This window comes from Schistocerca gregaria, unplaced genomic scaffold, assembly GCF_023897955.1.
Source record: "Schistocerca gregaria isolate iqSchGreg1 unplaced genomic scaffold, iqSchGreg1.2 ptg000247l, whole genome shotgun sequence".
Lineage (NCBI taxonomy): Eukaryota > Metazoa > Arthropoda > Insecta > Orthoptera > Acrididae > Schistocerca > Schistocerca gregaria.
In genome coordinates, this window is record NW_026061756.1 from 1,836,468 (window position 1) to 1,908,556 (window position 72,089).

The window sequence follows — 72,089 nt, forward strand, 5'->3', positions numbered from 1 at the left end:
TACTATGGTGCTATGGTGCTTTTAATGTCTCCGCATACCGCAGCACGCGACATAGCTTTGCAGCCGATAAATGTAACCGTCTCAGAGAGAAAAGCGGCCAATGTGACGATCTGGCTTACAAATGATTAGATAACAAATGACGAAAACGGACGGATTTCTCAGCTTTTTACTACATATGAACACTCTTCACATTCTCCCGTGCAACGCTGCAGCTAATCTTCCTTTCATGCAAATTCTTAAGGTTCCACCTCATGTCCAAGCCACGAAAGCCGGCTAAAAGTGAATAATCGACAACTAAAACTTGAATTGTACTACTTCTTACTGGCTATTACTTCAACTTAGAAGCTTCTTCTGTGTTCTACTGTGGTGCTTTTAGTGTTTCGGCATACCGCAGCACGCGACATAGCTTTGCAGACGATAAATGTAACCGTCTCAGAGAGAAAAGCGGCCAATTTGACGATCTATCTTTAAGTCGATTCGATAACAAATGACGAAAACGGACGGATATCTCAGGTTTTTACTAAATATGATCACTTTTCACATTATCCCGTGCAACGCGGCTGCTAGGCCCCCTTTTATGCAAAATCTTAAGGTCCTAGGTCATGTCCAAGCCACCAAAGCCGGCTAAAAAGTGAATAATCGAGAACTAAAACGTCAATTGTACTACTTCTTACTGGCTATTACTTCAACATAGAAGCTTCTTCTGTGTTCTACTATGGTGCTTTTAGTGTTTCCGCATACCGCAGCACGCGACATAGCTTTGTAGACGTTAAATGTAACCGTTTCAGAGAGAAGAGCGGCCAATGTGACGATCTGGCTTTAAATCGATTCGATAACAAACTACGAAAACGGACGGATTTCGCAGGTTTTTACTACATATGAACACTTTTCACATTCTCCCGTGCAACGCGGCTGCCAGTCCTCCCTTCATGCAAAATCTTAGGGTCCTAGGTGATGTCCAAGCCACCAAAGCCGGCTAAAAAGTGAATAATCGACAATAAAACTTGAATTGTACTACTTCTTACTGGCTATTGCTTCAACTTAGAAGCTTCTTCTGTGTTCTACTATGGTGCTTTTAGTGTTTCTGCATACCGCAGCACGCGACATAGCTTTGCAGACGATAAATGTAACCGTCTCAGAGAGAAAAGCGGCCAATGTGACGATATGGCTTTAAGTCGATTCGATAAAAAATGACGAAAACGGACGGATTTCTCAGGTTTTACTACATATGAACACTTTTCACATTCTCCCGTGCAACGCGGCTGCTAGTCCTCCTTTCATACAAAATCTTAAGGTGCGGGGTCATGTCCAAGCCACCAAATCCGGCTAAAAAGTGAATAATCGACAACTAAAACTTGAATTGTACTACTTCTTACTTGCTATTACTTCAACTTAGAAGCTTCTTCTGTGTTCTACTATGGTGCTTTTAGTGTCTCCGCATACCGCAACACGCGACATAGCTTTGCAGACGATAAATGTAACCGTCTCAGAGAGAAAAGCGGCCAATTTGACGATCTGGCTTTAAGTCGATTCGATAACAAATGACCAAAACGGACGGATTTCTCAGGTTTCTACTACATATGAACACTTTTCACATTCTCCCGTGCAACGCGGCTGCCAGTCCTCCTTTCATGCAAAATCTTAAGGTGCTAGGTGATGTCCAAGCCACCAAAGCCGGCTAAAAAGTGAATAATCGACAACTAAAACTTGAATTGTACTCCTTCTTACTGGCTATTGCTTCAACTTAGAAGCTTCTTCTGTGTTCTACTATGGTGCTTTTAGGGTCTCTGCATACCGCAGCACGCGACATAGCTTTGCAGACGATAAATGTAACTGTCTCAGAGAGAAAAGCGGCCAATGTGACGATATGGCTTTAAGTCGATTAGATATCAAATGACGAAAATGTACGGATTTCTCAGGTTTTTACTACATATGAACACTTTTCACATTCTCCCGTGCAACGCGGCTGCTAGTCCTCCTTTCATGCAAAATCTTAAGGTGCTAGGTCACGTCCAAGCCACCAAATCCGGCTAAAAAGTGAATAATCGACAACTAAAACTTGAATTGTACTACTTCTTACTTGCTATTACTTCAACTTAGAAGCTTCTTCTGTGTTCTACTATGGTGCTTTTAGTGTTTCCGCATACCGCTGCACGCGACATAGCTTTGCAGACGATAAGTGTAACCGTTTCAGAGAGAAGAGCGGCCAATGTGACGATCTGGCTTTAAGTCGATTCGATAACAAATGACGAAAACGGACGGATTTCTCAGCTTTTTACTACATATGAACACTCTTCACATTCTCCCGTGCAACGCTGCTGCTAATCTTCCTCTCATGCAAAATCTTAAGGTTCCACCTCATGTCCAAGCCACGAAAGCCAGCTAAAAGTGAATAATCGATAAGTAATACTTGAATTGTACTACTTCTTACTGGCTATTACTTCAACTTAGAAGCTTCTTCTGTGTTCTACTATGGTGCTTTTAGTGTTTCGGCATACCGCAGCACGTGACACAGCTTTGCAGGCGATAAATGTAACCGTCTCAGAGAGAAAAGCGGCCAATTTGACGATCTATCTTTAAGTCGATTCGATAACAAATGACGAAAACGGACGGATATCTCAGGTTTTTACTAAATATGATCACTTTTCACATTCTCCCGTGCAACGCGGCTGCTAGTCCTCCTTTCATGCAAAATCGTAATTTCCTAGGTCATGTCCAAGCCACCAAAGCCGGCTAAAAAGTGAATAATCGATAACTAAAACTTGAATTGTACTACTTCTTACTGGCTATTACTTCAACTTAGAAGCTTCTTCTGTGTTCTACTATGGTGCATTTAGTGTCTCCGCACACCGCAGCACGCGACATAGCTTTGCAGACGATAAATGTAACCGTCTCAGAGAGAAAAGCGGCCAATGTGACGATCTGGCTTTAAGTCGATTCGATAACAAATGACGAAAACGGACGAACTTCTCAGGTTTTTACTACATATGAACACTTTTCACATTCTCCCATGCAACGCGGCTGCTAGGCCCCCTTTCATGCAAAATCTTAAGGTCCTAGGTCATGTCCAATCCACCAAAGCCGGCTAAAAAGTGAATAATCGATAACTAAAACTTGAATTGTACTACTTCTTACTGGCTATTACTTCAACTTGGAAGCTTCTTCTGTGTTCTACTATGGTGCTTTTAGTGTCTCCGCATACCGCAGCACGCGACATAGCTTTGCAGACGATAAATGTAACCGTCTCAGAGAGAAAACCGGCCAATTTGACGATCGGGCTTTAAGTCGATTCGATAACAAATGACGAAAACGAATGGATTTCTTAGGTTTTTACTACATATGAACACTTTTGACATTCTCCCGTGCAACGCGGCTGCTAGTCCTAGTTTCATGCAAAATCTTAAGGTCCTAGGTCATGTCCAAGCCACCAAAGCCGGCTAAAAAGTGAATAATCGACAACTAAAACTTCAATTGTACTACTTCTTACTGGCTATTGCTTCAACTTAGAAGCTTCTTCTGTGTTCTACTATGGTGCTTTTAGTGTTTCTGCATACGGCAGCACGCGACATAGCTTTGCAGACGATAAACGTAACCGTCTCAGAGAGAAAAGCGGCCAATGTAACGATATGGCTTTAAGTCGATTCGATAAAAAATGACGAAAACGGACGGATTTCTCAGGTTTTTACTACATATGAACACTTTTCACATTCTCCCGTGCAACGCGGCTGCTAGTCCTCCTTTCATACAAAATCTTAAGGTGCGGGGTCATGTCCAAGCCACCAAATCCGGCTAAAAAGTGAATAATCGACAACTAAAACTTGAATTGTACTACTTCTTACTTGCTATTACTTCAACTTAGAAGCTTCTTCTGTGTTCTACTATGGTGCTTTTAGTGTCTCCGCATACCGCAACACGCGACATAGCTTTGCAGACGATAAATGTAACCGTCTCAGAGAGAAAAGCGGCCAATTTGACGATCTGGCTTTAAGTCGATTCGATAACAAATGACCAAAACGGACGGATTTCTCAGGTTTCTACTACATATGAACACTTTTCACATTCTCCCGTGCAACGCGGCTGCCAGTCCTCCTTTCATGCAAAATCTTAAGGTGCTAGGTGATGTCCAAGCCACCAAAGCCGGCTAAAAAGTGAATAATCGACAACTAAAACTTGAATTGTACTCCTTCTTACTGGCTATTGCTTCAACTTAGAAGCTTCTTCTGTGTTCTACTATGGTGCTTTTAGGGTCTCTGCATACCGCAGCACGCGACATAGCTTTGCAGACGATAAATGTAACTGTCTCAGAGAGAAAAGCGGCCAATGTGACGATATGGCTTTAAGTCGATTCGATATCAAATGACGAAAATGTACGGATTTCTCAGGTTTTTACTACATATGAACACTTTTCACATTCTCCCGTGCAACGCGGCTGCTAGTCCTCCTTTCATGCAAAATCTTAAGGTGCTAGGTCACGTCCAAGCCACCAAATCCGGCTAAAAAGTGAATAATCGACAACTAAAACTTGAATTGTACTACTTCTTACTTGCTATTACTTCAACTTAGAAGCTTCTTCTATGTTCTACTATGGTGCTTTTAGTGTTTCCGCATACCGCTGCACGCGACATAGCTTTGCAGACGATAAGTGTAACCGTTTCAGAGAGAAGAGCGGCCAATGTGACGATCTGGCTTTAAGTCGATTCGATAACAAATGACGAAAACGGACGGATTTCTCAGCTTTTTACTACATATGAACACTCTTCACATTCTCCCGTGCAACGCGGCTGCTAATCTTCCTCTCATGCAAAATCTTAAGGTTCCACCTCATGTCCAAGCCACGAAAGCCGGCTAAAAGTGAATAATCGATAAGTAATACTTGAATTGTACTACTTCTTACTGGCTATTACTTCAACTTAGAAGCTTCTTCTGTGTTCTACTATGGTGCTTTTAGTGTTTCGGCATACCACAGCACGTGACACAGCTTTGCAGGCGATAAATGTAACCGTCCCAGAGAGAAAAGCGGCCAATTTGACGATCTATCTTTAAGTCGATTCGATAACAAATGACGAAAACGGACGGATATCTCAGGTTTTTACTAAATATGATCACTTTTCACATTCTCCCGTGCAACGCGGCTGCTAGTCCTCCTTTCATGCAAAATCGTAATTTCCTAGGTCATGTCCAAGCCACCAAAGCCGGCTAAAAAGTGAATAATCGATAACTAAAACTTGAATTGTACTACTTCTTACTGGCTATTACTTCAACTTAGAAGCTTCTTCTGTGTTCTACTATGGTGCATTTAGTGTCTCCGCGCACCGCAGCACGCGACATAGCTTTGCAGACGATAAATGTAACCGTCTCAGAGAGAAAAGCGGCCAATGTGACGATCTGGCTTTAAGTCGATTCGATAACAAATGACGAAAACGGACGAACTTCTCAGGTTTTTACTACATATGAACACTTTTCACATTCTCCCATGCAACGCGGCTGCTAGGCCCCCTTTCATGCAAAATCTTAAGGTCCTTGGTCATGTCCAATCCAACAAAGCCGGCTAAAAAGTGAATAATCGATAACTAAAACTTGAATTGTACTACTTCTTACTGGCTATTACTTCAACTTGGAAGCTTCTTCTGTGTTCTACTATGGTGCTTTTAGTGTCTCCGCATACCGCAGCACGCGACATAGCTTTTCAGACGATAAATGTAACCGTCTCAGAGAGAAAACCGGCCAATTTGACGATCGGGCTTTAAGTCGATTCGATAACAAATGACGAAAACGGATGGATTTCTTAGGTTTTTACTACATATGAACACTTTTGACATTCTCCCATGCAACGCGGCTGCTAGTCCTAGTTTCATGCAAAATCTTAAGGTCCTAGGTCATGTCCAAGCCACCAAAGCCGGCTAAAAAGTGAATAATCGACAACTAAAACTTCAATTGTACTACTTCTTACTGGCTATTACTTCAACATAGAAGCTTCTTCTGTGTTCTACTATGGTGCTTTTAGTGTTTCCGCATACCGCAGCACGCGACATAGCTTTGTAGACGTTAAATGTAACCGTTTCAGAGAGAAGAACGGCCAATGTGACGATCTGGCTTTAAGTCGATTCGATAACAAATGACGAAAACGGACGGATTTCTCAGGTTTTTACTACATATGAACACTTTTCACATTCTCCCGTGCAACGCAGCTGCCAGTCCTCCTATCATGCAAAATCTTAGGGTGTTAGGTGATGTCCAAGCCACCAAAGCCGGCTAAAAAGTGAATAATCGACAATAAAACTTGAATTGTACTACTTCTTACTGGCTATTGCTTCAACTTAGAAGCTTCTTCTGTGTTCTACTATGGTGCTTTTAGGGTCTCTGCATACCGCAGCACGCGACATAGCTTTGCAGACGATAAATGTAACCGTTTCAGAAAGAAGAACCGCGAATGTGACGATCTGGCTTTAAGTCGATTCGATAACAAAAGACGAAAACGGATGGATTTCTCAGGTTTTTACTACATATGAACACTTTTCACATTCTCCCGTGCAACGCGGCTGCCAGTCCTCCTTTCATCCAAAATCTTAAGGTCCTAGTTCATGTCCAAGCCACCAAAGCCGGCAAAGAAGTGAATAATCGACAACTAAAACTTGAATTGTACTACTTCTTACTGGCTATTACTTCAACTTAGAATCTTCTTCTGTGTTCTACTATGGTGCTTTTAGTGTCTCCGCATACCGGAGCACGCGACATAGCTTTGCAGACGATAAGTGTAACCGTTTCAGAGAGAAGAGCGGCCAATGTGACGATCTGGCTTCAAGTCGATTCGATAACAAATGACGAAAACGGACGGATTTCTCAGGTTTCTACTACATATGAACACTTTTCACATTCTCCCATGCAACGCGGCTGCCAGTCCTCCTTTCATGCAAAATCTTAAGGTCCTAGGTGATGTCCAAGCCACCAAAGCCGGCTAAAAAGTGAATAATCGACAACTAAAACTTGAAATGTACTACTTCTTACTGGCTATTGCTTCAACTTAGAAGCTTCTTCTGTGTTCTACTATGGTGCTTTTAGTGTTTCTGCATACCGCAGCACGCGACATAGCTTTGCAGACGATAAATGTAACCGGCTCAGAGAGAAAAGCGGCCAATGTGACGATATGGCTTTAAGTCGATTCGATAACAAATGACGAAAACGGACGGAATTCTCAGGTTTTTACTACTTATGAACACTTTTCACATTCTCCCGTGCAACGCGGCTGCTAGTCCTCCTTTCATACAAAATCTTAAGGTGCGGGGTCATGTCCAAGCCACCAAATCCGGCTAAAAAGTGAATAATCGACAATAAAACTTGAATTGTACTACTTCTTACTTGCTATTACTTCAACTTAGAAGCTTCTTCTGTGTTCTACTATGGTGCTTTTAGTGTTTCCGCATACCGCTGCACGCGACATAGCTTTGCAGACGATAAGTGTAACCGTTTCAGAGAGAAGAGCGGCCAATGTGACGATCTGGCTTTAAGTCGATTCGATAACAAATGACGAAAACGGACGGATTTCTCAGCTTTTTACTACATATGAACACTTTTCACATTCTCCCGTGCAACGCGGCTGCTAGTCCTCCTTTCATGCAAAATCTTAAGGTCCTAGGTCATGTCCAAGCCACCAAAGCCGGCTAAAAAGTGAATAATCGACAACTACAACTTGAATTGTACTACTTCTTACTGGCTATTACTTCAACTTAGAAGCTTCTTCTGTTTCTACTATGGTGCTTTTAGTGTCTCCGCATACCGCAGCACGCGACATAGCTTTGCAGACGATAAATGTAACCGTCTCAGAGAGAAAAGCGGCCAATGTGACGATATGGCTTTAAGTCTATTCGATATCAAAATGACGAAGACGGACGGATTTCTCAGGTTTTTACTACGTATTAGCACTTTTCACATTCTCCTGTGCAAAGCGGCTGTAAGTCCTCCTTTCATGCAAAATCTTATGGTCCTAGGTCATGTCCAAGCCACCAAAGACGGCTAAAAAGTGAATAATCGACAACTAAAACTTGAATTATACTACTTCTTACTGGCTATTACTTCAACTTAGAAGCTTCTTCTGTGTTCTACTATGGTGCTTTTAGTGTCTCCGCATACCGCAGCACGCGACATAGCTTTGCAGACGATAAATGTAACCGTCTCAGAGAGAAAAGCGGCCAATTTGACGATCTGTCTTTAAGTCGATTCGATAACAAATGACCAAAACGGACGTATTTCTCTGGTTTTTACTAAATATGAACACTTTTGACATTCTCCCGTGCAACGCGGGTGCTAGTCCTAGTTTCATGCAAAATCTTAAGGTCCTAGGTCATGTCCAAGCCACCAAAGCCGGCTAAAAGGTGAATAATCGAGAACTAAAACTTCAATTGTACTACTTCTTACTGGCTATTACTTCAACATAGAAGCTTCTTCTGTGTTCTACTCTGGTGCTTTTAGTGTTTCCGCATACCGCAGCACGCGACATAGCTTTGCAGACGTTAAATGTAACCGTTTCAGAGAGAAGAACGGCCAATGTGACGATCTGGCTTTAAGTCGATTCGATAACAAATGACGAAAACGGACGGATTTCTCAGGTTTTTACTACATATGAACACTTTTCACATTCTCCCGTGCAACGCGGCTGCTAGTCCTCCTTTCATACAAAACCTTAAGGTGCGGGGTCATGTCCAAGCCACCAAATCCAACTAAAAAGTGAATAATCGACAACTAAAACTTGAATTGTACTACTTCTTACTTGCTATTACTTCAACTTAGAAGCTTCTTCTGTGTTCTACTATGGTGCTTTTAGTGTCTCCGCATACCGCAACACGCGACATAGCTTTGCAGACGATAAATGTAACCGTCTCAGAGAGAAAAGCGGCCAATTTGACGATCTGGCTTTAAGTCGATTCGATAACAAATGACCAAAACGGACGGATTTCTCTGGTTTTTACTAAATATGAACACTTTTCACATTCTCCCGTGCAACGCGGCTGCTAGTCCTCCTTTCATGAAAAATCTTAAGGTCCTAGGTCATGTCCAAGCCACCAAAGCCGGGTAAAAAGTGAATAATCGATAACTAAAACTTCAATTGTACTACTTGTTACTGGATATTACTTCAACATAGAAGCTTCTTCTGTGTTCTACTATGGTGCTTTTAGTGTCTCCGCATACCGCAGCACGCGACATAGCTTTGCAGACGATAAATGTAACCGTTTCAGAAAGAAGAACCGCGAATGTGACGATCTGGCTTTAAGTCGATTCGATAACAAAAGACGAAAACGGATGGATTTCTCAGGTTTTTACTACATATGAACACTTTTCACATTCTCCCGTGCAACGCGGCTGCCAGTCCTCCTTTCATCCAAAATCTTAAGGTCCTAGTTCATGTCCAAGCCACCAAAGCCGGCAAAGAAGTGAATAATCGACAACTAAAACTTGAATTGTACTACTTCTTACTGGCTATTACTTCAACTTAGAATCTTCTTCTGTGTTCTACTATGGTGCTTTTAGTGTCTCCGCATACCGGAGCACGCGACATAGCTTTGCAGACGATAAGTGTAACCGTTTCAGAGAGAAGAGCGGCCAATGTGACGATCTGGCTTTAAGTCGATTCGATAACAAATGACGAAAACGGACGGATTTCTCAGGTTTCTACTACATATGAACACTTTTCACATTCTCCCATGCAACGCGGCTGCCAGTCCTCCTTTCATGCAAAATCTTAAGGTCCTAGGTGATGTCCAAGCCACCAAAGCCGGCTAAAAAGTGAATAATCGACAACTAAAACTTGAATTGTACTCCTTCTTACTGGCTATTGCTTCAACTTAGAAGCTTCTTCTGTGTTCTACTATGGTGCTTTTAGGGTCTCTGCATACCGCAGCACGCGACATAGCTTTGCAGACGATAAATGTAACCGTCTCAGAGGGAAAAGCGGCGAATGTGACGATATGGCTTTAAGTCGATTCGATAAAAAATGACGAAAACGGACGGATTCCTCAGGTTTTTACTACATATGAACACTTTTCACATTCTCCCGTGCAACGCGGCTGCTAGTCCTCCTTTCATACAAAATCTTAAGGTGCGCGGTCATGTCCAAGCCACCAAATCCGGCTAAAAAGTGAATAATCGACAACTAAAACTTGAATTGTACTACTTCTTACTGGCTATTGCTTCAACTTAGAAGCTTCTTCTGTGTTCTACTATGGTGCTTTTAGTGTTTCCACATAGCGCAGCACGCGACATAGCTTTGCAGACGATAAATGTAACCGTCTCAGAGAGAAAAGCGGCCAATGTGACGATATGGCTTTAAGTCGATTCGATAACAAATGACGAAAACGGACGGAATTCTCAGGTTTTTACTACATATGAACACTTTTCACATTCTCCCGTGCAACGCGGCTGCTAGTCCTCCTTTCATACAAAATCTTAAGGTGCGGGGTCATGTCCAAGCCACCAAATCCGGCTAAAAAGTGAATAATCGACAACTAAAACTTAAATTGTACTACTTCTTACTTGCTATTACTTCAACTTAGAAGCTTCTTCTGTGTTCTACTATGGTGCTTTTAGTGTTTCCGCATACCGCTGCAAGCGACATAGCTTTGCAGACGATAAGTGTAACCGTTTCAGAGAGAAGAGCGGCCAATGTGACGATCTGGCTTTATGTCTATTCGATATCAAAATGACGAAGACGGACGGATTTCTCAGGTTTTTACTACATATGAACACTTTTCACATTCTCCCGTGCAACGCGGCTGCTAGCCCTCCTTTCATGCAAAATCTTAAGGTGCTAGGTCACGTCCAAGCCACCAAATCCGGCTAAAAAGTGAATAATCGACAACTAAAACTTGAATTGTACTACTTCTTACATGGTATTACTTTAACTTAGAAGCTTCTTCTGTGTTCTACTATGGTGCTTTTAGTGTTTCCGCATACCGCTGCACGCGACATAGCTTTGCAGACGATAAGTGTAACCGTTTCAGAGAGAAGAGCGGCCAATGTGACGATCTGGCTTTAAGTCGATTCGATAACAAATGACGAAAACGGACGGATTTCTCAGGTTTTTACTACATATGAACACTTTTCACATTCTCCCGTAAAACGCGGCTGCCAGTCCTCCTTTCATGCAAAATCTTAAGGTCCTAGGTCATGTCCAAGCCACCAAAGCCGGCAAAAAGTGAATAATCGACAACTACAACTTGAATTGTACTCCTTCTTACTGGCTATTGCTTCAACTTAGAAGCTTCTTCTGTGTTCTACTATGGTGCTTTTAGGGTCTCTGCATACCGCAGCACGCGACATAGCTTTGCAGACGATAAATGTAACCGTCTCAGAGAGAAAAGCGGCCAATGTGACGATATGGCTTTAAGTCGATTCGATATCAAATGACGAAAATGGACGGATTTCTCAGGTTTTTACTACATATGAACACTTTTCACATTCTCCCGTGCAACGCGGCTGCTAGTCTTCCTTTCATGCAAAATCGTAAGGTTCCACCTCATGTCCAAGCCACCAAAGCCGGCTAAAACGTGAATAATCGACAACTAAAACTTCAATTGTACTACTTCTTACTGGCTATTACTTCAACATAGTAGCTTCTTCTGTGTTCTACTATGGTGCTTTAAGTGTTTCCGCATACCGCAGCACGCGACATAGCTTTGTAGACGATAAATGTAACCGTTTCAGAGAGAAGAGAGGCCAATGTGACGATCTGGCTTTAAGTCGATTCGATAACAAATGAAAACGGACGGATTTCTCAGGTTTTTACTACATATGAACACTTTTCACATTCTCCCGTGCAACGCGGCTGCTAGTCCTCATTTCATGCAAAATCTTAAGGTCCTAGGTCATGTCCAAGCCACCAAAGGCGGCTAAAAAGTGAATAATCGATAACTAAAACTTCAATTGTACTACTTGTTACTGGCTATTACTTCAACATAGAAGCTTCTTCTGTGTTCTACTATGGTGCTTTTAGTGTCTCCGCATACCGCAGCACGCGACATAGGTTTGCAGACGATAAATGTAACCGTCTCAGAGAGAAAAGCGGCCAATGTGACGATATGGCTTTAAGTCGATTCGATAACAAATGACGAAAACGGACAGAATTCTCAGGTTTTTACTACATATGAACACTTTTCACATTCTCCCGTGCAACGCGGCTGCTAGTCCTCCTTTCATACAAAATCTTAAGGTGCGCGGTCATGTCCAAGCCACAAAATCCGGCTAAAAAGTGAATAATCGACAACTAAAACTTGAATTGTACTACTTCTTACTGGCTATTGCTTCAACTTAGAAGCTTCTTCTGTGTTCTACTATGGTGCTTTTAGTGTTTCTGCATACCGCAGCACGCGACATAGCTTTGCAGACGATAAATGTAACCGTCTCAGAGAGAAAAGCGGCCAATGTGACGATATGGCTTTAAGTCGATTCGATAACAAATGACGAAAACGGACGGAATTCTCAGGTTTTTACTACATATGAACACTTTTCACATTCTCCCGTGCAACGCGGCTGCTAGTCCTCCTTTCATACAAAATCTTAAGGTGCGGGGTCATGTCCAAGCCACCAAATCCGGCTAAAAAGTGAATAATCGACAACTAAAACTTGAATTGTACTACTTCTTACTTGCTATTACTTCAACTTAGAAGCTTCTTCTGTGTTTTACTATGGTGCTTTTAGTGTTTCCGCATACCGCTGCAAGCGACATAGCTTTGCAGACGATAAGTGTAACCGTTTCAGAGAGAAGAGCGGCCAATGTGACGATCTGGCTTTATGTCTATTCGATATCAAAATGACGAAGATGGACGGATTTCTCAGGTTTTTACTACATATGAACACTTTTCACATTCTCCCGTGCAACGCGGCTGCTAGTCCTCCTTTCATGCAAAATCTTAAGGTGCTAGGTCACGTCCAAGCCACCAAATCCGGCTAAAAAGTGAATAATCGACAACTAAAACTTGAATTGTACTACTTCTTACATGCTATTACTTTAACTTAGAAGCTTCTTCTGTGTTCTACTATGGTGCTTTTAGTGTTTCCGCATACCGCTGCACGCGACATAGCTTTGCAGACGATAAGTGTAACCGTTTCAGAGAGAAGAGCGGCCAATGTGACGATCTGGCTTTAAGTCGATTCGATAACAAATGACGAAAACGGACGGATTTCTCAGGTTTTTACTACATATGAACACTTTTCACATTCTCCCGTAAAACGCGGCTGCTAGTCCTCCTTTCATGCAAAATCTTAAGGTCCTAGGTCATGTCCAAGCCACCAAAGCCGGCAAAAAGTGAATAATCGACAACTACAACTTGAATTGTACTCCTTCTTACTGGCTATTGCTTCAACTTAGAAGCTTCTTCTGTGTTCTACTATGGTGCTTTTAGGGTCTCTGCATACCGCAGCACGCGACATAGCTTTGCAGACGATAAATGTAACCGTCTCAGAGAGAAAAGCGGCCAATGTGACGATATGGCTTTAAGTCGATTCGATATCAAATGACGAAAATGGACGGATTTCTCAGGTTTTTACTACATATGAACACTTTTCACATTCTCCCGTGCAACGCGGCTGCTAGTCTTCCTTTCATGCAAAATCGTAAGGTTCCACCTCATGTCCAAGCCACCAAAGCCGGCTAAAACGTGAATAATCGACAACTAAAACTTCAATTGTACTACTTCTTACTGGCTATTACTTCAACATAGTAGCTTCTTCTGTGTTCTACTATGGTGCTTTAAGTGTTTCCGCATACCGCAGCACGCGACATAGCTTTGTAGACGATAAATGTAACCGTTTCAGAGAGAAGAGAGGCCAATGTGACGATCTGGCTTTAAGTCGATTCGATAACAAATGAAAACGGACGGATTTCTCAGGTTTTTACTACATATGAACACTTTTCACATTCTCCCGTGCAACGCGGCTGCTAGTCCTCATTTCATGCAAAATCTTAAGGTCCTAGGTCATGTCCAAGCCACCAAAGGCGGCTAAAAAGTGAATAATCGATAACTAAAACTTCAATTGTACTACTTGTTACTGGCTATTACTTCAACATAGAAGCTTCTTCTGTGTTCTACTATGGTGCTTTTAGTGTCTCCGCATACCGCAGCACGCGACATAGCTTTGCAGACGATAAATGTAACCGTCTCAGAGAGAAAAGCGGCCAATGTGACGATATGGCTTTAAGTCGATTCGATATCAAATGACGAAAATGTACGGATTTCTCAGGTTTTTACTACATATGAACACTTTTCACATTCTCCCGTGCAACGCGGCTGCTAGTCCTCCTTTCATGCAAAATCTTAAGGTGCTAGGTCACGTCCAAGCCACCAAATCCGGCTAAAAAGTGAATAATCGACAACTAAAACTTGAATTGTACTACTTCTTACTTGCTATTACTTTAATTTAGAAGCTTCTTCTGTGTTCTACTATGGTGCTTTTAGTGTTTCCGCATACCGCAGCACGCGACATAGCTTTGCAGACGATAAGTGTAACCGTTTCAGAGAGAAGAGCGGCCAATGTGACGATCTGGCTTTAAGTCGATTCGATAACAAATGACGAAAACGGACGGATTTCTCAGGTTTTTACTACACATGAACACTTTTCACATTCTCCCGTGCAACGCCGCAGCCAGTAATCCTTTCATGCAAAATCTTAGGGTCCTAGGTGATGTCCAAGCCACCAAAGTCGGCTAAAAAGTGAATAATCGACAATAAAACTTGAATTGTACTACTTCTTACTGGCTATTGCTTCAACTTAGAAGCTTCTTCTGTGCTCTACTATGGTGCTTTTAGTGTTTCTGCATACCGCAGCACGCGACATAGCTTTGCAGACGATAAATGTAACCGTCTCAGAGAGAAAAGCGGCCAATGTGACGATATGGCTTTAAGTCGATTCGATAACAAATGACGAAAACGGACAGAATTCTCAGGTTTTTACTACATATGAACACTTTTCACATTCTCCCGTGCAACGCGGCTGCTAGTCCTCCTTTCATACAAAATCTTAAGGTGCGGGGTCATGTCCAAGCCACCAAATCCGGCTAAAAAGTGAATAATCGACAACTAAAACTTGAATTGTACTACTTCTTACTTGCTATTACTTCAACTTAGAAGCTTCTTCTGTGTTCTGCTATGGTGCTTTTAGTGTTTCCGCATACCGCTGCAAGCGACATAGCTTTGCAGACGATAAGTGTAACCGTTTCAGAGAGAAGAGCGGCCAATGTGACGATCTGGCTTTATGTCTATTCGATATCAAAATGACGAAGACGGACGGATTTCTCAGGTTTTTACTACATATGAACACTTTTCACATTCTCCCGTGCAACGCGGCTGCTAGTCCTCCTTTCATGCAAAATCTTAAGGTGCTAGGTCACGTCCAAGCCACCAAATCCGGCTAAAAAGTGAATAATCGACAACTAAAACTTGAATTGTACTACTTCTTACATGCTATTACTTTAACTTAGAAGCTTCTTCTGTGTTCTACTATGGTGCTTTTAGTGTTTCCGCATACCGCTGCACGCGACATAGCTTTGCAGACGATAAGTGTAACCGTTTCAGAGAGAAGAGCGGCCAATGTGACGATCTGGCTTTAAGTCGATTCGATAACAAATGACGAAAACGGACGGATTTCTCAGGTTTTTACTACATATGAACACTTTTCACATTCTCCCGTGCAACGCCGCAGCCAGTAATCCTTTCATGCAAAATCTTAGGGTCCTAGGTGATGTCCAAGCCACCAAAGCCGGCTAAAAATTGAATAATCGACAATAAAACTTGAATTGTACTACTTCTTATTGGCTATTGCTTCAACTTAGAAGCTTCTTCTGTGTTCTACTATGGTGCTTTTAGTGTTTCTGCATACCGCAGCACGCGACATAGCTTTGCAGACGATAAATGTAACCGTCTCAGAGAGAAAAGCGGCCAATGTGACGATATGGCTTTAAGTCGATTCGATAACAAATGACGAAAACGGACGGAATTCTCAGGTTTTTACTACATATGAACACTTTTCACATTCTCCCGTGCAACGCGGCTGCTAGTCCTCCTTTCATACAAAATCTTAAGGTGCGGGGTCATGTCCAAGCCACCAAATCCGGCTAAAAAGTGAATAATCGACAACTAAAACTTGAATTGTACTACTTCTTACTTGCTATTACTTCAACTTAGAAGCTTCTTCTGTGTTCTACTATGGTGCTTTTAGTGTTTCCGCATACCGCTGCACGCGACATAGCTTTGCAGACGATAAGTGTAACCGTTTCAGAGAGAAGAGCGGCCAATGTGACGATCTGGCTTTAAGTCGATTCGATAACAAATGACGAAAACGGACGGATTTCTCAGGTTTTTACTACATATGAACACTTTTCACATTCTCCCGTAAAACGCGGCTGCTAGTCCTCCTTTCATGCAAAATCTTAAGGTCCTAGGTCATGTCCAAGCCACCAAAGCCGGCAAAAAGTGAATAATCGACAACTACAACTTGAATTGTACTACTTCATACTGGCTATTACTTCAACTTAGAAGCTTCTTCTGTGTTCTACTATGGTGCCTTTAGTGTCTCCGCATACCGCAGCACGCGACATAGCTTTGCAGACGATAAATGTAACCGTCTCAGAGAGAAAAGCGGCCAATGTGACGATATGGCTTTAAGTCTATTCGATATCAAAATGACGAAGACGGACGGATTTCTCAGGTTTTTACTACATATTAACACTTTTCACATTCTCCCGTGCAACGCGGCTGCTAGTCCTCATTTCATGCAAAATCTTAAGGTCCTAGGTCATGTCCAAGCCACCAAAGGCGGCTAAAAAGTGAATAATCGATAACTAAAACTTCAATTGTACTACTTGTTACTGGCTATTACTTCAACATAGAAGCTTCTTCTGTGTTCTACTATGGTGCTTTTAGTGTCTCCGCATACCGCAGCACGCGACATAGCTTTGCAGACGATAAATGTAACCGTCTCAGAGAGAAAAGCGGCCAATGTGACGATATGGCTTTAAGTCGATTCGATATCAAATGACGAAAATGTACGGATTTCTCAGGTTTTTACTACATATGAACACTTTTCACATTCTCCCGTGCAACGCGGCTGCTAGTCTTCCTTTCATGCAAAATCCTAAGGTTCCACCTCATGTCCAAGCCACCAAAGCCGGCTAAAACGTGAATAATCGACAACTAAAACTTCAATTGTACTACTTCTTACTGGCTATTACTTCAACATAGTAGCTTCTTCTGTGTTCTACTATGGTGCTTTAAGTGTTTCCGCATACCGCAGCACGCGACATAGCTTTGTAGACGATAAATGTAACCGTTTCAGAGAGAAGAGAGGCCAATTTGACGATCTGGCTTTAAGTCGATTCGATAACAAATGAAAACGGACGGATTTCTCAGGTTTTTACTACATATGAAGACTTTTCACATTCTCCCGTGCAACGCCGCAGCCAGTAATCCTTTCATGCAAAATCTTAGGGTCCTAGGTGATGTCCAAGCCACCAAAGCCGGCTAAAAAGTTAATAATCGACAATAAAACTTGAATTGTACTACTTCTTACTGGCTATTGCTTCAACTTAGAAGCTTCTTCTGTGTTCTACTATGGTGCTTTTAGTGTTTCTGCATACCGCAGCACGCGACATAGCTTTGCAGACGATAAATGTAACCGTCTCAGAGAGAAAAGCGGCCAATGTGACGATATGGCTTTAAGTCGATTCGATAACAAATGACGAAAACGGACGGAATTCTCAGGTTTTTACTACATATGAACACTTTTCACATTCTCCCGTGCAACGCGGCTGCTAGTCCTCCTTTCATACAATATCTTAAGGTGCGGGGTCATGTCCAAGCCACCAAATCCGGCTAAAAAGTGAATAATCGACAACTAAAACTTGAATTGTACTACTTCTTACTGGCTATTGCTTCAACTTAGAAGCTTCTTCTGTGTTCTACTATGGTGCTTTTAGTGTTTCTGCATACCGCAGCACGCGACATCGCTTTGCAGACGATAAATGTAACCGTCTCAGAGAGAAAAGCGGCCAATGTGACGATATGGCTTTAAGTCGATTCGATAACAAATGACGAAAACGGACGGAATTCTCAGGTTTTTACTACATATGAACACTTTTCACATTCTCCCGTGCAACGCGGCTGCTAGTCCTCCTTTCATACAAAATCTTAAGGTGCGGGGTCATGTCCAAGCCACCAAATCCGGCTAAAAAGTGAATAATCGACAACTAAAACTTGAATTGTACTACATCTTACTTGCTATTACTTCAACTTAGAAGCTTCTTCTGTGTTCTACTATGGTGCTTTTAGTGTTTCCGCATACCGCTGCAAGCGACATAGCTTTGCAGACGATAAGTGTAACCGTTTCAGAGAGAAGAGCGGCCAATGTGACGATCTGGCTTTATGTCTATTCGATATCAAAATGACGAAGATGGACGGATTTCTCAGGTTTTTACTACATATGAACACTTTTCACATTCTCCCGTGCAACGCGGCTGCTAGTCCTCCTTTCATGCAAAATCTTAAGGTGCTAGGTCACGTCCAAGCCACCAAATCCGGCTAAAAAGTGAATAATCGACAACTAAAACTTGAATTGTACTACTTCTTACATGCTATTACTTTAACTTAGAAGCTTCTTCTGTGTTCTACTATGGTGCTTTTAGTGTTTCCGCATACCGCTGCACGCGACATAGCTTTGCAGACGATAAGTGTAACCGTTTCAGAGAGAAGAGCGGCCAATGTGACGATCTGGCTTTAAGTCGATTCGATAACAAATGACGAAAACGGACGGATTTCTCAGGTTTTTACTACATATGAACACTTTTCACATTCTCCCGTAAAACGCGGCTGCTAGTCCTCCTTTCATGCAAAATCTTAAGGTCCTAGGTCATGTCCAAGCCACCAAAGCCGGCAAAAAGTGAATAATCGACAACTACAACTTGAATTGTACTCCTTCTTACTGGCTATTGCTTCAACTTAGAAGCTTCTTCTGTGTTCTACTATGGTGCTTTTAGGGTCTCTGCATACCGCAGCACGCGACATAGCTTTGCAGACGATAAATGTAACCGTCTCAGAGAGAAAAGCGGCCAATGTGACGATATGGCTTTAAGTCGATTCGATATCAAATGACGAAAATGGACGGATTTCTCAGGTTTTTACTACATATGAACACTTTTCACATTCTCCCGTGCAACGCGGCTGCTAGTCTTCCTTTCATGCAAAATCGTAAGGTTCCACCTCATGTCCAAGCCACCAAAGCCGGCTAAAACGTGAATAATCGACAACTAAAACTTCAATTGTACTACTTCTTACTGGCTATTACTTCAACATAGTAGCTTCTTCTGTGTTCTACTATGGTGCTTTAAGTGTTTCCGCATACCGCAGCACGCGACATAGCTTTGTAGACGATAAATGTAACCGTTTCAGAGAGAAGAGAGGCCAATGTGACGATCTGGCTTTAAGTCGATTCGATAACAAATGAAAACGGACGGATTTCTCAGGTTTTTACTACATATGAACACTTTTCACATTCTCCCGTGCAACGCGGCTGCTAGTCCTCATTTCATGCAAAATCTTAAGGTCCTAGGTCATGTCCAAGCCACCAAAGGCGGCTAAAAAGTGAATAATCGATAACTAAAACTTCAATTGTACTACTTGTTACTGGCTATTACTTCAACATAGAAGCTTCTTCTGTGTTCTACTATGGTGCTTTTAGTGTCTCCGCATACCGCAGCACGCGACATAGCTTTGCAGACGATAAATGTAACCGTCTCAGAGAGAAAAGCGGCCAATGTGACGATATGGCTTTAAGTCGATTCGATATCAAATGACGAAAATGTACGGATTTCTCAGGTTTTTACTACATATGAACACTTTTCACATTCTCCCGTGCAACGCGGCTGCTAGTCCTCCTTTCATGCAAAATCTTAAGGTGCTAGGTCACGTCCAAGCCACCAAATCCGGCTAAAAAGTGAATAATCGACAACTAAAACTTGAATTGTACTACTTCTTACTTGCTATTACTTTAATTTAGAAGCTTCTTCTGTGTTCTACTATGGTGCTTTTAGTGTTTCCGCATACCGCAGCACGCGACATAGCTTTGCAGACGATAAGTGTAACCGTTTCAGAGAGAAGAGCGGCCAATGTGACGATCTGGCTTTAAGTCGATTCGATAACAAATGACGAAAACGGACGGATTTCTCAGGTTTTTACTACACATGAACACTTTTCACATTCTCCCGTGCAACGCCGCAGCCAGTAATCCTTTCATGCAAAATCTTAGGGTCCTAGGTGATGTCCAAGCCACCAAAGTCGGCTAAAAAGTGAATAATCGACAATAAAACTTGAATTGTACTACTTCTTACTGGCTATTGCTTCAACTTAGAAGCTTCTTCTGTGCTCTACTATGGTGCTTTTAGTGTTTCTGCATACCGCAGCACGCGACATAGCTTTGCAGACGATAAATGTAACCGTCTCAGAGAGAAAAGCGGCCAATGTGACGATATGGCTTTAAGTCGATTCGATAACAAATGACGAAAACGGACAGAATTCTCAGGTTTTTACTACATATGAACACTTTTCACATTCTCCCGTGCAACGCGGCTGCTAGTCCTCCTTTCATACAAAATCTTAAGGTGCGGGGTCATGTCCAAGCCACCAAATCCGGCTAAAAAGTGAATAATCGACAACTAAAACTTGAATTGTACTACTTCTTACTTGCTATTACTTCAACTTAGAAGCTTCTTCTGTGTTCTACTATGGTGCTTTTAGTATTTCCGCATACCGCTGCACGCGACATAGCTTTGCAGACGATAAGTGTAACCGTTTCAGAGAGAAGAGCGGCCAATGTGACGATCTGGCTTTAAGTCGATTCGATAACAAATGACGAAAACGGACGGATTTCTCAGGTTTTTACTACATATGAACACTTTTCACATTCTCCCGTAAAACGCGGCTGCTAGTCCTCCTTTCATGCAAAATCTTAAGGTCCTAGGTCATGTCCAAGCCACCAAAGCCGGCAAAAAGTGAATAATCGACAACTACAACTTGAATTGTACTACTTCATACTGGCTATTACTTCAACTTAGAAGCTTCTTCTGTGTTCTACTATGGTGCCTTTAGTGTCTCCGCATACCGCAGCACGCGACATAGCTTTGCAGACGATAAATGTAACCGTCTCAGAGAGAAAAGCGGCCAATGTGACGATATGGCTTTAAGTCTATTCGATATCAAAATGACGAAGACGGACGGATTTCTCAGGTTTTTACTACATATTAACACTTTTCACATTCTCCTGTGCAAAGCGGCTGTAAGTCCTCCTTTCATGCAAAATCTTATGGTCCTAGGTCATGTCCAAGCCACCAAAGACGGCTAAAAAGTGAATAATCGACAACTAAAACTTGAATTATACTACTTCTTACTGGCTATTACATCAACTTAGAAGCTTCTTCTGTGTTCTACTATGGTGCTTTTAGTGTCTCCGCATACCGCAGCACGCGACATAGCTTTGCAGACGATAAATGTAACCGTCTCAGAGAGAAAAGCGGCCAATTTGACGATCTGTCTTTAAGTCGATTCGATAACAAATGAACAAAACGGACGGATTTCTCTGGTTTTTACTAAATATGAACACTTTTCACATTCTCCCGTGCAACGCGGCTGCTAGTCCTCCTTTCATGCAAAATCTTAAGGTCCTAGGTCATGTCCAAGCCAACAAAGCCGGTTAAAAAGTGAATAATCGATAACTAAAACTTGAATTGTACTACTTCTTACTGGCTATTACTTCTAGTTAGAAGCTTCTTCTGTGTTCTACTATGGTGCTTTTAGTGTTTCCGCATACCGCAGCATGCGACATAGCTTTGCAGACGATAAGTGTAACCATTTCAGAGAGAAGAGCGGCCAATGTGACGATCTGGCTTTAAGTCGATTCGATAACAAATGACGAAAACGGACGGATTTCTCAGGTTTCTACTACATATGAACACTTTTCACATTCTCCCGTGCAACGCGGCTGCCAGTCCTCCTTTCATGCAAAATCTTAAGGTCCTAGGTGATGTCCAAGCCACCAAAGCCGGCTAAAAAGTGAATAATCGACAACTAAAACTTGAATTGTACTCCTTCTTACTGGCTATTGCTTCAACTTAGAAGCTTCTTCTGTGTTCTACTATGGTGCTTTTAGGGTCTCTGCATACCGCAGCACGCGACATAGCTTTGCAGACGATAAATGTAACCGTCTCAGAGAGAAAAGCGGCCAATGTGACGATATGGCTTTAAGTCGATTCGATATCAAATGACGAAAATGGACGGATTTCTCAGGTTTTTACTACATATGAACACTTTTCACATTCTCCCGTGCAACGCGGCTGCTAGTCTTCCTTTCATGCAAAATCCTAAGGTTCCACCTCATGTCCAAGCCACCAAAGCCGGCTAAAACGTGAATAATCGACAACTAAAACTTCAATTGTACTACTTCTTACTGGCTATTACTTCAACATAGTAGCTTCTTCTGTGTTCTACTATGGTGCTTTAAGTGTTTCCGCATACCGCAGCACGCGACATAGCTTTGTAGACGATAAATGTAACCGTTTCAGAGAGAAGAGAGTCCAATTTGACGATCTGGCTTTAAGTCGATTCGATAACAAATGAAAACGGACGGATTTCTCAGGTTTTTACTACATATGAACACTTTTCACATTCTCCCGTGCAACACCGCAGCCAGTAATCCTTTCATGCAAAATCTTAGGGTCCTAGGTGATGTCCAAGCCACCAAAGCCGGCTAAAAATTGAATAATCGACAATAAAACTTGAATTGTACTACTTCTTACTGGCTATTGCTTCAACTTAGAAGCTTCTTCTGTGTTCTACTATGGTGCTTTTAGTGTTTCTGCATACCGCAGCACGCGACATAGCTTTGCAGACGATAAATGTAACCATCTCAGAGAGAAAAGCGGCCAATGTGACGATATGGCTTTAAGTCGATTCGATAACAAATGACGAAAACGGACGGAATTCTCAGGTTTTTACTACATATGAACACTTTTCACATTCTCCCGTGCAACGCGGCTGCTAGTCCTCCTTTCATACAAAATCTTAAGGTGCGGGGTCATGTCCAAGCCACCAAATCCGGCTAAAAAGTGAATAATCGACAACTAAAACTTGAATTGTACTACTTCTTACTTGCTATTACTTCAACTTAGAAGCTTCTTCTGTGTTCTACTATGGTGCTTTTAGTGTTTCCGCATACCGCTGCACGCGACATAGCTTTGCAGACGATAAGTGTAACCGTTTCAGAGAGAAGAGCGGCCAATGTGACGATCTGGCTTTAAGTCGATTCGATAACAAATGACGAAAACGGACGGATTTCTCAGGTTTTTACTACATATGAACACTTTTCACATTCTCCCGTGCAACGCGGCTGCTAGTCCTCCTTTCATGCAAAATCTTAAGGTCCTAGGTCATGTCCAAGCCACCAAAGCCGGCAAAAAGTGAATAATCGACAACTACAACTTGAATTGTACTACTTCATACTGGCTATTACTTCAACTTAGAAGCTTCTTCTGTGTTCTACTATGGTGCCTTTAGTGTCTCCGCATACCGCAGCACGCGACATAGCTTTGCAGACGATAAATGTAACCGACTCAGAGAGAAAAGCGGCCAATGTGACGATATGGCTTTAAGTCTATTCGATATCAAAATGACGAAGACGGACGGATTTCTCAGGTTTTTACTACATATTAACACTTTTCACATTCTCCTGTGCAAAGCGGCTGTAAGTCCTCCTTTCATGCAAAATCTTATGGTCCTAGGTCATGTCCAAGCCACCAAAGACGGCTAAAAAGTGAATAATCGACAACTAAAACTTGAATTATACTACTTCTTACTGGCTATTACATCAACTTAGAAGCTTCTTCTGTGTTCTACTATGGTGCTTTTAGTGTCTCCGCATACCGCAGCACGCGACATAGCTTTGCAGACGATAAATGTAACCGTCTCAGAGAGAAAAGCGGCCAATTTGACGATCTGTCTTTAAGTCGATTCGATAACAAATGAACAAAACGGACGGATTTCTCTGGTTTTTACTAAATATGAACACTTTTCACATTCTCCCGTGCAACGCGGCTGCTAGTCCTCCTTTCATGCAAAATCTTAAGGTCCTAGGTCATGTCCAAGCCACCAAAGCCGGTTAAAAAGTGAATAATCGATAACTAAAACTTGAATTGTACTACTTCTTACTGGCTATTACTTCAAGTTAGAAGCTTCTTCTGTGTTCTACTATGGTGCTTTTAGTGTTTCCGCATACCGCAGCACGCGACATAGCTTTGCAGACGATAAGTGTAACCATTTCAGAGAGAAGAGCGGCCAATGTGACGATCTGGCTTTAAGTCGATTCGATAACAAATGACGAAAACGGACGGATTTCTCAGGTTTCTGCTACATATGAACACTTTTCACATTCTCCCGTGCAACGCGGCTGCCAGTCCTCCTTTTCATGCAAAATCTTAAGGTCCTAGGTGATGTCCAAGCCACCAAAGCCGGCTAAAAAGTGAATAATCGACAACTAAAACTTGAATTGTACTCCTTCTTACTGGCTATTGCTTCAACTTAGAAGCTTCTTCTGTGTTCTACTATGGTGCTTTTAGTGTTTCTGCATACCGCAGCACGCGACATAGCTTTGCAGACGATAAATGTAACCGTCTCAGAGAGAAAAGCGGCCAATGTGACGATATGGCTTTAAGTCGATTCGATATCAAATGACGAAAATGGACGGATATCTCAGGTTTTTACTACATATGAACACTTTTCACATTCTCCCGTGCAACGCGGCTGCTAGTCTTCCTTTCATGCAAAATCCTAAGGTTCCACCTCATGTCCAAGCCACCAAAGCCGGCTAAAACGTGAATAATCGACAACTAAAACTTCAATTGTACTACTTCTTACTGGCTATTACTTCAACATAGTAGCTTCTTCTGTGTTCTACTATGGTGCTTTAAGTGTTTCCGCATACCGCAGCACGCGACATAGCTTTGTAGACGATAAATGTAACCGTTTCAGAGAGAAGAGAGGCCAATTTGACGATCTGGCTTTAAGTCGATTCGATAACAAATGAAAACGGACGGATTTCTCAGGTTTTTACTACATATGAAGACTTTTCACATTCTCCCGTGCAACGCCGCAGCCAGTAATCCTTTCATGCAAAATCTTAGGGTCCTAGGTGATGTCCAAGCCACCAAAGCCGGCTAAAAAGTTAATAATCGACAATAAAACTTGAATTGTACTACTTCTTACTGGCTATTGCTTCAACTTAGAAGCTTCTTCTGTGTTCTACTATGGTGCTTTTAGTGTTTCTGCATACCGCAGCACGCGACATAGCTTTGCAGACGATAAATGTAACCGTCTCAGAGAGAAAAGCGGCCAATGTGACGATATGGCTTTAAGTCGATTCGATATCAAATGACGAAAATGGACGGATTTCTCTGGTTTTTACTACATATGAACACTTTTCACATTCTCCCGTGCAACGCGGCTGCTAGTCCTCCATTCATGCAAAATCTTAAGGTCCTAGGTCATGTCCAAGCCACCAAAGCCGGCAAAAAGTGAATAATCGACAACTACAACTTGAATTGTACTACTTCATACTGGCTATTACTTCAACTTAGAAGCTTCTTCTGTGTTCTACTATGGTGCCTTTAGTGTCTCCGCATACCGCAGCACGCGACATAGCTTTGCAGACGATAAATGTAACCGTCTCAGAGAGAAAAGCGGCCAATGTGACGATATGGCTTTAAGTCTATTCGATATCAAAATGACGAAGACGGACGGATTTCTCAGGTTTTTACTACATATTAACACTTTTCACATTCTCCTGTGCAAAGCGGCTGTAAGTCCTCCTTTCATGCAAAATCTTATGGTCCTAGGTCATGTCCAAGCCACCAAAGACGGCTAAAAAGTGAATAATCGACAACTAAAACTTGAATTATACTACTTCTTACTGGCTATTACTTCAACTTAGAAGCTTCTTCTGTGTTCTACTATGGTGCTTTTAGTGTCTCCGCATACCGCAGCACGCGACATAGCTTTGCAGACGATAAATGTAACCGTCTCAGAGAGAAAAGCGGCCAATTTGACGATCTGTCTTTAAGTCGATTCGATAACAAATGAACAAAACGGACGGATTTCTCTGGTTTTTACAAAATATGAACACTTTTCACATTCTCCCGTGCAACGCGGCTGCTAGTCCTCCTTTCATGCAAAATCTTAAGGTCCTAGGTCATGTCCAAGCCACCAAAGCCGGTTAAAAAGTGAATAATCGATAACTAAAACTTGAATTGTACTACTTCTTACTGGCTATTACTTCAAGTTAGAAGCTTCTTCTGTGTTCTACTATGGTGCTTTTAGTGTTTCCGCATACCGCAGCACGCGACATAGCTTTGCAGACGATAAGTGTAACCATTTCAGAGAGAAGAGCGGCCAATGTGACGATCTGGCTTTAAGTCGATTCGATAACAAATAACGAAAACGGACGGATTTCTCAGGTTTCTACTACATATGAACACTTTTCACATTCTCCCGTGCAACGCGGCTGCCAGTCCTCCTTTCATGCAAAATCTTAAGGTCCTAGGTGATGTCCAAGCCACCAAAGCCGGCTAAAAAGTGAATAATCGACAACTAAAACTTGAATTGTACTTATTCTTACTGGCTATTGCTTCAACTTAGAAGCTTCTTCTGTGTTCTACTATGGTGCTTTTAGGGTCTCTGCATACCGCAGCACGCGACATAGCTTTGCAGACGATAAATGTAACCGTCTCAGAGAGAAATGCGGCCAAAGTGACGATATGGCTTTAAGTCGATTCGATAACAAATGAAAACGGACGGATTTCTCAGGTTTTTACTACATATGAACACTTTTCTCATTCTCCCGTGCAACGCGGCTGCTAGTCCTCCTTTCATGCAAAATCTTAAGTTGCTAGGTCACGTCCAAGCCACCAAATCCGGGTAAAAAGTGAATAATCGACAACTAAAACTTGAATTGTACTACTTCTTACTTGCTATTACTTTAACTTAGAAGCTTCTTCTGTGTTCTACTATGGTGCTTTTAGTGTTTCCGCATACCGCTGCACGCGACATAGCTTTGCAGACGATAAGTGTAACCGTTTCAGAGAGAAGAGCGGCCAATGTGACGATAGGCTTTAAGTCGATTCGATAACAAATGACGAAAACGGACGGATTTCTCAGGTTTTTACTACATATGAACACTTTTCACATTCTCCCGTGCAACGCCGCAGCCAGTAATCCTTTCATGCAAAATCTTAGGGTCCTAGGTGATGTCCAAGCCACCAAAGCCGGCTAAAAAGTGAATAATCGACAATAAAACTTAAATTGTACTACTTCTTACTGGCTATTGCTTCAACTTAGAAGCTTCTTCTGTGTTCTACTATGGTGCTTTTAGTGTTTCTGCATACCGCAGCACGCGACATAGCTTTGCAGACGATAAATGTAACCGTCTCAGAGAGAAAAGCGGCCAATGTGACGATATGGCTTTAACTCGATTCGATAACAAATGACGAAAACGGACGGAATTCTCAGGTTTTTACTACATATGAACACTTTTCACATTCTCCCGTGCAACGCGGCTGCTAGTCCTCCTTTCATGCAAAATCTTAAGGTGCTATGTCACGTCCAAGCCACCAAATCCGGCTAAAAAGTGAATAATCGACAACTAAAACTTGAATTGTACTACTTCTTACTTTCTATTACATTAACTTAGAAGCTTCTTCTGTGTTCTACTATGGTGCTTTTAGTGTTTCCGCATACCGCTGCACGCGACATAGCTTTGCAGACCATAAGTGTAACCGTTTCAGAGAGAAGAGCGGCCAATGTGACGATCTGGCTTTAAGTCGATTCGATAACAAATGACGAAAACGGACGGATTTCTCAGGTTTTTACTACATATGAACACTTTTCACATTCTCCCGTGCAACGCCGCAGCCAGTAATCCTTTCATGCAAAATCTTAGGGTCCTAGGTGATGTCCAAGCCACCAAAGCCGGCTAAAAAGTGAATAATCGACAATAAAACTTGAATTGTACTACTTCTTACTGGCTATTGCTTCAACTTAGAAGCTTCTTCTGTGTTCTACTATGGTGCTTTTAGTGTTTCTGCATACCGCAGCACGCGACATAGCTTTGCAGACGATAAATGTAACTGTCTCAGAGAGAAAAGCGGCCAATGTGACGATATGGCTTTAAGTCGATTCGATAACAAATGACGAAAACGGACGGAATTCACAGGTTTTTACTACATATGAACACTTTTCACATTCTCCCGTGCAACGCGGCTGCTAGTCCTCCTTTCATACAAAATCTTAAGGTGCGGGGTCATGTCCAAGCCACCAAATCCGGCTAAAAAGTGAATAATCGACAACTAAAACTTGAATTGTACTACTTCTTACTTGCTATTACTTCAACTTAGAAGCTTCTTCTGTGTTCTACTATGGTGCTTTTAGTGTTTCCGCATACCGCTGCACGCGACATAGCTTTGCAGACGATAAGTGTAACCGTTTCAGAGAGAAGAGCGGCCAATGTGACGATCTGGCTTTAAGTCGATTCGATAACAAATGACGAAAACGGACGGATTTCTCAGGTTTGTACTACATATGAACACTTTTCACATTCTCCCGTGCAACGCGGCTGCTAGTCCTCCTTTCATGCAAAATCTTAAGGTCCTAGGTCATGTCCAAGCCACCAAAGCCGGCTAAAAAGTGAATAATCGACAACTACAGTTTGAATTGTACTACTTCTTACTGGCTATTACTTCAACTTAGAAGCTTCTTCTGTGTTCTACTATGGTGCTTTTAGTGTCTCCGCACACCGCAGCACGCGACATAGCTTTGCAGACGATAAATGTAACCGTCTCAGAGAGAAAAGCGGCCAATGTGACGATATGGCTTTAAGTCTATTCGATATCAAAATGACGAAGACGGACGGATTTCTCAGGTTTTTACTACATATTAACACTTTTCACATTCTCCTGTGCAAAGCGGCTGTAAGTCCTAATTTCATGCAAAATCTTATGGTCCTAGGTCATGTCCAAGCCACCAAAGACGGCTAAAAAGTGAATAATCGACAACTAAAACTTGAATTATACTACTTCTTACTGGCTATTACTTCAACTTAGAAGCTTCTTCTGTGTTCTACTATGGTGCTTTTAGTGTTTCCGCATACCGCAGCACGCGACATAGCTTTGCAGACGATAAGTGTAACCATTTCAGAGAGAAGAGCGGCCAATGTGACGATCTGGCTTTAAGTCGATTCGATAACAAATGACGAAAACGGACGGATTTCTCAGGTTTCTACTACATATGAACACTTTTCACATTCTCCCGTGCAACGCGGCTGCCAGTCCTCCTTTCATGCAAAATCTTAAGGTCCTAGGTGATGTCCAAGCCACCAAAGCCGGCTAAAAAGTGAATAATCGACAACTAAAACTTGAATTGTACTCCTTCTTACTGGCTATTGCTTCAACTTAGAAGCTTCTTCTGTGTTCTACTATGGTGCTTTTAGGGTCTCTGCATACCGCAGCACGCAACATAGCTTTGCAGACATTAAGTGTAACCGTTTCAGAGAGAAGAGCGGCCAATGTGACGATCTGGCTTTAAGTGGATTCGATAACAAATGATGAAAACGGACGGATTTCTCAGGTTTCTACTACATATGAACACTTTTCACATTCTCCCGTGCAACGCGGCTGCCAGTCCTCCTTCCATGCAAAATCTTAACGTACTAAATGTAACCGTCTCAGAGAGAAAAGCGGTCAATGTGACTAGCCACCAAAGCCGGCTAAAAAGTGAATAATCGACTACTAAAACTTGAATTGTACTACATCTTACTGGCTATTGCTTCAACTTAGAAGCTTCTTCTCTGTTCTGCTATGGTGCTTTTAGTGTTTCTGCATACCGCAGCACGTGACATAGCTTTGCAGACGATAAATGTAACCGTCTCAGAGAAAAAAGCGGCCAATGTGACGATATGGCTTTAAGTCGATTCGATCACAAATGACGAAAACGGACGGATTTCTCAGGTTTTTACTACATATGAACACTTTTCACATTCTCCCGTGCAACGCGGCTGCTAGTCCTCCTTTCATGCAAAATCTTAAGGTGCTAGGTCACATCCAAGCCACCAAATCAGGCTAAAAAGTGAATAATCGACAACTAAAACTTGAATTGTACTACTTGTTACTGGCTATTGCTTCAACTTAGAAGCTTCTTCTGTGTTCTGCTATGGTGCTTTTAGTGTCTCCGCATACCGCAGCACGCGACATAGCTTTGCAGCCGATAAATGTAACCGTCTCAGAGAGAAAAGCGGTCAATGTGACGATCTGTCTTTAAGTCGATTCGATAACAGATGACGAAAACGGACGGATTTCTCAGGTTTTTACTACATATGAACACTTTTCACATTCTCCCGTGCAACGCGGCTGCTAGTCCTCCTTTCATGCAAAATCTTATGGTCCTAGGTCATGTCATAGCCACCAAAGCCGGCTAAAAAGTGAATAATCGACAACTAAAACTTGAATTGTACTACTTCTTACTGGCTATTACTTCAACTTAGAAGCTTCTTCTGTGTTCTGCTATGGTGCTTTTAGTGTTTCCGCATACTGCAGCACGCGACATAGCTTTGCAGACGATAAATGTAACCGTTTCAGAGAGTAGAGCGGCCAATGTGAAGATCTGGGTTTAAGTCGATTCGATAACAAATGACGAAAACGGACGGATTTCTCAGGTTTTTACTACATATGAACACTTTTCACATTCTCCCATGCAACGCGGCTGCTAGGCCCCCTTTCATGCAAAATCTTAAGGTCCTAGGTCATGTCCAAGCCACCAAAGCCGGCTAAAAAGTGAATAATCGATAAGTAAAACTTGAATTGTACTACTTCTTACTGGCTATTACTTCAACTTAGAAGCTTCTTCTGTGTTCTACTATGGTGCATTTAGTGTCTCCGCATACCGCAGCACGCGACATAGCTTTGCAGACGATAAATGTAACCGTCTCAGAGAGAAAAGCGGCCAATTTGACGATCTGGCTTTAAGTCGATTCGATAACAAATGACGAAAACCGACGGATTTCTCAGGTTTTTACTAAATATGAACACTTTTCACATTCTCCCGTGCAACGCGGCTGCTAGTCCTCCTTTCATGCAAAATCTTAAGGTCCTAGGTCATGTCCAAGCCACCAAAGCCGGCTAAAAAGTGAATAATCGACAATTAAAACTTCAATTGTACTACTTCTTACTGGCTATTACTTCAACATAGAAGCTTCTTCTGTGTTCCACTATGGTGCTTTTAGTGTTTCCGCATACCGCTGCACGCGACATAGCTTAGCAGACGATAAGTGTAACCGTTTCAGAGAGAAGAGCGGCCAATGTGACGATCTGGCTTTAAGTCGATTCGATAACAAATGACGAAAACGGACGGATTTCTCAGGTTTTTACTACATATGAACACTTTTCACATTCTCCCGTGCAACGCGGCTGCTAGTCCTCCTTTCATGCAAAATCTTAAGGTCCTAGGTCATGTCCAAGCCACCAAAGCCGGCTAAAAAGTGAATAATCGACAACTAAAACTTGAATTGTACTACTTCTTACTGGCTATTACTTCAAGTTAGAAGCTTCTTCTGTGTTCTGCTATGGTGCTTTTAGTGTTTCCGCATACTGCAGCACGCGACATAGCTTTGCAGACGATAAATGTAACCGTTTCAGAGAGTAGAGCGGCCAATGTGAAGATCTAGCTTTAAGTCGATTCGATAACAAATGACGAAAACGGACGGATTTCTCAGGTTTTTACTACATATGAACACATTTCACATTCTCCCGTGCAACGCGGCTGCTAGTCTTCCTTTCATTCAAAATCTTAAGGTCCTAGTTCATGTCCAAGCCACCAAAGCCGGCTAAAAAGTAATAATCGACAACTAAAACTTCAATTGTACTACTTCTTACTGGCTATTACTTCAACATAGAAGCTTCTTCTGTGTTCTGCTATGGTGCTTTTAGTGTTTCCGCATACCGCAGCACGCGACATAGCTTTGTAGACGATAAATGTAACCGTTTCAGAGAGAAGAGCGGCCAATGTGACGATCTGGCTTTAAGTCGATTCGATAACAAATGACGAAAACGGACGGATTTCTCAGGTTTTTACTAAATATGAACACTTTTCACATTCTCCCGTGCAACGCGGCTACTAGTCTTCCCTTCATGCAAAATCTTAAGGTCCTAGGTCATGTCCAAGCCACCAAAGCCGGCTAAAAAGTGAATAATCGATAACTAAAACTTGAATTGTACTACTTCTTACTGGCTATTACTTCCACTTAGAAGGTTCTTCTGTGTTCTACTATGGTGCATTTAGTGTCTCCGCACACCGCAGCACGCGACATAGCTTTGCAGACGATAAATGTAACCGTCTCAGAGGGAAAAGCGGCAAATGTGACGATCTGGCTTTAAGTCGATTCATTAACAAATGACGAAAACGGACGGATTTCTCAGGTTTTTACTACATATGAACACTTTTCACATTCTCCCATGCAACGCGGCTGCTAGACATCCTTTCATGCAAAATGTTAAGGTCCTAGGTCATGTCCAAGCCACCAAAGCCGGCTAAAAAGTGAGTAATCGATAACTAAAACTTGAATTGTACTACTTCTTACTGGCTATTACTTCAACTTAGAAGCTTCTTCTGTGTTCTACTATGGTGCATTTAGTGTCTCCACACACCGCAGCACGCGACATAGCTTTGCAGACGATAAATGTAACCGTCTCAGAGAAAAGAACGGCCAATTTGACGATCTGGCTTTAAGTCGATTCGATAACAAATGACGAAAACGGACGGATTTCTCAGGTTTTTACTAAATATGAACACTTTTCACATTCTCCCGTGCAACGCGGCTGCTAGTTCTCCTTTCATGCAAAATCTTAAGGTGCTAGGTCACGTCCAAGCCACCAAATCCGGCTAAAAAGTGAATAATCGACAACTAAAACTTGAATTGTACTACTTCTTACTGGCTATTGCTTCAACTTAGAAGCTTCTTCTGTGTTCTGCTATGGTGCTTTTAGTGTCTCCGCATACCGCAGCACGCGACATAGCTTTGCAGACGATAAATGTAACCGTCTCAGAGAGAAAAGCGGTCAATGTGACGATCTGTCTTTAAGTCGATTCGATAACAAATGACGAAAACGGACGGATTTCTCAGGTTTTTACTACATATGAACACTTTTCACATTCACCCGTGCAACGCGGCTGCTAGTCCTCCTTTTATGCAAAATCTTATGGTCCTAGGTCATGTCATAGCCACCAAAGCCGGCTAAAAAGTGAATAATCGACAACTAAAACTTGAATTGTACTACTTCTTACTGGCTATTACTTCAACTTAGAAGCTTCTTCTGTGTTCTGCTATGGTGCTTTTAGTGTTTCCGCATACTGCAGCACGCGACATAGCTTTGTAGACGATAAATGTAACAGTTTCAGAGAGAAGAGCGGCCAATGTGACGATCTGGCTTTAAGTCGATTCGATAACAAATGACGAAAACGGACGGATTTCTCAGGTTTTTACTAAATATGAACACTTTTCACATTCTCCCGTGCAACGCGGCTGCTAGTCCTCCCTTCATGCAAAATCTTAAGGTCCTAGGTCATGTCCAAGCCACCAAAGCCGGCTAAAAAGTGAATAATCGATAACTAAAACTTGAATTGTACTACTTCTTAATGGCTATTACTTCCACTTAGAAGCTTCTTCTGTGTTCTACTATGGTGCATTTAGTGTCTCCGCACACCGCAGCACGCGACATAGCTTTGCAGACGATAAATGTAACCTTCTCAGAGGGAAAAGCGGCCAATGTGACGATCTGGCTTTAAGTCGATTCGATAACTAATGACGAAAACGGACGGATTTCTCAGGTTTTTACTACATATGAACACTTTTCACACTCTCCCATGCAACGAGGCTGCTAGACATCCTTTCATGCAAAATGTTAAGGTCCTAGGTCATGTCCAAGCCACCAAAGCCGGCTAAAAAGTGAGTAATCGATAACTAAAACTTGAATTGTACTACTTCCTACTGGCTATTACTTCAACTTAGAAGCTTCTTCTGTGTTCTACTATGGTGCATTTAGTGTCTCCGCACACCGCAGCACGCGACATAGCTTTGCAGACGATAAATGTAACCGTCTCAGAGAGAAAGGCGGCCAATGTGACGATATAGATTTAAGTCGATTCGATAACAAATGACGAAAACCGACGGATTTCTCAGGTTTTTACTACATATGAACACTTTTCACATTCTCCCATGCAACGCGGCTGCTAGGCCCCCTTTTATGCAAAATCGTAAGGTCCTAGGTCATGTCCAAGCCACCAAAGCTGGCTAAAAAGTGAATAATCGACAGCTAAAACTTGAATTGTACTACTTGTTACTGCCTATTGCTTCAACTTAGAAGCTTCTTCTGTGTTCTACTATGGTGCTTTTAGTGTTTCCGCATACCGCTGCACGCGACATAGCTTTGCAGACGATAAGTGTAACCGTTTCAGAGAGAAGAGCGGCCAATGTGACGATCTGGCTTTAAGTCGAATCGATAACAAATGACGAAAAGGGACGGATTTCTCAGGTTTTTACTACATATGAACACTTTTCACATTCTCCCGTACAACGCGGCTGCTAGTCCTCCTTTCATGCAAAATCTCATGGTCCTAGTTCATGTCCAAGCCACCAAAGCCGGCTAAAAAGTGAATAATCGACAACTAAAACTTGAATTGTACTACTTCCTCTTGGCTATTACTTCAACTTAGAAGATTCTTCTGTGTTCTACTATGGTGCATTTAGTGTTTCGGCATACCGCAGCACGCGACATAGCTTTGCAGACGATAAGTGTAACCGTTTCAGAGAGAAGAGCGGCCAATGTGACGATCTGGCTTTTAGTCGATTCGATAACAAATGACGAAAACCGACGGATTTCTCAGGTTTTTACTACATATGAACACTTTTCACATTCTCCCGTGCAACGCGGCTGCTAGTCCTCCTTTCATGCAAAATCTTAAGGTGCTAGGTCACTTCCAAGCCACCAAATCCGGCTAAAAAGTGAATAATCGACAACTAAAACTTGAATTGTACTACCTCTTACTGGCTATTGCTTCAACTTAGAAGCTTCTTCTGTGTTCTACTATGGTGCTTTTAGTGTTTCCGCATACCGCAGCACGCGACATAGCTTTGTAGACGATAAGTGTAACCGTTTCAGAGAGAAGAGCGGCCAATGTGACGATCTGGCTTTAAGTCGATTCGATAACAAATGACGAAAACGGACGGATTTCTCAGGTTTTTACTACATATGATCAATTTCCACATTCTCCCGTGCAACGCGGCTACCAGTCCTCCTTTCATGCAAAATCTTAAGGTCCTAGGTGATGTCCAAGCCACTAAAGCCGGCTAAAAAGTGAATAATCGACAACTAAAACTTGAATTGTACTACTTCTTACTGGCTATTGCTTCAACTTAAAAGCTTCTTCTGTGTTCTACTATGGTGCTTTTAGTGTCTCCGCATACCGCAGCACGCGACATAGCTTTGCAGACGATAAATGTAACCGTCTCAGAGAGAAAGGCGGCCTATGTGACGATATAGATTTAAGTCGATTCGATAACAAATGACGAAAAGGGACGGATTTCTCAGGTTTTTACTACATATGAACACTTTTCACATTCTCCCGTGCAACGCGCCTGCTAGTCCTCCTTTCATGCAAAATCTTCAGGTGCTAAGTCATGTCCAAGCCGCCAAATCCGGCTAAAAAGTGAATAATCGACAACTAAACTTGAATTGTACTACTTCCTCTTGGCTATTACTTCAACTTAGAAGATTCTTCTGTGTTCTACTATGGTGCATTTAGTGTTTCGGCATACCGCAGCACGCGACATAGCTTTGCAGACGATAAGTGTAACCGTTTCAGAGAGAAGAGCGGCCAATGTGACGATCTGGCTTTAAGTCGATTCGATAACAAATGACGAAAACGGACGGATTTCTCAGGTTTTTACTACATATGAACACTTTTCACATTCTCCCTTGCAACGCGGCTGCCAGTCCTCCTTTCATGCAAAATCTTAACGTACTAGGTGATGTCCAAGCCACCAAAGCCGGCTAAAAAGTGAATAATCGACAACTAAAACTTGAAATGTACTACTTCTTACTGGCTATTGCTCCAACTTAGAAGCTTCTTCTGTGTTCTGCTATGGTGCTTTAGTGTCTCCGCCCTCAGCACCCGACATAGCTTTGCAGACGATAAAGGTAACCGTCTCAGAGAGAAAAGCGGTCAATGTGACGATCTGTCTTTAAGTCGATTCGATAACAAATGACGAAAACGGACGGATTTCTCAGGTTTTTACTACATATGAACACTTTTCACATTCTCCCTTGCAACGCGGCTGCTAGTTCTCCTTTCATGCAAAATCTTATGGTCCTAGGTCATGTCATAGCCACCAAAGCCAGCTAAAAAGTGAATAATCGACAACTAAAACTTGAATTGTACTACTTCTTACTGGCTATTGCTTCAACTTAGAAGCTTCTTCTGTGTTCTACTATGGTGCTTTTAGTGTTTCCGCATACCGCAGCACGTGACATAGCTTTGTAGACGATAAATGTAACCGTTTCAGAGAGAAGAGCGGCCAATGTGACGATCTGGCTTTAAGTCGATTCGATAACAAATGACGAAAACGGACGGATTTCTCAGGATTTTACTAAATATGAACAGTTTTCACATTCTCCCGTGCAACGCGGCTGCTAGTCCACCCTTCATGCAAAATCTTAAGGTCCTAGGTCATGTCCAAGCCACCAAAGCCGGCTAAAAAGTGAATAATCGATAACTAAAACTTGAATTGTACTACTTCTTACTGGCTATTACTTCCACTTAGAAGCTTCTTCTGTGTTCTACTATGGTGCATTTAGTGTCTCCGCACACCGCAGCACGCGACATAGCTTTGCAGACGATAAATGTAACCGTCTCAGAGGGAAAAGCGGCCAATGTGACGATCTGGCTTTAAGTCGATTCGATAACAAATGACGAAAACGGACGGATTTCTCATTTTTTTACTAAATATGAACACTTTTCACATTCTCCCTTGTAACGCGGCTGCTAGTCCTCCTTTCATGCAAAATCTTAAGGTCCTAGGTCATATCCAAGCCACCAAAGCCGGCTAAAAAGTGAATAATCGACAACTAAAACTTCAATTGTACTACTTCTTACTGGCTATTACTTCAACATAGAAGCTTCTTGTGTGTTCTACTATGGTGCTTTTAGTGTTTCCGCATACTGCAGCACGCGACATAGCTTTGCAGACGATAAATGTAACCGTTTCAGATAGAAGAGCGGCCAATGTGACGATCTGGCTTTAAGTCGATTCGATAACAAATGACGAAAACGGACGGATTTCTCAGGTTTTTACTACATATGAACACTTTTCACATTCTCCCGTGCAACGCGGCTGCTAGTCCTCCTTTCATGCAAAATCTTAAGGTGCTAGGTCATGTCCAAGCCGCCAAATTCCGGCTAAAAAGTGAATAATCGACAACTAAAACTTGAATTGTACTACTTCCTCTTGGCTATTACTTCAACTTAGAAGATTCTTCTGTGTTCTACTATGGTGCATTTAGTGTTTCGGCATACCGCCGCACGCGACATAGCTTTGCAGACGATTAGTGTAACCGTATCAGAGAGAAGAGCGGCCAATGTGACGATCTGGCTTTAAGTCGATTCGATAACAAATGACGAAAACGGACGGATTTCTCAGGTTTTTACTACATATGAACACTTTTCACATTCTCCCGTGCAACGCGGCTGCCAGTCCTCCTTTCATGCTAAATCTTAACGTACTAGGTGATGTCCAAGCCACCAAAGCCGGCTAAAAAGTGAATAATCGACAACTAAAACTTGAAATGTACTACTTCTTACTGGCTATTGCTTCAACTTAGAAACTTCTTCTGTGTTCTGCTAGGGTGCTTTTAGTGTTTCGGCATACCGCAGCACGCGACATAGCTTTGTAGACGATAAATATAACCGTTTCAGAGAGAATAGCGGCCAATGTGACGATCTGGCTTTAAGTCGATTCGATAACTAATGACGAAAACGGACGGATTTCTCAGGATTTTACTAAATATGAACACTTTTCACATTCTCCCGTGCAACGCGGCTGCTAGTCCTCCCTTCATGCAGAATCTTAAGGTCCTAGGTCATGTCCAAGCCACCAAAGCCGGCTAAAAAGTGAATAATCGATAACTAAAACTTGAATTGTACTACTTCTTACTGGCTATTACTTCCACGTAGAAGCTTCTTCTGTGTTATACTATGGTGCATTTAGTGTCTCCGCACACCGCAGCAGGCGACATAGCTTTGCAGACGATAAATGTAACCGTCTCAGAGGGAAAAGCGGCCAATGCGACGATCTGGCTTTAAGTCGATTCGATAACAAATGACGAAAACGGACGGATTTCTCAGGTTTTTACTAAATATGAACACTTTTCACATTCTCCCGTGCAACGCGGCTGCTAGTCCTCCTTTCATGCAACATCTTAAGGTCCTAGGTCATGTCCAAGCCACCAAAGCCGGCTAAAAAGTGAATAATCGACAACTAAAACTTCAATTGTACTACTTCCTACTGGCTATTACTTCAACATAGAAGCTTCTTCTGTGTCCTACTATGGTGCTTCTAGTGTTTCCGCATACCGCAGCACGCGACATAGCTTTGTAGACGATAAATGTAACCGTTTCAGATAGAAGAGCGGCCAATGTGACGATCTGGCTTTAAGTCGATTCGATAACAAATGACGAAAACGGACGGATTTCTCAGGTTTTTACTACATATGATCAATTTTCACATTCTCCCGTGCAACGCGGCTGCCAGTCCTCCTTTCATGCAAAATCTTAAGGTCCTAGGTGATGTCCAAGCCACTAAAGCCGGCTAAAAAGTGAATAATCGACAGCTAAAACTTGAATTGTACTACTTCTTACTGGCTATTGCTTCAACTTAGAAGCTTCTTCTGTGTTCTACTATGGTGCTTTTAGTGTCTCCTTATACCGCAGCACGCGACATAGCTTTGCAGACGATAAATGTAACCGTTTCAGAGAGAAAGGCGGCCAATGTGACGATATAGATTTAAGTCGATTCGATAACAAATGACGAAAAGGGACGGATTTCTCAGGTTTTTACTACATATGAACACTTTTCACATTCTCCCGTGCAACGCGGCTGCTAGTCCTCCTTTCATGCAAAATCTTAAGGTGCTAGGTCATGTCCAAGCCGCCAAATCCGGCTAAAGAGTGAATAATCGACAACTAGAACTTGAATTGTAATACTTCCTCTTGGCTATTACTTCAACTTAGAAGATTCTTCTGTGTTCTACTATGGTGCATTTAGTGTTTCGGCATACCGCAGCACGCGACATAGCTTTGCAGACGATAAGTGTAACCGTTTCAGAGAGAAGAGCGGCCAATGTGACGATCTGGCTTTAAGTCGATTCGATAACAAATGACGAAAACGGACGGATTTCTCAGGTTTTTACTACATATGAACACTTTTCACATTCTCCCGTGCAACGCGGCTGCCACTCCTCCTTTCATGCTAAATCTTAAGTTCCTAGGTGATGTCCAAGCCACTAAAGCCGGCTAAAAAGTGAATAATCGACAACTAAAACTTGAATTGTACTACTTCTTACTGGCTATTGCTTCAACTTAGAAGCTTCTTCTGTGTTCTACTATGGTGCTTTTAGTGTCTCCGCATACCGCAGCACGCGACATAGCTTTGCAGACGATAAATGTAACCGTCTCAGAGAGAAAGGCGGCCAATGTGACGATATAGATTTAAGTCGATTCGATAACAAATGACGAAAAGGGACGGATTTCTCAGGTTGTTACTACATATGAACACTTTTCACATTCTCCCGTGCAACGCGGCTGCTAGTCCTCCTTTCATGCAAAATCTTAAGGTGCTAGGTCATGTCCAAGCCGCCAAATCCGGCTAAAAAGTGAATAATCGACAACTAAAACTTGAATTGTACTACTTCTTACAGGCTATTACTTCAACTTAGAAGCTTCTTCTGTGTTCTGCTATGGTGCTTTTAGTGTTTCCGCATACTGCAGCAGGCGACATAGCTTTGCAGACGATAAATGTAACCGTCTCAGAGGGAAAAGCGGCCAATGTGACGATCTGGCTTTAAGTCGATTCGATAACAAATGACGAAAACGGTCGGATTTCTCAGGTTTTTACTAAATATGAACACTTTTCACATTCTCCCGTGCAACGCGGCTGCTAGTCCTCCTTTCATGCAAAATCTTAAGGTCCTAGGTGATGTCCAAGCCACTAAAGCCGGCTAAAAAGTGAATAATCGACAACTAAAACTTGAATTGTACTACTTCTTACTGGCTATTGCTTCAACTTAGAAGCTTCTTCTGTGTTCTACTATGGTGCTTTTAGTGTCTCCGCATACCGCAGCACGCGACATAGCTTTGCAGACGATAAATGTAACCGTCTCAGAGAGAAAGGCGGCCAATGTGACGATATAGATTTAAGTCGATTCGATAACAAATGACGAAAAGGGACGGATTTCTCAGGTTTTTACTACATATGAACACTTTTCACATTTTCCCGTGCAACGCGGCTGCTAGTCCTCCTTTCATGCAAAATCTTAAGGTGCTAGGTCATGTCCAAGCCGCCAAATCCGGCTAAAAAGTGAATAATCGACAACTAAAACTTGAATTGTACTACTTCTTACTTGCTATTACTTCAACTTAGAAGCTTCTTCTGTGTTCTGCTATGGTGCTTTTAGTGTTTCCGCATACTGCAGCACGCGACATAGCTTTGCAGACGATAAATGTATCCGTTTCAGAGAGTAGAGAGGCCAATGTGAAGATCTGGCTTTAAGTCGATTCGATAACAAATGACGAAAACGGACGGATTTCTCAGGTTTTTACTACATATGAACACATTTCACATTCTCCCGTGCAACGCGGCTGCTAGTCTTCCTTTCATGCAAAATCTTAAGGTCCTAGTTCATGTCCAAGCCACCAAAGCCGGCTAAAAAGTGAATAATCGACAACTAAAACTTCAATTGTACTACTTCTTACTGGCTATTACTTCAACATAGAAGCTTCTTCTGTGTTCTACTATGGTGCTTTTAGTGTTTCCGCATACCGCAGCACGCGACATAGCTTTGTAGACGATAATTGTAACAGTTTCAGAGAGAAGAGCGGCCAATGTGACGATCTGGCTTCAAGTCGATTCGATAACAAATGACGAAAACGGACGGATTTCTCAGGTTTTTACTAAATATGAACACTTTTCACATTCTCCCGTGCAACGCGGCTGCTAGTCCTCCCTTCATGCAAAATCTTAAGGTCCTAGGTCATGTCATAGCCACCAAAGGCGGCTAAAAAGTGAATAATTGATAACTAAAACTTGAATTGTACTACTTTTTAATGGCTATTACTTCCACTTAGAAGCTTCTTCTGTGATCTACTATGGTGAATTTAGTGTCTGCGCACACCGCAGCACGCGACATAGGTTTGCAGACGATAAATGTAACCGTCTCAGAGGGAAAAGCGGCCAATGTGACGATCTAGCTTTAAGTCGATTCGATAACTAATGACGAAAACGGACGGATTTCTCAGGTTTTTACTACATATGAACACTTTTCACATTCTCCCATGCAACGCGGCTGCTAGACATCCTTTCATGCAAAATGTTAAGGTCCTAGGTCATGTCCAAGCCACCAAAGCCGGCTAAAAAGTGAGTAATCGATAACTAAAACTTGAATTGTACTACTTCTTACTGGCTATTACTTCAACTTAGAAGCTTCTTCTGTGTTCTACTATGGTGCATTTAGAGTCTCCGCACACCGCAGCACGCGACATAGCTTTGCAGACGATAAATGTAACCGTCTCAGAGAGAAAGGCGGCCAATGTGACGATATGGATTTAAGTCGATTCGATAACAAATGACGAAAACGGACGGATTTCTCAGGTTTTTACTACATATGAACACTTTTCACATTCTCCCATGCAACGCGGCTGCTAGGCCCCCTTTTATGCAAAATCGTAAGGTCCTAGGTCATGTCCAAGCCACCAAAGCCGGCTAAAAAGTGAATAATCGATAACTAAAACTTGAATTGTACTACGTCTTACTGGCTATTGCTTCAACTTAGAAGCTTCTTCTGTGTTCTACTATGGTGCTTTTAGTGTTTCCGCATACCGCTGCACGCGACATAGCTTTGCAGACGATAAGTGTAACCGTTTCAGAGAGAAGAGCGGCCAATGTGACGATCTGGCTTTAAGTTGATTCGATAACAAATGACGAAAACGGACTGATTTCTCAGGTTTTTACTACATATGAACACTTTTCACATTCTCCCGTGCAACGCGGCTGCCAGTCCTCCTTTCATGCAAAATCTTAACGTACTAGGTGATGTCCAAGCCACCAAAGCCGGCTAAAAAGTGAATAATCGACAACTAAAACTTGAAATGTACTACTTCTTACTGGCTATTGCTTCAACTTAGAAGCTTCTTCTGTGTTCTGTTATGGTGCTTTAGTGTCTCCGCATACCGCAGCACCCGACATAGCTTTGCAGACGATAAAGGTAACCATCTCAGAGAGAAAAGCGGTCAATGTGACGATCTGTCTTTAAGTCGATTCGATAACAAATGACGAAAACGGACGGATTTCTCAGGTTTTTACTACATATGAACACTTTTCACATTCTCCCGTGCAACGCGGCTGCTAGTCCTCCTTTCATGCAAAATCTTAAGGTGCTAGGTCACATCCAAGCCACCAAATCCGGCTAAAAAGTGAATAATCGACAACTAAAACTTGAATTGTACTACTTCTTACTGGCTATTGCTTCAACTTAGAAGCTTCTTCTGTGTTCTACTATGGTGCTTTTAGTGTTTCCGCATACCGCAGCACGCGACATAGCTTTGTAGGCGATAAATGTAACCGTTTCAGAGAGAAGTGCGGCCAATGTTACGATCTGGCTTTAAGTCGATTCGATAACAAATGACGAAAACGGACGGATTTCTCAGGATTTTACTAAATATGAACAGTTTTCACATTCTCCCGTGCAACGCGGCTGCTAGTCCACCCTTCATGCAAAATCTTAAGGTCCTAGGTCATGTCCAAGCCACCAAAGCCGGCTAAAAAGTGAATAATCGATAACTAAAACTTGAATTGTACTACTTCTTACTGGCTATTACTTCCACTTAGAAGCTTCTTCTGTGTTCTACTATGGTGCATTTAGTGTCCCGCACACCGCAGCACGCGACATAGCTTTGCAGACGATAAATGTAACCGTCTCAGAGGGAAAAGCGGCCAATGTGACGATCTGGCTTTAAGTCGATTCGATAACTAATGACGAAAACGGACGGATTTCTCAGGTTTTTACTAAATATGAACACTTTTCACATTCTCCCTTGCAACGCGGCTGCTAGTCCTCCTTTCATGCAAAAACTTAAGGTCCTAGGTGATGTCCAAGCCACTAAAGCCGGCTAAAAAGTGAATAATCGACAACTAAAACTTGAATTGTACTACTTCTTACTGGCTATTGCTTCAACTTAGAAGCTTCTTCTGTGTTCTACTATGGTGCTTTTAGTGTCTCCGCATCCCGCAGCACGCGACATAGCATTGCAGACGATAAATGTAACCGTCTCAGAGAGAAAGGCGGCCAATGTGACGATATAAATTTAAGTCGATTCGATAACAAATGACGAAAACGGACGGATTTCTCAGGTTTTTACTACATATGAACACTTTTCACATTCTCTCGTGCAACGTGGCTGCTAGTCCTCCTTTCATGCAAAATCTTAAGGTCCTAGGTCATGTCATAGCCACCAAAGCCGGCTAAAAAGTGAATAATCGATAACTAAAACTTGAATTGTATTACTTCTTATTGGCTATTACTTCAACTTAGAAGCTTCTTCTGTGTTCTACTATGGTGCATTTAGTGTCTCCGCACACCGCAGCACGCGACATAGCTTTGCAGACGATAAATGTAACCGTCTCAGAGAGAAAGGCGGCCAATGTGACGATATAGATTTAAGTCTATTCGATAACAAATGACGAAAACGGACTGATTTCTCAGGTTTTTACTACATATGAACACTTTTCACATTCTCCCGTGCAACGCGGCTGCCAGTCCTCCTTTCATGCAAAATCTTAACGTACTAGGTGATGTCCAAGCCACCAAAGCCGGCTAAAAAGTGAATAATCGACAACTAAAACTTGAAATGTACTACTTCTTACTGGCTATTGCTTCAACTTAGAAGCTTCTTCTGTGTTCTGTTATGGTGCTTTAGTGTCTCCGCATACCGCAGCACCCGACATAGCTTTGCAGACGATAAAGGTAACCATCTCAGAGAGAAAAGCGGTCAATGTGACGATCTGTCTTTAAGTCGATTCGATAACAAATGACGAAAACGGACGGATTTCTCAGGTTTTTACTACATATGAACACTTTTCACATTCTCCCGTGCAACGCGGCTGCTAGTCCTCCTTTCATGCAAAATCTTAAGGTGCTAGGTCACGTCCAAGCCACCAAATCCGGCTAAAAAGTGAATAATCGACAACTAAAACTTGAATTGTACTACTTCTTACTGGCTATTGCTTCAACTTAGAAGCTTCTTCTGTGTTCTACTATGGTGCTTTTAGTGTTTCCGCATACCGCAGCACGCGACATAGCTTTGTAGACGATAAATGTAACCGTTTCAGAGAGAAGAGCGGCCAATGTTACGATCTGGCTTTAAGTCGATTCGATAACAAATGACGAAAACGGACGGATTTCTCAGGATTTTACTAAATATGAACAGTTTTCACATTCTCCCGTGCAACGCGGCTGCTAGTCCACCCTTCATGCAAAATCTTAAGGTCCTAGGTCATGTCCAAGCCACCAAAGCCGGCTAAAAAGTGAATAATCGATAACTAAAACTTGAATTGTACTACTTCTTACTGGCTATTACTTCCACTTAGAAGCTTCTTCTGTGTTCTACTATGGTGCATTTAGTGTCCCGCACACCGCAGCACGCGACATAGCTTTGCAGACGATAAATGTAACCGTCTCAGAGGGAAAAGCGGCCAATGTGACGATCTGGCTTTAAGTCGATTCGATAACTAATGACGAAAACGGACGGATTTCTCAGGTTTTTACTAAATATGAACACTTTTCACATTCTCCCTTGCAACGCGGCTGCTAGTCCTCCTTTCATGCAAAAACTTAAGGTCCTAGGTGATGTCCAAGCCACTAAAGCCGGCTAAAAAGTGAATAATCGACAACTAAAACTTGAATTGTACTACTTCTTACTGGCTATTGCTTCAACTTAGAAGCTTCTTCTGTGTTCTACTATGGTGCTTTTAGTGTCTCCGCATCCCGCAGCACGCGACATAGCATTGCAGACGATAAATGTAACCGTCTCAGAGAGAAAGGCGGCCAATGTGACGATATAAATTTAAGTCGATTCGATAACAAATGACGAAAACGGACGGATTTCTCAGGTTTTTACTACATATGAACACTTTTCACATTCTCTCGTGCAACGTGGCTGCTAGTCCTCCTTTCATGCAAAATCTTAAGGTCCTAGGTCATGTCATAGCCACCAAAGCCGGCTAAAAAGTGAATAATCGATAACTAAAACTTGAATTGTATTACTTCTTATTGGCTATTACTTCAACTTAGAAGCTTCTTCTGTGTTCTACTATGGTGCATTTAGTGTCTCCGCACACCGCAGCACGCGACATAGCTTTGCAGACGATAAATGTAACCGTCTCAGAGAGAAAGGCGGCCAATGTGACGATATAGATTTAAGTCTATTCGATAACAAATGACGAAAACGGACGGATTTCTCAGGTTTTTACTACATATGAACACTTTTCACATTCTCCCGTGCAACGCGGCTGCTAGTCCTCCTTTCATGCAAAATCTTATGGTCCTAGGTCATGTCATAGCCACCAAAGGCGGCTAAAAAGTGAATAATCGACAATTAAAACTTGAATTGTACTACTTCTTACTGGCTATTACTTCAACATAGAAGCTTCTTCTGTGCTGTACTATGGTGCTTTTAGTGTTTCCGCATACCGCAGCACGCGACATATCATTGTAGACGATAAATGTAACCGTTTCAGAGAGAAGAGCGGCCAATGTGACGATCTGGCTTTAAGTCGATTCGATAACAAATGATGAAAACGGACGATTTCTCAGGTTTTTACTACATATGAACACTTTTCACATTCTCCCGTGCAACGCCGCTGCTAGTCCTCCTTTCATGCTAAATCTTAAGGTCCTAGGTCATGTCATAGCCACCAAAGCCGGCTAAAAAGTGAATAATCGACAAATAATACTTGAATTGTACCACTTCTTACTGGCTATTACTTCAACTTAGAAGCTTCTTCTGTTTCTACTATGGCGCTTTTAGTGTCTCCGCATACCGCAGCACGCGACATAGCTTTGCAGACGATAAATGTAACCTTCTTAGTGAGAAAAGCGGCCAATGTGGTGATCTGTCTTTAAGTCGATTCGATAACAAATGACGAAAACGGACGGATTTCTCAGGTTTTTACTACATATGGACACTTTTCACATTCTCCCGTGCAACGCGGCTGCCAGTCCTCCCTTCATGCAAAATCTTAAGGTCCTAGGTCATGTCCAAGCCACCAAAGCCGGCAAAAAAGTGAATAATCAACAACTATAACTTGAATTTTACTACTTCTTACTGGCTATTACTTCAACTTAGAATTTTCTTCTGTGTTCTACTATGGTGCTTTTGGTGTTTCGGCATACCGCAGCACGCGACATAGCTTTGCAGACGATAAGTGTAACCGTTTCAGAGGGAAGAGCGGCCAATGTGACGATCTGGCTTTAAGTCGATTCGATAACAAATGACGAAAACGGACGGATTTCTAAGGTTTCTACTACATATGAACACTTTTCACATTCTCCCGTGCAACGCGGCTGCTAGTCCTCCTTTCATGCAAAATCTAATGGTCCTAGGTCATGTCATAGCCACCAAAGCCGGCTAAAAAGTGAATAATCGATAACTAAAACTTGAATTGTACTACTTCTTATTGGCTATTACTTCAACTTAGAAGTTTCTTCTGTGTTCTACTATGGTGCATTTAGTGTCTCCGCACACCGCAGCACGCGACATAGCTTTGCAGACGATAAATGTAACCGTCTCAGAGAGAAAGGCGGCCAATGTGACGATATAGATTTAAGTCGATTCGATAACAAATGACGAAAACGGACGGATTTCTCAGGTTTTTACTACATATGAACACTTTTAACATTCTCCCATGAAACGCGGCTGCTAGGCCCCCTTTCATGCAAAATCGTAAGGTCCTAGGTCATGTCCAAGCCACCAAAGCCGGCTAAAAAGTGAATAATCGATAACTAAAACTTGAATTGTACTACTTCTTACTGGCTATTACTTCAACTTAGAAACTTCTTCTGTGTTTTACTATGGTGCTTTTAATGTCTCCGCATACCGCAGCACGCGACATAGCTTTGCATACGATAAATGTAACCGTCTCAGAGAGAAAAGCGGCCAATTTGACGATCTGGCTTTAAGTCGATTCGATAACAAATGACGAAAACGGACGGATTTCTCAGGTTTTTACTAAATATGAACACTTTTCACATTCTCCCGTGCAACGCGGCTGCTAGTCCTCCTTTCATGCAAAATCTTAAGGTCCTAGGTCATGTCCAAGCCACCAAAGCTGGCTAAAAAGTGAATAATCGACAGCTAAAACTTGAATTGTACTACTTGTTACTGGCTATTGCTTCAACTTAGAAGCTTCCTCTGTGTTCTACTATGGTGCGTTTAGTGTTTCCGCATACCGCTGCACGCGACATAGCTTTGCAGACGATAAGTGTAACCGTTTCAGAGAGAAGAGCGGCCAATGTGACGATCTGGCTTTAAGTCGAATCGATAACAAATGACGAAAACGGACGGATTTCTCAGGTTTTTACTACATATGAACACTTTTCACATTCTCCCGTGCAACGCGGCTGCTAGTCCTCCTTTCATGCAAAATGTTAAGGTCCTAGGTCATGTCCAAGCCACCAAAGCTGGCTAAAAAGTGAATAACCGACAGCTAAAACTTGAATTGTACTACTTCTCACTGGCTATTGCTTCAACTTAGAAGCTTCTTCTGTGTTCTACTATGGTGCATGTACTGTTTCGGCATAACGCTGCACGCGACATAGCTTTGCAGACGATAAGTGTAACCGTTTCAGAGAGAAGAGCGGCCAATGTGACGATCTGGCTTTAAGTCGAATCGATAACAAATGACGAAAACGGACGGATTTCTCAGTTTTTTACTACATATGAACACTTTTCACATTCTCCCGTGCAACGCGGCTGCTAGTCCTCCTTTCATGCAAAATCGTATGGTCCTAGTTCATGTCCAAGCCACCAAAGCCGGCTAAAAAGTGAATAATCGACAACTAAAACTTGAATTGTACTACTTCCTCTTGGCTATTACTTCAACTTAGAAGATTCTTCTGTGTTCTACTATGGTGCATTTAGTGTTTCGGCATACCGCAGCACGTTACTTAGCTTTGCAGACGATAAGTGTAACCGTTTCAGAGAGAAAGGCGGCCAATGTGACGATCTGGCCTTAAGTCGATTCGATAACAAATGACGAAAACGGCCGGATTTCTCAGGTTTTTACTACATATGAACACTTTTCACATTCTCCCGTGCAACGCGGCTGCTAGTCCTCCTTTCATGCAAAATCTTATGGTCCTAGGTCATGTCATAGCCACCAAAGCCAGCTAAAAAGTGAATAATCGACAACTAAAACTTGAATTGTACTACTTCTTACTGGCTATTGCTTCAACTTAGAAGCTTCTTCTGTGTTCTACTATGGTGCTTTTAGTGTTTCCGCATACCGCAGCACGCGACATAGCTTTGTAGACGATAAATGTAACCGTTTCAGATAGAAGAGCGGCCAATGTGACGATCTGGCTTTAAGTCGATTCGATAACAAATGACGAAAACGGACGGATTTCTCAGGATTTTACTAAATATGAACAGTTTTCACATTCTCCCGTGCAACGCGGCTGCTAGTCCACCCTTCATGCAAAATCTTAAGGTCCTAGGTAATGTCCAAGCCACCAAAGCCGGCTAAAAAGTGAATAATCGATAACTAAAACTTGAATTGTACTACTTCTTACTGGCTATTACTTCCACTTAGAAGCTTCTTCTGTGTTCTACTATGGTGCATTTAGTGTCTCCGCACACCGCAGCACGCGACATAGCTTTGCAGACGATAAATGTAACCGTCTCAGAGGGAAAAGCGGCCAATGTGACGATCTGGCTTTAAGTCGATTCGATAACAAATGACGAAAACGGACGGATTTCTCAGGTTTTTACTAAATATGAACACTTTTCACATTCTCCCTTGCAACGCGGCTGCTAGTCCTCCTTTCATGCAAAATCTTAAGGTCCTAGGTCATGTCCAAGCCACCAAAGCCGGCTAAAAAGTGAATAATCGACAACTAAAACTTCAATTGTACTACTTCTTACTGGCTATTACTTCAACATAGAAGCTTCTTCTGTGTTCTACTATGGTGCTTTTAGTGTTTCCGCATACTGGAGCACGCGACATAGCTTTGTAGACGATAAATGTAACCGTTTCAGATAGAAGAGCGGCCAATGTGACGATCTGGCTTTAAGTCGATTCGATAACAAATGACGAAAACGGACGGATTTCTCAGGTTTTTACTACATATGAACACTTTTCACATTCTCCCGTGCAACGCGGCTGCCAGTCATCCTTTCATGCAAAATCTTAAGGTCCTAGGTGATGTTCAAGCCACTAAAGCCGGCTAAAAATTGAATAATCGACAACTAAAACTTGAATTGTACTACTTCTTACTGGCTATTGCTTCAACTTAGAAGCTTCTTCTGTGTTCTACTATGGTGCTTTTAGTGTCTCCGCATACCGCAGCACGCGACATAGCTTTGTAGACGATAAATGTAACCGTCTCAGAGAGAAACACGGCCAATGTGACGATATAGATTTAAGTCGATTCGATAACAAATGACGAAAAGGGACGGATTTCTCAGGTTTTTACTACATATGAACACTTTTCACATTCTCCCGTGTAACGCGGCTGCTAGTCCTCCTTTCATGCAAAATCTTAAGGTGCTAGGTCATGTCCAAGCCGCCAAATCCGGCTAAAAAGTGAATAATCGACAACTAAAACTTGAATTGCACTACTTCCTCTTGGCTATTACTTCAACTTAGAAGATTCTTCTGTGTTCTACTATGGTGCATTTAGTGTTTCGGCATACCGCAGCACGCGACATAGCTTTGCAGACGATAAGTGTAACCCTTTCAGAGAGAAGAGTGGCCAATGTGACGATCTGGCTTTAAGTCGATTCGATAACAAATGACGAAAACGGACGGATTTCTCAGGTTTTTACTACATATGAACACTTTTCACATTCTCCCGTGTAACGCGGCTGCTAGTCCTCCTTTCATGCAAAATCTTATGGTCCTAGGTCATGTCATAGCCACCAAAGCCGGCTAAAAAGTGAATAATCGACAACTAAAACTTGAATTGTACTACTTCTTACTGGCTATTGCTTCAACTTAGAAGCTTCTTCTGTGTTCTACTATGGTGCTTTTAGTGTTTCCGCATACCGCAGCACGCGACATAGCTTTGTAGACGATAAATGTAACCGTTTCAGAGAGAAGAGCGGCCAATGTGACGATCTGGCTTTAAGTCGATTCGATAACAAATGACGAAAACGGACGGATTTCTCAGGATTTTACTAAATATGAACACTTTTCACATTCTCCCGTGCAACGCGGCTGCTAGTCCTCCCTTCATGCAAAATCCTAAGGTCCTAGGTCATGTCCAAGCCACCAAAGCCGGCTAAAAAGTGAATAATCGATAACTAAAACTTGAATTGTACTACTTCTTACTGGCTATTACTTCCACTTAGAAGCTTCTTCTGTGTTCTACTATGGTGCATTTAGTGTCTCCGCACACCGCAGCACGCGACATAGCTTTGCAGACGATAAATGTAACCGTCTCAGAGGGAAAAGCGGCCAATGTGACGATCTGGCTTTAAGTCGATTCGATAACAAATGACGAAAACGGACGGATTTCTCAGGTTTTTACTAAATATGAACACTTTTCACATTCTCCCTTGCAACGCGGCTGCTAGTCCTCCTTTCATGCAAAATCTTAAGGTCCTAGGTCATGTCCAAGCCACCAAAGCCGGCTAAAAAGTGAATAATCGACAACTAAAACTTCAATTGTACTACTTCTTACTGGCTATTACTTCAACATAGAAGCTTCTTCTGTGTTCTACTATGGTGCTTTTAGTGTTTCCGCATACTGGAGCACGCGACATAGCTTTGTAGACGATAAATGTAACCGTTTCAGATAGAAGAGCGGCCAATGTGACGATCTGGCTTTAAGTCGATTCGATAACAAATGACGAAAACGGACGGATTTCTCAGGTTTTTACTACATATGAACACTTTTCACATTCTCCCGTGCAACGCGGCTGCCAGTCATCCTTTCATGCAAAATCTTAAGGTCCTAGGTGATGTTCAAGCCACTAAAGCCGGCTAAAAAGTGAATAATCGACAACTAAAACTTGAATTGTACTACTTCTTACTGGCTATTGCTTCAACTTAGAAGCTTCTTCTGTGTTCTACTATGGTGCTTTTAGTGTCTCCGCATACCGCAGCACGCGACATAGCTTTGTAGACGATAAATGTAACCGTCTCAGAGAGAAACACGGCCAATGTGACGATATAGATTTAAGTCGATTCGATAACAAATGACGAAAAGGGACGGATTTCTCAGGTTTTTACTACATATGAACACTTTTCACATTCTCCCGTGTAACGCGGCTGCTAGTCCTCCTTTCATGCAAAATCTTAAGGTGCTAGGTCATGTCCAAGCCGCCAAATCCGGCTAAAAAGTGAATAATCGACAACTAAAACTTGAATTGCACTACTTCCTCTTGGCTATTACTTCAACTTAGAAGATTCTTCTGTGTTCTACTATGGTGCATTTAGTGTTTCGGCATACCGCAGCACGCGACATAGCTTTGCAGACGATAAGTGTAACCCTTTCAGAGAGAAGAGTGGCCAGTGTGACGATCTGGCTTTAAGTCGATTCGATAACAAATGACGAAAACGGACGGATTTCTCAGGTTTTTACTACATATGAACACTTTTCACATTCTCCCGTGCAACGCGGCTGCTAGTCCTCCTTTCATGCAAAATCTTATGGTCCTAGGTCATGTCATAGCCACCAAAGCCGGCTAAAAAGTGAATAATCGACAACTAAAACTTGAATTGTACTACTTCTTACTGGCTATTGCTTCAACTTAGAAGCTTCTTCTGTGTTCTACTATGGTGCTTTTAGTGTTTCCGCATACCGCAGCACGCGACATAGCTTTGTAGACGATAAATGTAACCGTTTCAGAGAGAAGAGCGGCCAATGTGACGATCTGGCTTTAAGTCGATTCGATAACAAATGACGAAAACGGACGGATTTCTCAGGATTTTACTAAATATGAACACTTTTCACATTCTCCCGTGCAACGCGGCTGCTAGTCCTCCCTTCATGCAAAATCCTAAGGTCCTAGGTCATGTCCAAGCCACCAAAGCCGGCTAAAAAGTGAATAATCGATAACTAAAACTTGAATTGTACTACTTCTTACTGGCTATTACTTCCACTTAGAAGCTTCTTCTGTGTTCTACTATGGTGCATTTAGTGTCTCCGCACACCGCAGCACGCGACATAGCTTTGCAGACGATAAATGTAACCGTCTCAGAGGGAAAAGCGGCCAATGTGACGATCTGGCTTTAAGTCGATTCGATAACAAATGACGAAAACGGACGGATTTCTCAGGTTTTTACTAAATATGAACACTTTTCACATTCTCCCTTGCAACGCGGCTGCTAGTCCTCCTTTCATGCAAAATCGTAAGGTCCTAGGTCATGTCCAAGCCGCCAAATCCGGCTAAAAAGTGAATAATCGACAACTAAAACTTGAATTGCACTACTTCCTCTTGGCTATTACTTCAACTTAGAAGATTCTTCTGTGTTCTACTATGGTGCATTTAGTGTTTCGGCATACCGCAGCACGCGACATAGCTTTGCAGACGATAAGTGTAACCCTTTCAGAGAGAAGAGTGGCCAATGTGACGATCTGGCTTTAAGTCGATTCGATAACAAATGACGAAAACGGACGGATTTCTCAGGTTTTTACTACATATGAACACTTTTCACATTCTCCCGTGCAACGCGGCTGCTAGTCCTCCTTTCATGCAAAATCTTATGGTCCTAGGTCATGTCATAGCCACCAAAGCCGGCTAAAAAGTGAATAATCGACAACTAAAACTTGAATTGTACTACTTCTTACTGGCTATTGCTTCAACTTAGAAGCTTCTTCTGTGTTCTACTATGGTGCTTTTAGTGTTTCCGCATACCGCAGCACGCGACATAGCTTTGTAGACGATAAATGTAACCGTTTCAGAGAGAAGAGCGGCCAATGTGACGATCTGGCTTTAAGTCGATTCGATAACAAATGACGAAAACGGACGGATTTCTCAGGATTTTACTAAATATGAACACTTTTCACATTCTCCCGTGCAACGCGGCTGCTAGTCCTCCCTTCATGCAAAATCCTAAGGTCCTAGGTCATGTCCAAGCCACCAAAGCCGGCTAAAAAGTGAATAATCGATAACTAAAACTTGAATTGTACTACTTCTTACTGGCTATTACTTCCACTTAGAAGCTTCTTCTGTGTTCTACTATGGTGCTTTTAGTGTTTCCGCATACCGCAGCACGCGACATAGCTTTGTAGACGATAAATGTAACCGTTTCAGTGAGAAAGGCGGCCAATGTGACGATATAGATTTAAGTCGATTCGATAACAAATGACAAAAAGGGACGGATTTCTCAGGTTTTTACTACATATGAACACTTTTCACATTCTCCCGTGCAACGCGGCTGCCAGTCCTCCTTTCATGCTAAATCTTAACGTACTAGGTGATGTCCAAGCCACCAAAGCCGGCTAAAAAGTGAATAATCGACAACTAAAACTTGAAATGTAATACTTCTTACTGGCTATTGCTTCAACTTAGAAGCTTCTTCTGTGTTCTGCTATGGTGCTTTTAGTGTCTCCGCATACCGCAGCACCCGACATAGCATTGCAGACGATAAAGGTAACCGTCTCAGAGAGAAAAGCGGTCAATGTGACGATCTGTCTTTAAGTCGATTCGATAACAAATGACGAAAACGGACGGATTTCTCAGGTTTTTACTACATATGAACACTTTTCACATTCTCCCGTGCAACGCGGCTGCTAGTCCTCCTTTCATGCAAAATCTTATGGTCCTAGGTCATGTCATAGCCACCAAAGCCGGCTGAAAAGTGAATAATCGACAACTAAAACTTGAATTGTACTACTTCTTACTGGCTATTGCTTCAACTTAGAAGCTTCTTCTGTGTTTTACTATGGTGCATTTAGTGTCTCCGCACACCGCAGCACGCGACATAGCTTTGCAGACGATAAATGTAACCGTCTCAGAGGGAAAAGCGGCCAATGTGACGATCTGGCTTTAAGTCGATTCGATAACAAATGACGAAAACGGACGGATTTCTCAGGTTTTTACTAAATATAAACACTTTTCACATTCTCCCTTGCAACGCGGCTGCTAGTCCTCCTTTCATGCAAAATCTTAAGGTCCTAGGTCATGTCCAAGCCACCAAAGCCGGCTAAAAAGTGAATAATCGACAACTAAAACTTCAATTGTACTACTTCTTACTGGCTATTACTTCAACATAGAAGCTTCTTCTGTGTTCTACTATGGTGCTTTTAGTGTTTCCGCATACCGCAGCACGCGACATAGCTTTGTAGACGATAAATGTAACCGTTTCAGATAGAAGAGCGGCCAATGTGACGATCTGGCTTTAAGTCGATTCGATAACAAATGACGAAAACGGACGGATTTCTCAGGTTTTTACTTCATATGAACACTTTTCACATTCTCCCGTGCAACGCGGCTGCCAGTCCTCCTTTCATGCAAAATCTTAAGGTCCTAGGTGATGTCCAAGCCACTAAAGCCGGCTAAAAAGTGAATAATCGACAGCTAAAACTTGAATTGTACTACTTCTTACTGGCTATTGCTTCAACTTAGAAGCTTCTTCTGTGTTCTGCTATGGTGCTTTTAGTGTCTCGGCATACCGCAGCACCCGACATAGCTTTGCAGACGATAAAGGTAACCGTCTCAGAGTGAAAAGCGGTCAATGTGACGATCTGTCTTTAAGTCGATTCGATAACAAATGACGAAAACGGACGGATTTCTCAGGTTTTTACTGCATATGAACACTTTTCACATTCTCCCGTGCAACGCGGCAGCTAGTCCTCCTTTCATGCAAAATCTTATGGTCCTAGTTCATGTCCAAGCCACCAAAGCAGTCTAAAAAGTGAATAATCGACAACTAAAACTTGAATTGTACTACTTCCTCCTGGCTATTACTTCAACTTAGAAGATTCTTCTGTGTTCTACTATGGTGCATTTAGTGTTTCGGCATACAGCAGCACGCGACGTAGATTTGCAGACGATAAATGTAACCGTTTCAGAAATAAGAACCGCCAATGTGACGATTTGGCTTTAAGTCGATTCGAAAACAAAAGACGAAAACGGATGGATTTCTCAGGTTTCTACTACATATGAACACTTTTCACATTCTCCCGTGCAACGCGGCTGCCAGTCCTCCTTTCATGCAAAATCTTAACGTACTAGGTGATGTCCAAGCCACCAAAGCCGGCTAAAAAGTGAATAATCGACAACTAAAACTTGAAATGTACTACTTCTTACTGGCTATTGCTTCAACTTAGAAGCTTCTTCTGTGTTCTGCTATGGTGCTTTTAGTGTCTCGGCATACCGCAGCACGCGACATAGCTTTGCAGACAATAAATGTAACCTTCTCAGTGAGAAAAGCGGCCAATGTGATGATTTGGCTTTAAGTCGATTCGATAACAAATGACGAAAACGGACGGATTTCTCAGGTTTTTACTACATATGAACACTTTTCACATTCTCCCGTGCAACGCGGCTGCTAGTCCTCCTTTCATGCAAAATCTTATGGTCCTAGGTCATGTCATAGCCACCAAAGCCGGCTAAAAAGTGAATAATCGACAACTAAAACTTGAATTTTACTACTTCTTACTGGCTATTACTTCAACTTAGAATCTTCTTCTGTGTTCTACTATGGTGCTTTTGGTGTTTCGGCATACCGCAGCACGCGACATAGCTTTGCAGACGATAAGTGTAACCGTTTCAGAGGGAAGAACGGCCAATGTGACGATCTGGCTTTAAGTCGATTCGATAACAAATGACGAAAACGGACGGATTTCTCAGGTTTCTACTACATATGAACACTTTTCACATTCTCCCGTGCAACACCGCTGCTAGTCCTACTTTCATGCAAAATCTTATGGTCCTAGGTCATGTCATAGCCACCAAAGCCGGCTAAAAAGTGAATAATCGACAACTAAAACATGAATTGTACTACTTCTTACTGGCTATTACTTCAACTTAGAAGCTTCTATTGTGTTCTACTATGGTGCTTTTAGTGTTTCCGCATACTGCAGCACGCGACATAGATTTGCAGACGATAAATATAACCGTTTCAGAGAGTAGAGCGGCCAATGTGATGATCTGGCTTTAAGTCGATTCGATAACAAATGACGAAAACGGATGAATTTCTCAGGTTTTTACTACATATGAACACTTTTCACATTCTCCCGTGCAACGCGGCTGCTAGTCTTCCTTTCATGTAAAATCTTAAGGTTCCACGTCATGTCCAAGCCACCAAAGCCGCCTAAAAAGTGAATAATCGACAACTAAAACTTCAATTGTACTACTTCTTACTGGCTATTACTTCAACATAGAAGCTTCGTCTGTGTTGTACTATGGTGCTTTTAGTGTTTCCGCATACCGCAGCACGCGAGATAGCATTGTAGACGATAAATGTAACCGTTTCAGAGAGAAGAGCGGCCAATGTGACGATATGGCTTTAAGTCAATTCGATAACAAATGATGAAAACGGACGGATTTCTCAGGTTTTTACTACATATGAACAATTTCCACATTCTCCCGTGCAACGCGGCTGCAAGTACTCCTTTCATGCAAAATCTTAAGGTCCTAGGTCATGTCCAAGCCACCAAAGCCGGCTAAAAAGTGAATAATCGACAAATAAAACTTGAATTGTACTACTTCTTACTGGCTATTACCTCAACTTAGAATCTTCTTCTGATTCTACTAATGCGCTTTTAGTGTCTCCGCATACCGCAGCACGAGACATAGCTTTGCAGACAATAAATGTAAGCTTCTCAGAGAGAAAAGCGGCCAATGTGATGATCTGGCTTTAAGTCGATTCGATAACAAATGACGAAAACGGACGGATTTCTCACGTTTTTACTACATATGAACACTTTTCACATTCCCCCTTGCAACGCGGCTGCTAGTCCTCCTTTCATGCAAAATCTTAAGGTCCTAGGTCATGTCCAAGCCACCAAAGCCGGCTAAGAAGTGAATAATCGACAACTAAAACTTGAATTGTACTACATCTTACTGGCTATTACTTCAACTTAGAAGCTTCTTCTGTGTTCTACTATGGTGCTTTTGGTGTTTCCGCATACCGCTGCACGCGACATAGCTTTGCAGACGATAAGTTTAACCGTTTCAGAGAGAAGAGCGGCCAATGTGACGATCTGGCTTTAAGTCGATTCGATAACAAATGACGAAAACGGACGGATTTCTCAGGTTTTTACTACATATGAACACTTTTCACATTCTCCCGTGCAACGCGGCTGCTAGTCCTCCTTTCATGCAAAATCTTATGGTCCTAGTTCATGTCCAAGCCACCAAAGCAGTCTAAAAAGTGAATAATCGACAACTAAAACTTGAATTGTACTACTTCCTCCTGGCTATAACTTCAACTTAGAAGATTCTTCTGTGTTCCACTATGGTGCATTTAGTGTTTCGGCATACCGCAGCACGCGACGTAGATTTGCAGACGATAAGTGTAACCGTTTCAGAGGGAAGAGCGGCCAATGTGACGATCTGGCTTTAAGTCGATTCGATAACAAATGACGAAAACGGACGGATTTCTCAGGTTTTTACAACATATGAACAATTTCCACATTCTCCCGTGCAACGCGGCAGCAAGTACTCCTTTCATGCAAAATGTTAAGGTCCTAGGTCATGTCCAAGCCACCAAAGCCGACTAAAAAGTGAATAATCGACAAATAAAACTTGAATTGTACTACTTATTACTGGCTATTACTTCAACTTAGAATCTTCTTCTGTTTCTACTATGGCGCTTTTAGTGTCTCCGCATACCGCAGCACGAGACATAGCTTTGCAGACAATAAATGTAACCTTCTCAGAGAGAAAAGCGGCCAATGTGACGATCTGGCTTAAAAATGATTAGATACCAAATGACGAAAACGGACGGATTTCTCAGGTTTTTACTACATATGAACACTTTTCACATTCTCCCGTGCAACGCGGCTGCTAGTCCTCCTTTCATGCAAAATCTTAAGGTGCTAGGTCATGTCCAAGCCGACAAATCCTGCTAAAAAGTGAATAATCGACAACTAAAACTTGAAATGTACTACTTCTTACTGGCTATTGCTTCAACTTAGAAGCTTCTTCTGTGTTCTGCTATGGTGCATTTAGTGTCTCCGCATTCCGCAGCACCCGCTATAGCTTTGCAGACGATAAAGGTAACCGTCTCAGAGAGAAAAGCGGTCAATGTGACGATCTGTCTTTAAGTCGATTCGATAACAAATGACGAAAACGGACGGATTTCTCAGGTTGTTACTACATATGAACACTTTTCACATTCTCCCGTGCAACGCGGCTGCTAGTCCTCCTTTCATGCAAAATCTTATGGTCCTAGTTCATGTCCAAGCCACCAAAGCAGTCTAAACAGTGAATAATCGACAACTAAAACTTGAATTGTACTACTTCCTCCTGGCTATTACTTCAACTTAGAAGATTCTTCTGTGTTCTACTATGGTGCATTTAGTGTTTCGGCATACCGCAGCACGCGACGTAGATTTGCAGACGATAAATGTAACCGTTTCAGAAAGAAGAACCGCCAATGTGACGATTTGGCTTTAAGTCGATTCGATAACAAATGATGAAAACGGACGATTTCTCAGGTTTTTACTACATATGAACACTTTTCACATTCTCCCGTGCAACGCCGCTGCTAGTCCTCCTTTCATGCTAAATCTTAAGGTCCTAGGTGATGTCCAAGCCACTAAAGCCGGCTAAAAAGTGAATAATCGACAACTAAAACTTGAATTGTACTACTTCTTACTGGCTATTGCTTCAACTTAGAAGCTTCTTCTGTGTTCTACTATGGTGCTTTTAGTGTCTCCGCATACCGCAGCACGCGACATAGCTTTGCAGACGATAAATGTAACCGTCTCAGAGAGAAAGGCGGCCAATGTGACGATATAGATTTAAGTCGATTCGATAACAAATGACAAAAAGGGACGGATTTCTCAGGTTTTTACTACATATGAACACTTTTCACATTCTCCCGTGCAACGCGGCTGCCAGTCCTCCTTTCATGCTAAATCTTAACGTACTAGGTGATGTCCAAGCCACCAAAGCCGGCTAAAAAGTGAATAATCGACAACTAAAACTTGAAATGTAATACTTCTTACTGGCTATTGCTTCACCTTAGAAGCTTCTTCTGTGTTCTGCTATGGTGCTTTTAGTGTCTCCGCATACCGCAGCACCCGACATAGCATTGCAGACGATAAAGGTAACCGTCTCAGAGAGAAAAGCGGTCAATGTGACGATCTGTCTTTAAGTCGATTCGATAACAAATGACGAAAACGGACGGATTTCTCAGGTTTTTACTACATATGAACACTTTTCACATTCTCCCGTGCAACGCGGCTGCTAGTCCTCCTTTCATGCAAAATCTTATGGTCCTAGGTCATGTCATAGCCACCAAAGCCGGCTGAAAAGTGAATAATCGACAACTAAAACTTGAATTGTACTACTTCTTACTGGCTATTGCTTCAACTTAGAAGCTTCTTCTGTGTTTTACTATGGTGCATTTAGTGTCTCCGCACACCGCAGCACGCGACATAGCTTTGCAGACGATAAATGTAACCGTCTCAGAGGGAAAAGCGGCCAATGTGACGATCTGGCTTTAAGTCGATTCGATAACAAATGACGAAAACGGACGGATTTCTCAGGTTTTTACTAAATATAAACACTTTTCACATTCTCCCTTGCAACGCGGCTGCTAGTCCTCCTTTCATGCAAAATCTTAAGGTCCTAGGTCATGTCCAAGCCACCAAAGCCGGCTAAAAAGTGAATAATCGACAACTAAAACTTCAATTGTACTACTTCTTACTGGCTATTACTTCAACATAGAAGCTTCTTCTGTGTTCTACTATGGTGCTTTTAGTGTTTCCGCATACCGCAGCACGCGACATAGCTTTGTAGACGATAAATGTAACCGTTTCAGATAGAAGAGCGGCCAATGTGACGATCTGGCTTTAAGTCGATTCGATAACAAATGACGAAAACGGACGGATTTCTCAGGTTTTTACTTCATATGAACACTTTTCACATTCTCCCGTGCAACGCGGCTGCCAGTCCTCCTTTCATGCAAAATCTTAAGGTCCTAGGTGATGTCCAAGCCACTAAAGCCGGCTAAAAAGTGAATAATCGACAGCTAAAACTTGAATTGTACTACTTCTTACTGGCTATTGCTTCAACTTAGAAGCTTCTTCTGTGTTCTGCTATGGTGCTTTTAGTGTCTCGGCATACCGCAGCACCCGACATAGCTTTGCAGACGATAAAGGTAACCGTCTCAGAGAGAAAAGCGGTCAATGTGACGATCTGTCTTTAAGTCGATTCGATAACAAATGACGAAAACGGACGGATTTCTCAGGTTTTTACTGCATGTGAACACTTTTCACATTCTCCCGTGCAACGCGGCTGCTAGTCCTCCTTTCATGCAAAATCTTATGGCCTTAGTTCATGTCCAAGCCACCAAAGCAGTCTAAAAAGTGAATAATCGACAACTAAAACTTGAATTGTACTACTTCCTCCTGGCTATTACTTCAACTTAGAAGATTCTTCTGTGTTCTACTATGGTGCATTTAGTGTTTCGGCATACCGCAGCACGCGACGTAGATTTGCAGACGATAAATGTAACCGTTTCAGAAAGAAGAACCGCCAATGTGACGATTTGGCTTTAAGTCGATTCGAAAACAAAAGACGAAAACGGATGGATTTCTCAGGTTTCTACTACATATGAACACTTTTCACATTCTCCCGTGCAACGCGGCTGCCAGTCCTCCTTTCATGCAAAATCTTAACGTACTAGGTGATGTCCAAGCCACCAAAGCCGGCTAAAAAGTGAATAATCGACAACTAAAACTTGAAATGTACTACTTCTTACTGGCTATTGCTTCAACTTAGAAGCTTCTTCTGTGTTCTGCTATGGTGCTTTTAGTGTCTCGGCATACCGCAGCACGCGACATAGCTTTGCAGACAATAAATGTAAGCTTCTCAGAGAGAAAAGCGGCCAATGTGATGATCTGGCTTTAAGTCGATTCGATAACAAATGACGAAAACGGACGGATTTCTCACGTTTTTACTACATATGAACACTTTTCACATTCCCCCTTGCAACGCGGCTGCTAGTCCTCCTTTCATGCAAAATCTTAAGGTCCTAGGTCATGTCCAAGCCACCAAAGCCGGCTAAGAAGTGAATAATCGACAACTAAAACTTGAATTGTACTACATCTTACTGGCTATTACTTCAACTTAGAAGCTTCTTCTGTGTTCTACTATGGTGCTTTTGGTGTTTCCGCATACCGCTGCACGCGACATAGCTTTGCAGACGATAAGTTTAACCGTTTCAGAGAGAAGAGCGGCCAATGTGACGATCTGGCTTTAAGTCGATTCGATAACAAATGACGAAAACGGACGGATTTCTCAGGTTTTTACTACATATGAACACTTTTCACATTCTCCCGTGCAACGCGGCTGCTAGTCCTCCTTTCATGCAAAATCTTATGGTCCTAGTTCATGTCCAAGCCACCAAAGCAGTCTAAAAAGTGAATAATCGACAACTAAAACTTGAATTGTACTACTTCCTCCTGGCTATAACTTCAACTTAGAAGATTCTTCTGTGTTCTACTATGGTGCATTTAGTGTTTCGGCATACCGCAGCACGCGACGTAGATTTGCAGACGATAAGTGTAACCGTTTCAGAGGGAAGAGCGGCCAATGTGACGATCTGGCTTTAAGTCGATTCGATAACAAATGACGAAAACGGACGGATTTCTCAGGTTTTTACAACATATGAACAATTTCCACATTCTCCCGTGCAACGCGGCTGCAAGTACTCCTTTCATGCAAAATCTTAAGGTCCTAGGTCATGTCCAAGCCACCAAAGCCGACTAAAAAGTGAATAATCGACAAATAAAACTTGAATTGTACTACTTATTACTGGCTATTACTTCAACTTAGAATCTTCTTCTGTTTCTACTATGGCGCTTTTAGTGTCTCCGCATACCGCAGCACGAGACATAGCTTTGCAGACAATAAATGTAACCTTCTCAGAGAGAAAAGCGGCCAATGTGACGATCTGGCTTAAAAATGATTAGATACCAAATGACGAAAACGGACGGATTTCTCAGGTTTTTACTACATATGAACACTTTTCACATTCTCCCGTGCAACGCGGCTGCTAGTCCTCCTTTCATGCTAAATCTTAAGGTCCTAGGTGATGTCCAAGCCACTAAAGCCGGCTAAAAAGTGAATAATCGACAACTAAAACTTGAATTGTACTACTTCTTACTGGCTATTGCTTCAACTTAGAAGCTTCTTCTGTGTTCTACTATGGTGCTTTTAGTGTCTCCGCATACCGCAGCACGCGACATAGCTTTGCAGACGATAAATGTAACCGTCTCAGAGAGAAAGGCGGCCAATGTGACGATATAGATTTAAGTCGATTCGATAACAAATGACAAAAAGGGACGGATTTCTCAGGTTTTTACTACATATGAACACTTTTCACATTCTCCCGTGCAACGCGGCTGCCAGTCCTCCTTTCATGCTAAATCTTAACGTACTAGGTGATGTCCAAGCCACCAAAGCCGGCTAAAAAGTGAATAATCGACAACTAAAACTTGAAATGTAATACTTCTTACTGGCTATTGCTTCAACTTAGAAGCTTCTTCTGTGTTCTGCTATGGTGCTTTTAGTGTCTCCGCATACCGCAGCACCCGACATAGCATTGCAGACGATAAAGGTAACCGTCTCAGAGAGAAAAGCGGTCAATGTGACGATCTGTCTTTAAGTCGATTCGATAACAAATGACGAAAACGGACGGATTTCTCAGGTTTTTACTACATATGAACACTTTTCACATTCTCCCGTGCAACGCGGCTGCTAGTCCTCCTTTCATGCAAAATCTTATGGTCCTAGGTCATGTCATAGCCACCAAAGCCGGCTGAAAAGTGAATAATCGACAACTAAAACTTGAATTGTACTACTTCTTACTGGCTATTGCTTCAACTTAGAAGCTTCTTCTGTGTTTTACTATGGTGCATTTAGTGTCTCCGCACACCGCAGCACGCGACATAGCTTTGCAGACGATAAATGTAACCGTCTCAGAGGGAAAAGCGGCCAATGTGACGATCTGGCTTTAAGTCGATTCGATAACAAATGACGAAAACGGACGGATTTCTCAGGTTTTTACTAAATATAAACACTTTTCACATTCTCCCTTGCAACGCGGCTGCTAGTCCTCCTTTCATGCAAAATCTTAAGGTCCTAGGTCATGTCCAAGCCACCAAAGCCGGCTAAAAAGTGAATAATCGACAACTAAAACTTCAATTGTACTACTTCTTACTGGCTATTACTTCAACATAGAAGCTTCTTCTGTGTTCTACTATGGTGCTTTTAGTGTTTCCGCATACCGCAGCACGCGACATAGCTTTGTAGACGATAAATGTAACCGTTTCAGATAGAAGAGCGGCCAATGTGACGATCTGGCTTTAAGTCGATTCGATAACAAATGACGAAAACGGACGGATTTCTCAGGTTTTTACTTCATATGAACACTTTTCACATTCTCCCGTGCAACGCGGCTGCCAGTCCTCCTTTCATGCAAAATCTTAAGGTCCTAGGTGATGTCCAAGCCACTAAAGCCGGCTAAAAAGTGAATAATCGACAGCTAAAACTTGAATTGTACTACTTCTTACTGGCTATTGCTTCAACTTAGAAGCTTCTTCTGTGTTCTGCTATGGTGCTTTTAGTGTCTCGGCATACCGCAGCACCCGACATAGCTTTGCAGACGATAAAGGTAACCGTCTCAGAGAGAAAAGCGGTCAATGTGACAATCTGTCTTTAAGTCGATTCGATAACAAATGAGGAAAACGGACGGATTTCTCAGGTTTTTACTGCATATGAACACTTTTCACATTCTCCCGTGCAACGCGGCTGCTAGTCCTCCTTTCATGCAAAATCTTATGGTCCTAGTTCATGTCCAAGCCACCAAAGCAGTCTAAAAAGTGAATAATCGACAACTAAAACTTGAATTGTACTACTTCCTCCTGGCTATTACTTCAACTTAGAAGATTCTTCTGTGTTCTACTATGGTGCATTTAGTGTTTCGGCATACCGCAGCACGCGACGTAGATTTGCAGACGATAAATGTAACCGTTTCAGAAAGAAGAACCGCCAATGTGACGATTTGGCTTTAAGTCGATTCGAAAACAAAAGACGAAAACGGATGGATTTCTCAGGTTTCTACTACATATGAACACTTTTCACATTCTCCCGTGCAACGCGGCTGCCAGTCCTCCTTTCATGCAAAATCTTAACGTACTAGGTGATGTCCAAGCCACCAAAGCCGGCTAAAAAGTGAATAATCGACAACTAAAACTTGAAATGTACTACTTCTTACTGGCTATTGCTTCAACTTAGAAGCTTCTTCTGTGTTCTGCTATGGTGCTTTTAGTGTCTCGGCATACCGCAGCACGCGACATAGCTTTGCAGACAATAAATGTAACCTTCTCAGTGAGAAAAGCGGCCAATGTGATGATTTGGCTTTAAGTCGATTCGATAACAAATGACGAAAACGGACAGATTTCTCAGGTTTTTACTACATATGAACACTTTTCACATTCTCCCGTGCAACTGGGCTGCTAGTCCTCCTTTCATGCAAAATCTTATGGTCCTAGGTCATGTCATAGCCACCAAAGCCGGCTAAAAAGTGAATAATCGACAACTAAAACTTGAATTTTACTACTTCTTACTGGCTATTACTTCAACTTAGAATCTTCTTCTGTGTTCTACTATGGTGCTTTTGGTGTTTCGGCATACCGCAGCACGCGACATAGCTTTGCAGACGATAAGTGTAACCGTTTCAGAGGGAAGAACGGCCAATGTGACGATCTGGCTTTAAGTCGATTCGATAACAAATGACGAAAACGGACGGATTTCTCAGGTTTCTACTACATATGAACACTTTTCACATTCTCCCGTGCAACGCCGCTGCTAGTCCTACTTTCATGCAAAATCTTATGGTCCTAGGTCATGTCATAGCCACCAAAGCCGGCTAAAAAGTGAATAATCGACAACTAAAACATGAATTGTACTACTTCTTACTGGCTATTACTTCAACTTAGAAGCTTCTTTTGTGTTCTACTATGGTGCTTTTAGTGTTTCCGCATACTGCAGCACGCGACATAGCTTTGCAGACGATAAATATAACCGTTTCAGAGAGTAGAGCGGCCAATGTGATGATCTGGCTTTAAGTCGATTCGATAACAAATGACGAAAACGGATGAATTTCTCAGGTTTTTACTACATATGAACACTTTTCACATTCTCCCGTGCAACGCGGCTGCTAGTCTTCCTTTCATGTAAAATCTTAAGGTTCCACGTCATGTCCAAGCCACCAAAGCCGCCTAAAAAGTGAATAATCGACAACTAAAACTTCAATTGTACTACTTCTTACTGGCTATTACTTCAACATAGAAGCTTCGTCTGTGTTGTACTATGGTGCTTTTAGTGTTTCCGCATACCGCAGCACGCGAGATAGCATTGTAGACGATAAATGTAACCGTTTCAGAGAGAAGAGCGGCCAATGTGACGATCTGTCTTTAAGTCGATTCGATAACAAATGACGAAAACGGACGGATTTCTCAGGTTTTTACTGCATATGAACACTTTTCACATTCTCCCGTGCAACGCGGCTGCTAGTCCTCCTTTCATGCAAAATCTTATGGTCCTAGTTCATGTCCAAGCCACCAAAGCAGTCTAAAAAGTGAATAATCGACAACTAAAACTTGAATTGTACTACTTCCTCCTGGCTATTACTTCAACTTAGAAGATTCTTCTGTGTTCTACTATGGTGCATTTAGTGTTTCGGCATACCGCAGCACGCGACGTAGATTTGCAGACGATAAATGTAACCGTTTCAGAAAGAAGAACCGCCAATGTGACGATTTGGCTTTAAGTCGATTCGAAAACAAAAGACGAAAACGGATGGATTTCTCAGGTTTCTACTACATATGAACACTTTTCACATTCTCCCGTGCAACGCGGCTGCCAGTCCTCCTTTCATGCAAAATCTTAACGTACTAGGTGATGTCCAAGCCACCAAAGCCGGCTAAAAAGTGAATAATCGACAACTAAAACTTGAAATGTACTACTTCTTACTGGCTATTGCTTCAACTTAGAAGCTTCTTCTGTGTTCTGCTATGGTGCTTTTAGTGTCTCGGCATACCGCAGCACGCGACATAGCTTTGCAGACAATAAATGTAACCTTCTCAGTGAGAAAAGCGGCCAATGTGATGATTTGGCTTTAAGTCGATTCGATAACAAATGACGAAAACGGACGGATTTCTCAGGTTTTTACTACATATGAACACTTTTCACATTCTCCCGTGCAACGCGGCTGCTAGTCCTCCTTTCATGCAAAATCTTATGGTCCTAGGTCATGTCATAGCCACCAAAGCCGGCTAAAAAGTGAATAATCGACAGCTAAAACTTGAATTTTACTACTTCTTACTGGCTATTACTTCAACTTAGAATCTTCTTCTGTGTTCTACTATGGTGCTTTTGGTGTTTCGGCATACCGCAGCACGCGACATAGCTTTGCAGACGATAAGTGTAACCGTTTCAGAGGGAAGAACGGCCAATGTGACGATCTGGCTTTAAGTCGATTCGATAACAAATGACGAAAACGGACGGATTTCTCAGGTTTCTACTACATATGAACACTTTTCACATTCTCCCGTGCAACGCCGCTGCTAGTCCTACTTTCATGCAAAATCTTATGGTCCTAGGTCATGTCATAGCCACCAAAGCCGGCTAAAAAGTGAATAATCGACAACTAAAACATGAATTGTACTACTTCTTACTGGCTATTACTTCAACTTAGAAGCTTCTATTGTGTTCTACTATGGTGCTTTTAGTGTTTCCGCATACTGCAGCACGCGACATAGCTTTGCAGACGATAAATATAACCGTTTCAGAGAGTAGAGCGGCCAATGTGATGATCTGGCTTTAAGTCGATTCGATAACAAATGACGAAAACGGATGAATTTCTCAGGTTTTTACTACATATGAACACTTTTCACATTCTCCCGTGCAACGCGGCTGCTAGTCTTCCTTTCATGTAAAATATTAAGGTTCCACGTCATGTCCAAGCCACCAAAGCCGCCTAAAAAGTGAATAATCGACAACTAAAACTTCAATTGTACTACTTCTTACTGGCTATTACTTCAACATAGAAGCTTCGTCTGTGTTGTACTATGGTGCTTTTAGTGTTTCCGCATACCGCAGCACGCGAGATAGCATTGTAGACGATAAATGTAACCGTTTCAGAGAGAAGAGCGGCCAATGTGACGATATGGCTTTAAGTCAATTCGATAACAAATGATGAAAACGGACGGATTTCTCAGGTTTTTACTACATATGAACAATTTCCACATTCTCCCGTGCAACGCGGCTGCAAGTACTCCTTTCATGCAAAATCTTAAGGTCCTAGGTCATGTCCAAGCCACCAAAGCCGGCTAAAAAGTGAATAATCGACAAATAAAACTTGAATTGTACTACTTCTTACTGGCTATTACCTCAACTTAGAATCTTCTTCTGATTCTACTAATGCGCTTTTAGTGTCTCCGCATACCGCAGCACGAGACATAGCTTTGCAGACAATAAATGTAAGCTTCTCAGAGAGAAAAGCGGCCAATGTGATGATCTGGCTTTAAGTCGATTCGATAACAAATGACGAAAACGGACGGATTTCTCACGTTTTTACTACATATGAACACTTTTCACATTCCCCCTTGCAACGCGGCTGCTAGTCCTCCTTTCATGCAAAATCTTAAGGTCCTAGGTCATGTCCAAGCCACCAAAGCCGGCTAAGAAGTGAATAATCGACAACTAAAACTTGAATTGTACTACATCTTACTGGCTATTACTTCAACTTAGAAGCTTCTTCTGTGTTCTACTATGGTGCTTTTGGTGTTTCCGCATACCGCTGCACGCGACATAGCTTTGCAGACGATAAGTTTAACCGTTTCAGAGAGAAGAGCGGCCAATGTGACGATCTGGCTTTAAGTCGATTCGATAACAAATGACGAAAACGGACGGATTTCTCAGGTTTTTACTACATATGAACACTTTTCACATTCTCCCGTGCAACGCGGCTGCTAGTCCTCCTTTCATGCAAAATCTTATGGTCCTAGTTCATGTCCAAGCCACCAAAGCAGTCTAAAAAGTGAATAATCGACAACTAAAACTTGAATTGTACTACTTCCTCCTGGCTATAACTTCAACTTAGAAGATTCTTCTGTGTTCTACTATGGTGCATTTAGTGTTTCGGCATACCGCAGCACGCGACGTAGATTTGCAGACGATAAGTGTAACCGTTTCAGAGGGAAGAGCGGCCAATGTGACGATCTGGCTTTAAGTCGATTCGATAACAAATGACGAAAACGGACGGATTTCTCAGGTTTTTACAACATATGAACAATTTCCACATTCTCCCGTGCAACGCGGCTGCAAGTACTCCTTTCATGCAAAATCTTAAGGTCCTAGGTCATGTCCAAGCCACCAAAGCCGACTAAAAAGTGAATAATCGACAAATAAAACTTGAATTGTACTACTTATTACTGGCTATTACTTCAACTTAGAATCTTCTTCTGTTTCTACTATGGCGCTTTTAGTGTCTCCGCATACCGCAGCACGAGACATAGCTTTGCAGACAATAAATGTAACCTTCTCAGAGAGAAAAGCGGCCAATGTGACGATCTGGCTTAAAAATGATTAGATACCAAATGACGAAAACGGACGGATTTCTCAGGTTTTTACTACATATGAACACTTTTCACATTCTCCCGTGCAACGCGGCTGCTAGTCCTCCTTTCATGCAAAATCTTAAGGTGCTAGGTCATGTCCAAGCCGACAAATCCTGCTAAAAAGTGAATAATCGACAACTAAAACTTGAAATGTACTACTTCTTACTGGCTATTGCTTCAACTTAGAAGCTTCTTCTGTGTTCTGCTATGGTGCTTTTAGTGTCTCCGCATTCCGCAGCACCCGCTATAGCTTTGCAGACGATAAAGGTAACCGTCTCAGAGAGAAAAGCGGTCAATGTGACGATCTGTCTTTAAGTCGATTCGATAACAAATGACGAAAACGGACGGATTTCTCAGGTTGTTACTACATATGAACACTTTTCACATTCTCCCGTGCAACGCGGCTGCTAGTCCTCCTTTCATGCAAAATCTTATGGTCCTAGTTCATGTCCAAGCCACCAAAGCAGTCTAAACAGTGAATAATCGACAACTAAAACTTGAATTGTACTACTTCCTCCTGGCTATTACTTCAACTTAGAAGATTCTTCTGTGTTCTACTATGGTGCATTTAGTGTTTCGGCATACCGCAGCACGCGACGTAGATTTGCAGACGATAAATGTAACCGTTTCAGAAAGAAGAACCGCCAATGTGACGATTTGGCTTTAAGTCGATTCGATAACAAATGATGAAAACGGACGATTTCTCAGGTTTTTACTACATATGAACACTTTTCACATTCTCCCGTGCAACGCCGCTGCTAGTCCTCCTTTCATGCTAAATCTTAAGGTCCTAGGTGATGTCCAAGCCACTAAAGCCGGCTAAAAAGTGAATAATCGACAACTAAAACTTGAATTGTACTACTTCTTACTGGCTATTGCTTCAACTTAGAAGCTTCTTCTGTGTTCTACTATGGTGCTTTTAGTGTCTCCGCATACCGCAGCACGCGACATAGCTTTGCAGACGATAAATGTAACCGTCTCAGAGAGAAAGGCGGCCAATGTGACGATATAGATTTAAGTCGATTCGATAACAAATGACAAAAAGGGACGGATTTCTCAGGTTTTTACTACATATGAACACTTTTCACATTCTCCCGTGCAACGCGGCTGCCAGTCCTCCTTTCATGCTAAATCTTAACGTACTAGGTGATGTCCAAGCCACCAAAGCCGGCTAAAAAGTGAATAATCGACAACTAAAACTTGAAATGTAATACTTCTTACTGGCTATTGCTTCACCTTAGAAGCTTCTTCTGTGTTCTGCTATGGTGCTTTTAGTGTCTCCGCATACCGCAGCACCCGACATAGCATTGCAGACGATAAAGGTAACCGTCTCAGAGAGAAAAGCGGTCAATGTGACGATCTGTCTTTAAGTCGATTCGATAACAAATGACGAAAACGGACGGATTTCTCAGGTTTTTACTACATATGAACACTTTTCACATTCTCCCGTGCAACGCGGCTGCTAGTCCTCCTTTCATGCAAAATCTTATGGTCCTAGGTCATGTCATAGCCACCAAAGCCGGCTGAAAAGTGAATAATCGACAACTAAAACTTGAATTGTACTACTTCTTACTGGCTATTGCTTCAACTTAGAAGCTTCTTCTGTGTTTTACTATGGTGCATTTAGTGTCTCCGCACACCGCAGCACGCGACATAGCTTTGCAGACGATAAATGTAACCGTCTCAGAGGGAAAAGCGGCCAATGTGACGATCTGGCTTTAAGTCGATTCGATAACAAATGACGAAAACGGACGGATTTCTCAGGTTTTTACTAAATATAAACACTTTTCACATTCTCCCTTGCAACGCGGCTGCTAGTCCTCCTTTCATGCAAAATCTTAAGGTCCTAGGTCATGTCCAAGCCACCAAAGCCGGCTAAAAAGTGAATAAACGACAACTAAAACTTCAATTGTACTACTTCTTACTGGCTATTACTTCAACATAGAAGCTTCTTCTGTGTTCTACTATGGTGCTTTTAGTGTTTCCGCATACCGCAGCACGCGACATAGCTTTGTAGACGATAAATGTAACCGTTTCAGATAGAAGAGCGGCCAATGTGACGATCTGGCTTTAAGTCGATTCGATAACAAATGACGAAAACGGACGGATTTCTCAGGTTTTTACTTCATATGAACACTTTTCACATTCTCCCGTGCAACTGGGCTGCTAGTCCTCCTTTCATGCAAAATCTTATGGTCCTAGGTCATGTCATAGCCACCAAAGCCGGCTAAAAAGTGAATAATCGACAACTAAAACTTGAATTTTACTACTTCTTACTGGCTATTACTTCAACTTAGAATCTTCTTCTGTGTTCTACTATGGTGCTTTTGGTGTTTCGGCATACCGCAGCACGCGACATAGCTTTGCAGACGATAAGTGTAACCGTTTCAGAGGGAAGAACGGCCAATGTGACGATCTGGCTTTAAGTCGATTCGATAACAAATGACGAAAACGGACGGATTTCTCAGGTTTCTACTACATATGAACACTTTTCACATTCTCCCGTGCAACGCCGCTGCTAGTCCTACTTTCATGCAAAATCTTATGGTCCTAGGTCATGTCATAGCCACCAAAGCCGGCTAAAAAGTGAATAATCGACAACTAAAACATG